This window comes from Galleria mellonella, unplaced genomic scaffold, assembly GCF_026898425.1.
Source record: "Galleria mellonella isolate WM207_F2 unplaced genomic scaffold, CSIRO_AGI_GalMel_v1 utg57, whole genome shotgun sequence".
Lineage (NCBI taxonomy): Eukaryota > Metazoa > Arthropoda > Insecta > Lepidoptera > Pyralidae > Galleria > Galleria mellonella.
This window is the reverse complement of record NW_026442119.1, coordinates 1,635,767-1,707,855: the sequence shown is the minus strand read 5'-3', so window position 1 is coordinate 1,707,855 and position 72,089 is coordinate 1,635,767. Positions and strand designations below refer to the sequence as shown.

The window sequence follows — 72,089 nt, the reverse complement described above, 5'->3', positions numbered from 1 at the left end:
GGGATTCTCAGTCTCTATTACTAACAATTCCTTTCCCCCTAGTAGGTAGGGTTACCATTCCATTATCATCCATTTTATAAGATAAGGGTTAGGGTTTCTTTTATTTAACCCATGTATCTTTATTTTCAAAATGTTTTTTATGAAGTTATCGTGTCATATAAGGTGACCCGACACCTTATCTCTCCAACTACTGAATGAGTAATACCTACGTCGTATGTCGAAGTTGAACCCTGCATCGGAAATGTGAATTGTTGTCAAGGGAACTGCGGTCTAGAGACCCTTATGCATCGTATATAGCTTACTGTAACTTTAACCACCAAACAATAGTAACAACCTCTTGTGTATATGTTCCTACTGTTTACTGTATAAAGGGAAATTTCGAGAAATCCTTTTACGAGACGACAACATACGAGATGTTATAAAAGGAATTGAAATATAATTTTAAAGGCAAGTCCAAACCTTCCCTGGTACCAGTATCTTTCTACTTTTGCATTGCACATCTACGAGTATAAAGAAAGTTTCAATTATTGATTATTGATTGGATCATCTTCATTGTAACAATATGCCAATAAAAAAACAATAAAATCCCGTAATAGTGATAATATAAATGGTAATATACAATCGGCCCCACCATGACTACCGCCGCCGCTGACTGCAAGCGTGCAGCGTCAAACGGTACTCGGGGCATAGGCATAGAACGCGCTCATGACTAAGGGCTCCTACCGACTTTAAAACTAATCAGGTATCCCCGAATTTAAAACATGAGTAAATCCAACATAAATAATTACAATACAGTATGAATCACATTATAGCTGTGTGGTCCCGGCATAGAATAGGCCACCCCTTCCTTTCCTGTGAGTGTCATAAGAGGCGACTAAGGGAAATTAATGGTCGAAGGTTAGGTAGGAGTATCCCTCTTAAAACATCTGTAAAAGCCTAACTGTGGTTGCCAATCAACATGCCAAGCGTGGCAACTACTGGAAAACCTTCCCTTCTGATGAAGGCTTCGTTCGGCAGTAGACAGTTAAAAGCTGAAATGATCACAATAATAATAATAACTAAGTTCGCAGGAATGGCAACGCATGGGGGGTATCATGGGCGAAACAGTATACTCTGTTATGTCCATGGTACTGCTCATGTCTATGGGCGACGGTTACCACTTTCCATCAAGTGGGCCGTCAGCTTGTTTGCCATTCTAAATTGTATAAAAATTATTATACAACAAATCCATATATTACTTCTAATTTTAAGAACAATCAAAAAACTTAATAAAAATTTATAACTAAACTAAAAATTTGTGTCTAACGAAGTTTCTTTAACTGTAATTGAAATAATAAATAATACATGGAATTGTATTGTTGAAAAATAACTTTTAGAATACCAAAGTTCACAACCTGTGAAAAGAGACAAGATAAACAAGGTCCATAACTTGAGAAGTTGGTACGAGTGTTTAAAAGAATATGAGGGTGGTATTTTACTCAGTATAAATATAAGGGTCAGAATGAGCGTCGAAAGCTTTTATCTCGCATACATAATAAATAAAATGATGGAAAATGGCCGTGAAATTGCATTACTTTAATAGAACCTTATAAAATTGCCACTTACGGATACATTAGCCGAAATCTCCCTAATTAGGTCAGTTGTGTGGAGAGTCTAAAGCTCACACATCGGTGCGGAGTAGACCAATCGTGCTGACGCATTCATTACAGCGATGAAAGTAAAGAGCATACAGACGAACCGTTAGAACACAGCTTTTAGGGAATCGATAGATAAATGTGGCTTAACTCACTCTGGATAAGTGATAATTAATTAAACAATCGATACGTAAATTCGTTCCGATGATGTGATATGATTTTGCTATTTCATCATCTACATGTAATAGTGAAAACAGATAGATTCTATAGATTTATTTGTCACTTTTATTGGGAAAGAGAATGTTCTTTGTAGCTCACACACGCACTTAAGCACACGCACACACAAACATATAAGCGTACACGCGGACGCACAGACGCAGGCACACACGCACGCACTCACACATACGCATTTTTTGTCTTAGTTAGTTACGACATCGTGATATGTATATATGTGTATATTTAAGCAACCAAATTACACGTGTGTAAAATTCATAGTTTTGTTCGTATTTAGCTCATATGAAACGCCCATGTCTCAACGCCCCTTTATTGGTTGATCGTAATACAAACATTTGTATTTTGCCCTTTTGTTTGCACCGCAGTTTCAGTTCCAATGTTTGTTGTTGGTTTGAAGCAAGTTTTATTCGGACCCGTTTAATTCTGCTCAGTTGCGATAAAAATAACATATTTTTATTTATAAGCTTATTTGTCTGCTTTGGCTTTTACTATTCACATGAACTTAATAATTAGGAAGAAAATAAATTGTTAGCAATGGAGATTAGTGGCCCCATAACTAACAATATATATTATACATTATCTAGTTGTCCTCCACATGATCCTCCCTGGAAACTGTCGTGGTCAATTCCTGTTGACCTTGTTATTATTTTTTAAAAATAACACCTGTACTCTTCCAAAGAGTTGTTATAATAAATACCTAACCGGTTTCACCATTTAGAACATTTTTAAAGGTTAATTTCACATTAGTTTTTCCTCGTTCATTTGAAGGAGACATTAAATGAATCCTGTTGAGTTCGTCATGATCGTTCCCCTATCCTGAATACATCTTCATCTATCATCTGCTACTGGTGCTCCGACAGCGTATACCAATTGTATTAGCTGGGTAGGCATTCTATTTTTATCAAAGCAAACTTTACAATTAGTGGACAGGAAAAGGAGGTTATTAATAAAGCCGCATATTATCCGACGCGTCCGTCAGCCACGACTGATGAACGAAATCTGGATGTTTTTGTTTTTATTACACAGGGGGTACATGGTAAGTTACTACCGCCGCCCATGATCACCTACAACACCAAAGGTATTGCAGGTGTGTTGCCGGCCTTTTAAAAAGGAATGTGCTCTTTTCTTGAAAGTTATGATGTTGTATCGATTCGGATATACTACTGCTGGAAGTTTTTACATTAAACTGTGCGTACTAGCCGTCGTAAGTCGTAGGCGTAACCTTGGCCGATCCTTGAACGACTGTACGTCCGAAGACGATCTGGCACATTGGATGTTTACTACACACACATGCACTTCGACTAAAGACAGAGAAAGAGAGACACCGAAAAGCGTGCAGTGCACATTCAGTCGTATTCATAGCATATCAAGGAGATAAAAAATGCTGCTTAACGCGAGACGTTCATTTCGTATAATACTCCTAATTTAAAAGGCATCTTGCGGTAAGGACTTAATATAAATGGACTATTACATATTCTTTGGTAAATTATAAGAATTTCTCCATCAGCATTATATTAGCCGTTAATTGTCCACTGCTGAACATAAAAGTTCTCCTATTGAAGGGTTTTATCAGTAATTGCCATGTTTGGCAAGGGGGGGTTGGCAAATGCAGTTATGCTTTGGTGATATTATAAGAGGGACGATGCTGCCTATCCCTAAATCATTAAGCTTCTTTAGTCGTCTCTTCCAACATTCTCTACATATTATATTATAATTATTATAATTCGAATAAATTTATATTTTAGTTTTCCTAAAATCTAGATGATTTTAACAGTAAAGCAGTTGTGTTTGCATGACTGTGTTTCGGTTTAAAGGGTGGGATATGGCGTGAATTTACAGGGTACAGAGGAATAACACCTGAGTTCTCAGGAATGGCAACGCATGGCAGGTATCATGGGCGAAACAGTATACTCTGTTATGTCCATGATACTGCTTATGTCTATAGGCGACGGTTACCACTTTCCATTAGGTAGGCTATCAGCTTGTTTGCCATTCTAAGTTGTATAAAAACAAAACCCACATTCCTACTGAATTTCTCACGAAAGGCATACTTTCCTGATTCCACACATAACAGATACATACTTAATAAACAATAAACATATATTTCATAAGAAAAAAAAAATGATTTATGAATAGGTATAAGACTTTATGTACTTGTAATATAGCCACACATTCTTGTAAGCGATATTTCTGGTAAGGTCAAAAGTCAATCCCTAGGGACTCACTCGAACAAGATTTATAGCGTCCCAACAAACTTCCGGGAACAGATGCTCCTCTTGTTTCCGACATATCTATTACTGATGGCCAGAAATATTTTTATAATATTTATATCATTTTTAGAAATAACTTGTTTTGGTCCAGTAATTATTTCCATTGAAGCTAGATGGTCTTATCACAAAAAAATATCTGAAATACTGTCATAACAATTAAAAACAACTGAATTAAGCAACTTTATTTTTACTTAAGATATTACGCTGCTACCCAATAAGCTCTATTTAAATGTTTAAAATAAATTTAAAAGTGAAATAATTAAGCCAACTTACAAATTCCAATATATCATTTTCAAGTAAACTCTCGAGATGAAAACTTAACTCGTTGCAGGAGGCCCATAATTTATGGTAACTTAAGGCATAAGTCCAGTTAAGTGAGGCTAAGTTAAGTGCTAAGTTAACAAAGTCCGATGTACTGAATCGATTTAGCTGTAATAAACGAGTTTTAATTTTCAGAGACTGCTAATTTGCAATTTACATGATATTATTTTAATAAAGTATGCTTTATTTTTCACTAAGAATTAAGGGGAAGGGGTTGCTAATATTAGAGTCTAATGATTCTGTTGATACCAATATACTAATCAGGACGACCTCCACGCAATTCTCCCTGAAAAGCATCGTGATTAATTCTTGACGAATTCGTCACGATGGGCTAATTAACCACCATTCATCCTCACTTTTCGTCCCTTATTTGTGGCTCAATAGTGTATCTTGACAATGTTGCCATTCTATTATCATCCATTAAAAAAACTACCCACTAAAGAATGTGTTGTTGACGTAACTTAGAATGCCAATAAACTAAAAGCATACCTGATGGTCTGAGGTAACTGTTACCTATAGACATGAACAATATCATGGACATCATACTGTGACGGTCATAACACCCCTCATACGTTACTATCTCAGAGGATTAAAATGTTTGTTTTATGAGATGAAAATGGATAGATAACCTTAACTTCGCAGTCAGTATATGCTGTCAAGGCACCAGTGAAGGCCGAGGGACGAAAACGGATCAGTTGGTCCATCATGATAAGTTCTTCAGAAATTAATTACGATAATTTCCAGAGAAGACTGCATGAAGGTCGACCTGACATTGTTAACAATGAAAAGTAACGTCTTCATTAGTAAAAATCCCTTCTCCCCACGCCTAAAGTATTATGCCATGTCCTGTAATTTCACGGTCATATCCCGCCTTCAAACTGAAATATAACCATGCAATGGCTCCTTCACAGCAGAATCACGAGTGGATCAGATCTATCTAAGAAAACGGCTTTTGTACAAAGTCCCTCTGGTAAGTACCATAATGTTTTTAAAAGCATACCATACTTCGACAATTTATAAAAATAATCACGTAAATTTTTCACTGGAAATTAACATAAAGCGTAGTAAATGAATGTGTGAGTAAACGAGAAAAGTTTTTCAGGGCCGTGAAACAAAATAGCAGTTGTTTATTCTGGGTCCATCTCGGAGCACACATCAGGCCTCGCAGCAAATAATTAAAGCAAGGCCCAGATTACACAGGCGTATATTGCGAGATTTATGACACAAAAAAAAACTCCACATTAGCGATGTGCTGAGTCAGGCTGACTCGAATATTGGACTCGAACACTCGAGATATTCGAATACAAGGTTTGAGTACTTACAGTACTCAAATATCAATCACTTGTTTATTGGAAATTCTCATGTTTCTATTTAATCATTTTATTATTATTTTTTCCTTTAATTACTAAAAAAACATTTATACATTTATGTGAAATGGCAACACTCTGATTTAAACAGACCTCTTTTGCTTCCTCCACATCAGTCAATTTATTCACTCACACTCGCCGGTTACGGGTATGTTTAATTCGTCCCTTCTTCAGTATGTCACCTATTTAGTCGACGTACGTCAATCTAAGATGTCCTCTATCAACTTCTTCATTTAGTCGTGCACGATAAATCTTTTTCGTATTTTTTCTTTCATCCATCCTTTCCAGACAACATTTATTATCTTCATTAAAAGTAAACTACATAATTGAAAAAGTACTCGAATCTGATGAAGTACTCTGAGTCTTCGCACCCGAGTCAGGATTCGATTCTAATTTAATGAATACCAAAATAGTTGAATACCAATGAAGACAAGCCTAGCACATCACTAACTCCACATGCTTCTAAAAGAGGTAAATATTCGAGTTTAAAGCAACCGCATTTCGGTAGGTTTTTTCCGCAGCGCCGCTTTTTGTGTTGTTCTTTTTTTTTTAATTAAACGAGCTTTGAGACAAAGAAAGGCAATGAAACGATAAATAGCAAACGGCCATTAAATCCAATGTAAGTTCGTGACTTTTTTTCTGAGACGATTTAAATATTTTATAGTAAAATATTTTTGCCTTATTCGTAAAAACGTCTATGAACGTATTGTAAAATACGTGTAATTGCTGAAGGATATCAATTCTTTACATAAAAATATATTTGAAAAAAAAACTTCTTTAGTAAGTTCTTCTTTTCATTTAAGAGTTTCCTCTTGTCGGTGCAACTAATTCATGCATCTTCTTCCAGCCAACTCTTTTCCATGCCATATCTTTAACCTCCCTATACGACATGACAACTAGTGTTCCCTTCATCTGTCCCATATAGTTATTTTATATATATATATATATATGTAAATATTATTAAATATATTAGATATTACTTGAAGGCATAAAACATAGTGTTTATAAACTCGAATGCGAGAAACCCGTAACATAACAGATATATCGTGGTTTCTAAATGTAAGATACTCATAAACTAATTAAGGTAGGACGGCTATAAATAAATTATAAAACGTAGAATATATATATGTATAACAAAACAAATCACGTGATATTAATAAACCAAAATTACTTGTGATGCCCACGCTACTATTCTGGATGTTTTAAAACCATGTTGAAGTATTTAATCGTTTTTATAACACAGGGGGGAAACAAGCACGTGACCCACCTTACGACATGTAAGTGATCGCAGCCGCCTATAAGGACCCGCATCACGCCTACCAGAGGCACCGCAGGCATACTGTCGGCTTTTAAAAAAGGAATATGCTCTTTTCTTCAAGGTTTTATTCTTTTTTTTTTTTCAATGTTTAATTCTTTTAATTTTAACCCAACACTATTATGCTACAAACCTATCTAAATTTCGGCGCTTTTTCAAATGTACTTTTTATAAAAATGATTATATTGGAGTAGAAGAAAAAGCAATTTGAAGCTTGAAGTTTCTAATTTTTGTATCATGTAAAAAAATATTTTTGCATGTAACACGCATCGCGCTAACTTAATTAATATCATGAAAAAAAATCGGATTTTTTTTCGATCTTACAGGTGTACAGATTAAAAAAAAAATCCAACTTAACCACCTTATGGATTAGATAGGTTGTTCACTTAACTTCAATTTCTTTTTTTTTTTGCTCTTGATACGACCATTATTTGTTGTTTTCTTTTTTTTACATTTTTATTGCAGAAAGCGTTTGAAATAAAAAAAAAATTTTTATTGTTTTAAATAGAAACCAAACCAGTTCAGTTGATCAGAAACAATCGGAAGTGATACTAAGATATTCATGCATATAATGTACTTTTGTATAGTCTCTTTCTGGAAATTTTTACTGTAAAAAAAGTGTACTGATATTAGTTTTATACTGACAGTTTTATACAGCAGGATATATCTCACAAAGCTATTATTTTATTTATATGTTATTTTATAATAATAATCTTTATTATTACAAACCTACATTGGCCCAATGTTAGTACATCTTACAATAAAATAAATAATTAAATAAAAAAGAAACAAGAAACAAATTTGGTGACCGCTGAAGCATCCCATTTGAGATCCCACAACAATAACTAATGTAAGGGCAACCCAACTCGCTTGCAATCACATTCAATTATCATTATTAATAACATAAATCAATAAACAACAGTGGCCGACCCCTCTCAATGCAACTTTCTCGCTATCCACATCCAATTCTCATATGAGGCATTTGTAAACGAACTCAATTACTCACACGCCATTCAAAATTGCGAGCCCTCATTACATTATAAATCTAAACTGGTATGCCACTCTGAGATAATTCGCCGTCGACCGTACTCAAGTAACTTACGAAATGTCAACGAAATTATAAAGCTTTATATCTCATAGATATGGCACTTTACAACCATTTAGAGTTTGGTAACCAATTAAAAATTTACATACCTATTAAATAGGTTTTATGCCAAAAACTTGGGTAGGTCTATCTCACTCGTGTTCCTACCGCCGAGTAACTGTGCATGGCTTTGTTTTAGTTTGAAGGATGCTACGACAGTAAAATTGCAAGGTACGAATGTATAAAGGCATTCCTCAGTCTACAGGAATAGCAACGCTTAAGGGATATCTTGAGCGTTACAGTAATATTTATGCTATTATTTATGTATGTAGACATAAAAATTAGATTCGAGCGCTAAAATTTAATCGGATTTTAAAGTCTTACAGATAACGATACTTATCATTTTAAATCGTCATTATCATATCATTGATTAATTATTCTTTGCTGAGCATAAGCCTCTCCCAAAAAAGTAGGTTTAGCCAATAGTTACCATGCTTGGCAGGCGAGTTGGCAACCGCAGTTAGCTTTGGTGATGTTTTAAGAGGGACGCTGCCAACTTTCCTTCAATCATTAAGTTCCGTTACTTGCCTCTTTGCCACAGGAAAAAAAGGGATGGCCCACTCTATACCGGGACCACAGAGCCAATAATTTTAAATATATTGGACTGTAATTAAATTATATTATTAATATTTCATTTTTTGGAAAATAATATGTCATTGCAGAAATGTGGAAATTATAAAAGGTAAGTCACGTTGATTCAATGAATTTCAGGTGACAGGTTGATGATCAAAATATATTAAATGATATTATAATACTATGTTTATTTGTTTAGGCATATCAACTAGATAAATATATACATTGACGATATACATTAAAAAACATAGTATTTAAATCAATTGTAGACATACTATTGAAATAATACAATGACACAAAAAGAGGTAAATAGATATAAAAAAAATGCATAAAAAATTGGGGCTGACTCAAATCAATACTTTTAGATAATATTTTAGCTTTAAATTATTGTGGTTGATTATGAAATATTTGTAAATTTTAGCATTTAGAACCAAAATTTTATAACTATCTCGTATGAAATACCATAGATGACAAATATAGATAACTGCTACAATCAATAATAGAAATTCCCAATTTAACAATTGATACTAAAACTAACATACATACAACGTCATATCCAATAATTTTTGTTCGAAACTTCCTAATCGTGTCCCATATCAGAGACTGACCTGTCATGCCACATAGCTCCGTTTATAGGATACAGTTTACAGGGTTAACGACACAACTTATAGGTTGAAAGTTCACAACTTTCGTATCCCAACTTTGCCTAACTATCTTGTAATGTGGCAAGAACACTTCTGTAATCTTGGTATAGGAAGATTGCCTTCAACTTGATCCTGAAATAGCAATGGACCGAATACTTTGGCAACTCGAGATATCCGAAAACATGGTTACATAGTCTTGGACAGTTTGACTTGTGTTGATGAATTAGTGAAGGATTGGATTGCATTCTATATCATTTGTATTAGCTTTAAGTAGTTCAATTTAGAATTATATAAATATGTTTATATGAGGAAAACTTGTTTGCTAGGGTTTCCGGTCCCATTCGTATTTTTGGCGTTATGCAGTTGTATTTGCATAGCTCTGTTTCGGTATGAAGGGTTTTTTAATGGGTGATAATGAAATGGTAACCCTGTCTGAGCTATCGGTATACGCTAGCTAGTGAGAGATGATAAGTGAGAATTTAAGTAGGTCAGTTAACCCATCGTGAAGAATTTTACGATAATTAACTACGACGGTTTCCAGGGGAAAGCGTGTGGAGGTCGACCTGATAGGTACATTGCAAGCAATAGGGCTATTAGATTTCAGGAATAGCAACGCAAGAGAGGTTTCATAGACGACACAGTATACTTTGTTATACGCATGATACTGTTCATATTACATGTGGCAATAACCAGTTCCCTTCAGGTGGACTCATCAGCTTTTCTAAGTAGCAAAAAAAAAATATGTCTGATGAAGTAGCCAAAAGCAATTATCAACCGTTGTCCTTGTACCTTGTCAAACCGGTAAATGTAACAATTATAATATCCAAATTTTACAAAATATTTTTAAATTTATAAATAACATGGCAGGCTTTAGCAGGCCAAGACAGATTTAGAACACTATAACATTACTGTGATACTGTCATATATTACTACCTACTCGTAGGTGGCTGTCGTTCTCTGATGTTAGTCAGATATAATACGTTTCTATTTTCATCATACAATTATATATTATCATTATTCAATTATACTGCACCCCGAATACATCACTCGAAAAATAGTAATTCCTAACTCTGAAATTTGTATAAATACATAAATTTTCAAAAAAGTAAAACAGCAAAATTAGTACAGTATTCTTTTTTGTTATACAACTTAGAATGGCAAACAAGCTGACGATTCACCTGATGGAAAGTGATAACCGTCGCCTATAGATATGAGCAGTACCATGGACATAACAGAGTATACTGTTTCGCTCATGATACCCCCATGCGTTGCCATTTCTTAACTCCGGTGTTATTCCTCTGTACCCCGTAACTTCACGCCATATCCCAACCTCCAAACCGAAACACAGCCATGCAAACACAACTTCTTCACGATAGAAACACGAATGGGACAGAGGTACCCAAGCAACTTAATGCTAGTAGCATTCTCTACCAGTCAACCTTTTTGATGAACAGTACATAAAAAATGCGGTACTTAATTATTGGAATAGATAAAGATAATAACAATGAATAATGTAAGTATTAATTATTATTGTCATATCAGCCATTATCTGTCCACTGCTGGACACAGGTCTCCCACTATTGGGGGGGGGGGGGTTTACTTTATGGTGTTAGTACTTGAGTACTATTAATTAAACTATGGCATTAGTAAAAATATCGCTTAAAATATTTGCAGAAACAAAAATATAGTCGAATTCAGTACCTCCTAGGTTTTAAAACCATGAGCAATTGAAGATATTTTATACTGTAAAAAATATTTTATTCTATATGTATCTAAGAAATAAATAATAAAAGTATACTTTCTAAAATAATTAATAGTCGCCGAATTTTTTTCCCAATAGAAAAAAATATACAATAAATTAAGGTTCCAAAAAACTAAAAGCTTTTAAATAGAGGCAATGGATACACAATAACTGCGAATAAGTGGCCACTGTTCAAGATGTGGGGGGGGGGGGGATGTTGAAAAGAAAAAGTTTTTGATCCTTTAACAGGCTGTGCGGTCACGTTTCGGCAGTGTCAATGTTTACCGTCCATTACATCTTAATCCTTGGTGACGCTCAGTTTGATGGATTAACCACACCGCGTTTTATTTGGAGTTTCGCTTCTGAAAAGACCTTTAACGTGGTAAAAAAATCTATACATTTTTAATGTCCTTTGAATAGAGAAGCCAATGGATAAAAAATATAATTTTTATAAATTTTTTGTAGTTGGAAATAACGTTATGTTATTTTTAACTGACTATTTAAACTGTTCCATTAAGATAAAACCGACTTCAGTCGTAACAAAATCAATTATTTTGATTAAAGAATTCCAGTTATTTTGTTTTAAAAACTAAACTGTTTTAATTATTTTGAATTATTTTAATTATTTCTGTTAATCACTAATGGAAAAGTATGCAGGCTTTTTTTATGCAACTTAGACCGGCAAACAAGCTGACGGTCCACCTGATGGAAAGTGGTAACCGTCGCCTTTAGACATAAGCAGTACCATTGACACAACAGAGTATGCTGTTTCGCCCATGATAACTCTCCATGCGTTACCATTCCTGAGGACTCAGGCGTTATTCCTCTAGACCCTGTAAATTTATTACATACATTACATCATACTCGTACATAGGGCTACATTCTAACTCAATTATATAGAGGAAGATGAGGGCATAACTAGTGTCTTAAATAAAAAGTAAAAAGCGAAACACTAAGGTACCGTAACGACAAAACGATACTCATTTCAAGTACTGTTTTATGTATCTTTTATTGTACCTAATTCAGCTTTTTGTTCCAAACCTATTGAAATGTGGGTACGGAAGTCGAATAAAAGCCGAATTGATTCCCGAAGTGGTCGTAAAATATTGAATTTACGCAAATCGACTTAACTCCACAATGGAGTGAAGCACGCGAACGCTTTTGTTACAGCCCTGGCTTCTAAATTAAATATTATAACATGCCTTGAAATTACCGAGTATAATGGGGATTGAATCCAATAAAACCTAAAGACTACCTTGTGCAAATATTGGGGTCGTAATTATGCTGTTCGCTTATTATCAGATTCAATAAACTGACCCAAATACGATTAGGTTCTTTCTTTTATTTGCTTTTTAATTTTCACGCTAATTCCTGATACTGATTCTGATGATTACTTTTTATCAAGCCATAAGGAACGGTCCTACTATACTTATTGATAATCTTTCGCAATTCCTGAGTCCTCAGGAATGGCAACGCATGGGGGTATCATGGTCGAAACAGTATACTCTGTTATGTCCATGGTACTGCTCATGTCTATAGGCGACGGTTACCACTTTCCATCAGGTGGGCCATCAGCTTGTTTGCCATTCTAAGTTTTATAAAAAAAATCCTGTAATATATATATATATATATATATATATATATATATATATATATATATATATATATATATATATATATATATATATATATATATATATGTATCACATCTCTCATATTTAGAACTAACAGAATTTTTCATCGTGCCTCCCACCAAATTGTTTATAATTACTCCTCTCCATCCAAAGGTTGCCTGGAAGAGATCACTCTTAGCGATAAGGTCGCCCATTGTTTTCTCATTGTGATTATTTCTTGTAATTATTTATATTTATAATAAGTTTACTATTGTAATCTTTTGGAGGAAACAATAAAAAGTATCTATCTATAACGTAGTGATTACTTACACTGTGGAATTAACCACGATGGTTTCTAGGAGAAATCGCTTGGAGATCTACTCGATAGGGTATATTGCTAGCAATGCGGCTGCTAAAACTGTTACTAACAATCCTTTTCCTCACATTTGAATAGACAGGAGGTAATAAAACTAGGATATTATAGTATACTGTTTCGCCCATTATACCCCCTATGCGTTGTCATTCCTAAGGACTCAGGTGATATTCCTCTGTGCCTTGTAAATTCACTGCCATATCCCACCCTTTAAACTGAAACACAGCCATACAAACAACTACTTCATTGTAAAAACACGAATAGGACAGAGGTACCCAAGCAAACGACTTTTGTACAAAGCTGCCTCTGGTAATGATTCGATCGATTGCGTAAATAATCATTAATATCGGTTCATAATTAACTAATGTCGTTTACTATATTTATACAAGGAAAATGAGGAGTTGCAGAAAAATATCGTTTCAAATTGTAGCCTCTGCGATGCTCTAATAGAACTATTATAGATATTCAAAATTGACTTATTCAAACCATTCGCTTATCAAAGTAAAGTTGTCTAAATGTAAATATCTCTTATGACAGACATGTGTGCATTAATATATTAACATTTGCAGGGCAAGTTTGCTGTTTGTTGTCAGTTTTGTGTTGTCATCCCTATCTCTACTGTGGACAGATTAGAGGATTTGTAGTTTGAGTATAATCCACCTCATTCGAGAACTTATATGACCTACTTGCTTACAAGTTAATCGTCATTTTAACATATATTATAATTTTTTATATGCGACTTTGACAGCTTATTCTGGACCTAATTATTATGATTATTAGATAGAGCATCGAGTGTTAAAAATAGGTCAAAATTTTGTCAACTAATTTTATGTTTGGCTGACTTTTTTTTTAAAATCAAAACATAAAGCGCTTTTTTCAGTATTGCAAGCGAAATCTTTGATTGCAGGCAATTGGATTAAAAATTACACAGATAAGGTTAAATTTGAATTGAGATTTTTTTTATGTATTATACCTAAATATACATAAATACATACTAAATATATGTTTTGCTATACCTAAATATACATACTAAATATACGTTTTGCTTTTATTAATAAATTATAATTATATATATTAAGGATATAACAGAACTGTTTCACCTATGATTCCCCCCATGCGTTGCCATTCCTGAGGACTAAGGTGTTATATCTCTGTACCCTGTAAATTCACTGCCATATCCCACCCTTCAAACCGAACCATAGCTATGCAAACACAACTGCCTCACGGTATAAATACGAATGGGACAGAATAATTCAATATGATGATTAATTACGAAACCATTATCATTATCGTATCAGCCTATAACTGTCCACTGCTGAACATAAGCCTCCTCCAAGTTTTGTCAGTATTTGCTACATTTGGCAGGCGAATTAGCAACCGCAGTTAGGCTATGGAGATGTTTTAAAAAGAACACTGCTGCCCATCCCTCGCTCTCCGTTAGTCACCTCTTACGATACTCATGGAAAAGGAAGGGGTGGCCTGTTATATGCCGGGATCACATACAAATTCACAGATATTACAAATAAATAAAAAAAAAAAAATTACATCTGCAATTAAAAAGTCGTTTGAGTGCGTCTGATCTCTCATAAATTGAACATAGCCTTTATTGTTATACCATAATCTTTAGCTACCTTCACCTTGAAAGATAGGTTCAGGCAAAATTAATTGACCGCGCTGGATACACAATAGTACTGTAAACATGAGTAAATTGCCAATTAACTGGATCTTTTGTCAGTCTGTTTGTAGATCCTGACCCGTGCAGGTCGGGTGAAATGGCGGCCTTATAGAGAATTCTGCCACAGATAATTTATTCCTTTATTTCCTGACATCATTGAAGTGATGGCGTGTCGAGAGTATTTCGGGTATAATAATTTGTATTATAACTTTCATATGTAAATTTGAAATGTACAAATTATTACGAAGCACTTTCTAAAAATTGGTGTTATTTTTGTCAAAGTGAACATAAACTTTTTATGTATAAACGATTATTTATTTATTTAACACTTTATTGCACCAATATTACAGGATATATATATATATATATATATATATATATATATATATATATATATATATATATATATATATATATATATATACACATACACGCACACGCACACGCACACGCACACGCACACGCACATGCACACGCACACGCACACACATAAAAATATATAAATACTGTTCACATGTATACGTAAAATACATATATATATTATTATTTTTTATTATTCTCACCTATTATCTACCACTGTTGCCCTGCCAGTGTATATCGATTGAAAAAAAAACCTATTCGAATGTCGAATTCGAATTTTAAAATTTTAGCTGAATATAAATATGAATAAAATATGTTAGCTATGTTTTAAAAATTGTGCGATTTTTTTTTTTATTTTCCTCGGCGTATTCAGTACAATGTTTAACTAAACAATCTGTCTTAGATAATTCTTTTTAATTTATATTACATTTAGTCGCTTTACGCTTTTCTTTATGAAGACTACTTGTATTTATGTTTCTTAAATATTTTTTATTTACAGACACCGGCCAACTATATTTTTATTACGTCTAGACAAGATATAAACTCAAACAACAAAACAGAATCCCGCTCAAGTTCATCGTTGTTTAATTATTTTTTTAATAATTGAAAATGGAATGATAACTCCGTCTGCGCTATTGGTATATACTGGCTGGGTACCAGTGAAGGATGACAGATGAGGATGAAGGCAGGTCAGTTGAAAATCAATTAAACTAAGTTGAAAATTGAATTGAATTGAAAATTTACCACTATTGTTTCCAACGGAAACCGCGTAGAAGTCGACTTGATGGGTGTATTGCTAGCACTGGCCCTGTTAAATTTCATTACTAACAAACCTTTTTCTCCTCTAAATCATATTAGGTTAATTTTTCGTTTATATATAAAATTTTATAATTATTAATACATTATTTTTAAAGGTCGGAATTAAAGCAATAGACGGATCTGAATACGATTTGCAAAAAAGTTATAAAATTAAAGTAATTGATTTCGCCACTATTAAATTTAATATTTTTTTTTTTTGTGAAACATTGATAACTGCCACCTATCTAGAGTAATTAGTCACTGTAGACATGAACTACGATGTTTTGACAGAGTAAATACTTAATCACCAAATTATTAAGAGTTGGCACTACAATTCTATTGACGAAACCGAAAGATTAATATATGCAAACACCTAAAAATTTCAACACAATATAATAAAATATTCCAATACTGTAGGCCATTTATATCATGTCTCTGTCTAAATATTAATATCGTTATATATCATAAAAGATCTAACTACTTGAAAAATTTCAAACCGAATGAAGTAGTCGCATAGAATTCAAGGAAATGTTTTTTATTCAAAGTGACGCCGGTTCACCGCTTCAATTTTCATTCGCGCCATTTCGACCTGACGCGGTCTTCGTTTTTTTTTTTTAATTAAGAAAAATACGCGTTCAATAGGCATTGAGAAAAACGAAATGTATACCTAAAACATATACGTTATTTTAATACAGTAGTGGAAAAAATTAAGGGATCAGAAAAAAATTTCAAATTTTTCGAGGTTTTTCAAGTAGCTGTATTTCTATGAAATGCATCTACTGCATTTTTCCTAACCTACTAATGTACTTTTGACTGCCAAAATAATTAAAAAAATTGTCAAGCAATGTCTATTATGGCAACTCCTAATTTCAAATACCAGTAGCAAGGACTTCTTTAAAATAACACTTAGTTCCGTAAAATATTCTCCTGATGTAGTTCTGGGTCGATTCGAAATTCGGTTCGTGTTCGATTGAAACACTTGACGATAAATATTCACGTATTTATTATAGATTATTCATTATAAAGAATAGGTAACTACATGAGACGAACGCGAGGCGAGGACGACGTCAGAGAGAAGAGAGGTGTGTCATAGACCAACAAGGCAATAGACATCAGGTTTTATTTTGCAAGTCCTTATTATTGGTAAGTTGATCAGAATTATTTTCTTTAATTCCATTATCATCAGTTCCAAGTGACTGCCAATACTCGAAGATCGACTACTATCACTATTATTAGAAGTTCTACAACATTTCATGTTAGCCATCAACCTCCGACTGTCATTCCATCCAGGCACGTTTTGCGACACGTGTTGCACCTGTACACAAGGCATCTCCAGGCAATTTTTTTTTTACAACACAGGGGGCACACGAACATGCGGCTCACCTAATGGTAAGTGACTACCGCCGTCCATGATCACCCACAACACCAGCGTCATTGCAGGTGTGCTGCCGGCCTTTTAAAAAGGAATATACTCTTTTCTTAAAGGTTATGTTGTTGTATCAGTTCGGAAATACTGCTGCTGGAAGTTAATTCCAAAGAATGGTTGTGCGTGGAAGAAAGTGCCTTGAAAAACGCACGGTGGAAGATCGCCACTCGTCCAGATGATTGTATTTTTTTTTTTATAAACAATAATAATAGAATTTAAAAACAAGATAATTTTAAATAGCTTACTAGTTTTATTTAGTACTTTGGGAATTCATCAAGTATTTTTTTTTCCTTTAAAAATAAAAATAACTGTATTTTTGTCTTTAATAAATCGATTTCCAAAGAAATGGAAGAAAAATATTATTATATTTAACTTTATATACGGCTGTGAGTATTTATCATTCCCTCTCGGTACCGATCAGTCTTTCCAAGTCATTAAATACGCCAGTTCCAATATCAGAAGCAATCTATAAATCTCAGATGCAACGGTTGGTACTTTAAATAATCCACAGCTTACATTTATAGAAAATCCATTTTAAACCAACTTTAAAGAAGCAGTATGTTGTTATATTTTATTTTTAAACCACTTCGAGTTGAAGGAGGTTTTTTTTTAATGGGTGATAATAGAATGATAATCCCACCTGCGCTATCAGTATACGCTGACGGGGCACCAGTGAGTGATGATAGATGAGAATGAAAGCAGGTCAGTTAGCCCATCGTGACGAATCCACTAGAATTAACCACTGGATGGTTTCCAGGGGGAACCGCGTGGAGGTCGACCTGACAGTGTATACTACTAACAATGGATTCATTAGACCCCATTACTAACAATCCCTTCCCTCCAGTTGAAGGAGGTTAGTTCACGTATAATACCCAATACGAGGGTATTGTGTATTTTACGTGACTTCTTGCGTAATTCTGGAATGATTTTGAGTTGTATTTTCTTGATTATTTTCATGACAGTGACGATCTTTAAAACTACGCAACTGATTTTAATGCGGTTTTTTTAAATAGAAACAGTGATTCAAGAGGAAGATTTACCAGAGGGAGACTTTTACAAAAGTCGTTTGCTTGGTCACCTCTGTCCCATTCGTGTTTCAACCGTGAAGCATCTGTGTTTGCATGGCTGTGTTTCGGTTTGAAGAGTGGAATATGCCGTGAATTTACTGGGTACAGATGAATATCACCTGAGTCCTCAAGAATGGCAACGCATGGGGGGTATCATTGGCAAAACAGTGTACTCTGTTATGTCCATGGTACTGCTCATGTCTATAGGCGACGGTGACCAATTTCCATCAGGTGAACCGTCAGCTTGTTTGCCATTCTAAATTGTATAAAAAAAAAATTATAATACATGCATAATATAGTAAAGAAACACTAACACTTTTTTTCGTACTTATAAGTACATCACGATAAATTAAAAAAGTATATATTCGAAATTATTTTCTGTAGTATATTTAGTATCAGTATAACACCCGTGCGAAGCCGGGGCGGGTCACTAGTAAATATATAAAATATCAATAAATTTTCATCACAAACAGTATTTCATAATGTTTTAGCCTTACTTTTAAACTAACGCTGTTAATATTATAAATGCAAGAGTTTGGATGAATGGTTGTTAGTCTTTCACACTAAAACTACTGAAAGGATTTAAATGCAATTTAGTACAAGGATAGGTATTATGTTACTAATTCATATAAGAAAAGTTACGAAATACAACTAGTATAAAATATCACTATTAAATTGTTGGAATTCCAATTAATCCCAGTTTAATCCATTTTTAAGCATTGAAAATACAAAGAAACACTTCCAACTTGACTCGCTTTTCGATAAAATGAAATTTTAAATGAACCTCCAAGTTAAAAGCTTACTTCAAAGTTTTTTAATATCGACTTGACTCTTGTTTATTTGAATTTCGGTTGAAAATTTCAACTGGGACTGAGAACCGTTGCGAAATAAATCTTTGTGAGTAACTAAACTATATATTGGTGACTAGTTATTTCCTGTGACCTTACTCATATAACATCTATTAACTTCTATTCCCATAAGAGTGTCAAGAATGACTTATAGTAAATGTGTAATGCTCATAAGAAATTTTCCCGAGGAAAATTGCCTACAGAACAAATTAATTAATATAACAAAATAATGAAAAACAAAACATCTTCTATAGCATTTATCATGAGGAGTGCTCTGAGGAATTGTTCGGATTGATACCTGCTGCTGATTTTCATCATTGTACAACACGCAATAAACTAAAATTTCATCCCAACCATCTGGACGAATGGCGGTCCTCCACCGTGCATTTTTCAAGGCACTTTCTTCCACGCACAACCACTCTTTGGAATCAACTTCCAGCAGCAGTATTTCCGAACCGATACGATAACATAACCTTCAAGAAAAGAGCATATTCCTTTTTAAAAGGCCGGCAGCACACCCGCAATGCCGTTAGTGGGTGATCATGGGCGGCGGTAGTCACTTACCACCAGGTGAACCCATGCTCGTTTGCCCCCTGTGTTGTAAAAAAAAATCAACCCATGAATCAGTTAATTAAAAAAATAGTATAATAGATAGATAGATAATTTATTTACATTACTTACAACACACAAACAATTACAGACATATATAGACATGTACAGTAAAAAAAGATAAAAGAATAAATATACAAAAAATAACAATAAAATATAAACACCAATAATAAACGAACATGAGGCTGGCTACTCTTTACAATAACATACACATAATCATCATCATCATCATCATCATATCACCATTTAACTGTCTACTGCTGGTCATAATACTCCCCTTTGGGGGGTTTTGTCAGTAGTTGCCGCGCTTTACAAGCGGATTGACAACCGCAGTTAGGCTTTGGAGATATTTTAAGAGGAACGCTGCTGCCCATCCCTCGCCTTCCCTTAGTCGCCTCTTACGACACCCACGGGAAAGTAAAGGGTGGCCTATTCAATACCGGGACCACACGGAATAATAAATAATAATAATAATAAAATCTCTTTACACTAATCTTTATTTTAACATAAATATTCTATAGTCATCCAGTCGGCGAAATTCTAGCAAATTTAACGCAAATACGTCTTATTCTGATACCTGTATAGTCTTGAGTAGTCTCAATACAAGAGAACGAAAAACTTGGTTGACCAACACTTCTTAACTAAATATCAAATAAGTAACATCTACGTCGTTTTACACAAAAATAACTCTTATTTTATTCCACGTCCTACATTATTAAAAAAAAAGATACCAGAAGAAAATTCAAGTCATAGTATAATAAAGAATCCCTCCAAAATCTCTAATATATATAAAAATGCGTGCGGTACAAAAATCCATCGTTTACTATCATCCCACTATCAATCAATCAACCACGTCCGCCGGCCGCTTGAAACGGGTTAAGTGTTCAATAATAAAACTCAGCTTAAGGGCAAAATTATCGGAAAACCGCGAACCACCTGGGCTCGGATTATTGAAAATATTTTAGGGGAAACTAAACGTTGCAGTAAAGGGTTAAGTGCGTATACTCGAAACGTTTTTCCTATATAAATTTACATTTTCACGACGTAATATCCCAATATGGCTTCATTATACCTTATTTATTATTAAAAGTACCACCTTACCTAATAAATATAATATTTCAAACCCTAGCACAAAAAGGGTTATGTAGGCTACGATAAGTTTGAATCCTTAGATTACGAGTATATAGATAGAGCATCGAATATCAAAAACAGGTCAAAATATTATACAGAATAGGACAACTTTTTTATGCGTGGTGCGTGAATTGGGATACCAGATTATAAACTATTTCTTTAAATCAAGGTATGTAAAAGTGGTTGTAATTTAAAAGAAATAAAATTTTATTATTGTTATTTATTTAATCATCTTTAATATTTGAGTTTATTTATATGTTTAATTATTATTCTTTTATTGTTATATTAAAATTAAAACAATAAATATTTAAAATAATTTACCTCATTCATGAAATTTTTATTCCGGTATGAAAATCTTGTTTTACGAATACTTGCAACACTGAAAAATGGCGCGAATTCTATATTGTACAGACTAAAAAATCTAGTCAGTTATTTAGACAGTTGGCTGAATAAATGTTAACTTGTTTTTGGCATTCGATGCTCCATCTATACAATATTATATTGTAAAACAATACAATATGCTATCAGCAACTGTAGAAGAAGGCAGTTGGCTTGCCGTCTACCACATCAAACATAAATATTCTCGGGAAAATGTAGGCATGTTCAACAAATGCCTTTACAGATTAAATATAAAATTATAATCTCACAACAATGTAAATGTGAAAGTTGGTGAAGATGTAAATCGTGCTTAAACGGCTAAACAGATTTAAATGAAATTTTAGTTTTCCAGTAGGTTATATGGTAACTTAACATATACCTACACTTGATATGTAGTGATAATTAAATCTGTGATAGTTTAGGATACTGAGTTGATCTTATGATTTATTTTGTCATTTACAATCAATCAATATATAAAAAAAGTAAAAAACTGTACATTTATTGTCATACAAGTATTAATAATAATTTAATTCTTAAATTTTAATGTTACTGTATTAGAAATATATATAAATGAAATACCACATTGATATAAATAACTAAGATGCAGAAGTCATCGCCACGAGTATAGACCGTCACCGAAGTTTATTTCTGTCCTGAGAGTAACGGGAATTCAAAATAGAAAAGTTCATTTCATCTCTTCAGAGCAGTTGCACGTACGCAGAAACCAAACGACAAAATTAAAACACCAAGCTAAAATCTGGTTTTCGTGCATTATTTAACTACAAAAATTCTCCGTAACTATTCTTCGATTAAGCGTCACTTTTTAAAAACGTCCGCTCGCAATGGCGGCTAGATTTCAAATGACCGCCATCTTGTTTTTGTCTATAATATCAATAGTTTTTGTGAACGGCTGTGATATTGACGATGTGGCAATATATAAAGTGAAAGTGCAGTTTTTGTGGAGTGAAGAGAGATTCCCGAAGGACTATCCGACGAATCGTCCTAAAGCACAGTGGTCTCCTATATTCGGTCTGTTATTAACTTTACCTAACATTATTTATTAGTAAATTCTTCAAAACTAACACCTAATTCATACAAAATAATATTTTCATTTTAATATTTATCCTAGTGAAGCCGATTTTGAGTGTATCCATAAAATTATTTAAATGTAGAAAGCAAATTTAGAGAACTATGCTTTAAAATCCTTCGTTCTACTCTAACAACTTATTATTATGTATGTTTATAGTTTGGTTAGTGTTAGATTCTTAATACTAACTCTAACCGTATGGCATTAAGCTCGCCATTTATACAAACTTATTGTGCAATAAAGAATATATAAATTAATAAATATATAAATAAATACATACATATACATAAATAAATACATAAAATCACAAAATTTTAAACATAAGTTTAGAGAATGAGATTTTAAAAGACAGCTACGTTACGCTTTATTTCAAATAATCACAGGCCAACCTTTAAAATATAATTCCAATATGTAATTTCAAAAGAAAATAAGTGTCAATGGTCCCAGTATAGAATGAACCACCCTTTCCTTTTCCGTTAGTGTCGTAAAAGGCGGGGAACTTAATACTCGAGGGATGGGCAGCAGCGTCCCTCATAAAACATCACCAAAGCCTAATTGCGATTGCCAACCCAACTGCCAAGCATGCTAACTATTGGCAAACCCCCTCCCTATGAGAGAAGCCTATAACTTTTTTTTTATACAACTTAGAATGGAAAACAAGCTGACAGCCTACCTGATGGAAAGTGGTAACCGTCGCCTATAGACATGAACAGTACCATGGACATAACAAAGTATACTGTTTCGCCCATGCGTTGCCATTCCTGAGGACTCAGGTGTTATTTCTTTGTACCCAGTAAATTCACGCCATATCTCACCCTTCAAACCGAAACACAGCCATGCAAATACAACTGCTTCACGGTTGAAACACGAATGGGACAGATGTACCCAAGCAATCGACTTTTGTACAGTCTCCCTCTGGTATACTTATGAGACAGTGAGGCTAATATGATGATAAAGATGATGATTATAGAAATAAATGTAACAATGAGAATAAGACATAACAATACATAATAATTACGAATTCACAAATTTACTTAATTAAATACACAATAATCAATATTGCCAAAAGCGCTGTTTAATTAAAGGGTTCAAGCCCACTTAATACAATTATAAATGGATTTACTGCCTTCTAGTAATTATAACTAAGTTGTTAATTTTACAAGAGATTCATTTCAGCTCGTTACTATAGGAAACAAGCCCTCGTTATAAGAAGAAATACTGATTTCCTTAACGAAAAGTTTATTTGAATATTTTGCGACTCATTAAATTGTTAACCAAATCTGATAATAAAAATTATAACTAGATAGAAGATATTTAAAAAAATATGGGAGGGGTATTATTTGAAAAATTAAAAAAAAGAAATTATGTGAGCAGTAGAAGACAAAATAATGTTTTAGGATGTTTGTTCATCTGTCCGTCTGTATGTTTGTTCCGGCATCACAAAGATGAATGCGGTTTTCACATTTAAAAATGGTTTATCTCGATACGCCATCTGGAATTGTTTTTTTTTTTTATTATTATTATTTTACTAATATAATAAAATTTTAACTATAATTTTATCTTTGCAAAAGAGATATTAAAGAAGTAATGAGAAGCGGGGTCTAAATAAGAATGATAGAAATCAAAGCATTATATTTTGGAATGTTTGTTGTCTGTTTCTCTGTTTGTCTGTATGTTTCTTTATCACATTTACCAACACCCAAAAACTACTACTAGGTTTTCACAGCAGTATGCACAAAAATCTCACTTAATGTTACTTTATCTAACTTAAAAGTTATCATATATTCATTCATTTATATCCGGCATGTGTTTTATTATTTATTTTTTTTAACTTGAATCCACAATTATATAATTGATTCATTGAATTGAACAGAAAATAAGTATATATATATATATATATATATATATATATATATATATATATATCTCCATATAATACCCCACACATTTATAGTGTATTTATAGCTATTTTTTATTGAACTAAAAAATTTTTTCTAGAAATGATGTATATGGTAAAACAACGTTTGCCGGGTCAGCTAGTATACATATATGTTTAAGAATGTATTTGTGTACACAAATACACCTAACAATAAAAATGGGTAACCTCACAATTTATTCTGCTATGTTTATGATGCTGTTCAGGCCGTGAGTTTGTTCGCCATTTTTGGAATATCATAAAATAGGTAACCGACATAACTTGTAAATAACATTTAATTCGGCCAACAGGCCTCCGAGTTTGTAACTTTTATTTATGTAATTACCGCACAAACAATGATGGAGGGAAGAAAAAACAACGGCGAACTAGAGCAAGGAGTTTCCTTTTATCTCTCAAGTTAAGTGACATTTCGCGGTTTCGCTTGTTCCAGATAAGGCGGTATTTATTTGTCCCGCCTTTTGCTCACGGCCGATGTTATCGGATTGTGCTTTTGGACGATTTATAAGTGTAGTGATTTCTTTTGTTTGTACTAACATCTGGGGGTCAACCATGAAATGAAATTCCGAATTTTCGTATTTTTATTAATTTCGTTAGTCATATATCTTAATATAAACGTCCAAAGGAACGATATTTTAGCATTTTTAGTATTTTTAAACAGTATTTATATATATTATGTAATTTTAACATCAAATTTGTGTTTCGTTCAACCTGATCTGATAATGGAAATATTAGTGCCCGCGGGTTCGTTCTCGGGAAAATGCTAATTAAATGATTTAATGATTATGACGTCACATTTTTATGTAACTTAGAATGGCAAACAATCGCCTATAGACATGAACAGTACTATGGACATAACAGAGTATACTTTACCGTAATTATACTGCCGACATTTATGCCGATAATTATGTGCCGACCATGATACCTTTCATCCATTGCCATTCCTGAGGACTAAGTTGTTACGCCTCTGTACCCAGTAATTTCATTGCCATATCCCACTCTTCAAACGGAAACACAACCTTGCGAACAACAAACAGCGACACAGTATACTCTGTTACATCCATAATTTATAAGCGACGTTTACTAATTTATATCATTGTAATTTACTTAAAAACAACAATAGAGTTTCATCTAATAAATTAATTTCTAAAAATAGAATTAATTACTCGTATAATAAGAGTAATATTCGCTTGCACATTCAAATACGAAAGAATCTTTGCGCTACCATTCATATTTATCACTAATTTTAAACATAGACATGTTATTTTTGTTTTACTCTCAACAGTTATATAATCCAGCTCCTTTGGTATTTAGAACTGCGTTTCATTGCAGAAACACGCAAAAGAATATTACACTACGCTCCATTTATAAATGTCGCAGAGAATTGAAAAAGTTAGGAATTTCATGAAATACCTAAAAATTCTCGAAATCACGAAACTTATTGTACAATTCGATCTATACAAGTCATCATATCAATCTTTAACTGTCCACTGCTTAACATAAGCCTTCCCTGGAAGGTTTTGCCAATAGTTGCCACGCTTGGCAGGGGGTTTGGCAACCGCAGTTAGCCTTTGAGGATATTTTAAGAGGGACGGTGCTACCCATCGCCTTTCCTTAGTCGCCTCTTATGACACCCACGGGAAAGAAATAGTGAAATATTTTAGTATTTAGATTGAAATGAAAATAAGTTAATTGTTTAAAATTGCTAACTTCTTATTGGGACTGAGCATTAATATCAATTATTTCTTAAATGTTTTTAATTTTAATTGTTCAAAAAACAATTAATATTAAAATAGTATGCCTACTGTTGAGACAAACACTTGGGACATCATCCGTTTTTATATAAATTATATTTTTGCAAATAAATAATTTATTTATTGATTTATTCTTGCAAAAAAAGAAAAACAAATAATGACATGGAAATATTCAACCTATATACTACTCATGTACGTTAATATCATAATGGTAATATAATATGTATTATAAAAATGTAATCCTAATAGGATTTTCTAATGATATAAAATGAAAGTGCGTATAGGTGTTTGGATATATATATATATGGTATATTTATATATTTGTTACTCAGTCACACTTAAACGACTGAACAAAACTTAATGAAACTTGGTGTACATCCTAATATTAGTATATTAGATATTTTATATAGTAAATCACGCTAGCAAAGCTGCGAGAAACAGCTAGACAATAAAATAATAAGGATACAGAGATTCTGCTTTTAACCTGTATTTAAGTAAATAAAAGTATCATTCATTTAAGAATAGTATTTTACTCGATCTTGATGGGATAAAAATCTGTATTTATATTATTGTATTTAACTTTAATTATTCACTTGTCATTGTATATTTTTATTTATGATGCAATAAAGAGTTAAATAATATATTTCACTCGTCACCGTAAATTCCGTCAAGACAATATCGATCCTGTCGTTGTCTAATTTATTCGCGGAAGCGGTTCTTTGAACACGTTAACTAACAACAACCAAAAGTTCCTCTATATACTAACTTAATCCAATGAAATGATGGTAGTATATTTGACGTACATTTCGTAATTTCCCTAAATAGGAATTTCATGGAATTCCTAATATCATTGTTTTCCTGCGACATATACGACGTTGCAGAATAAAATAATCTTATAATATATATATATATATAAAATGTTGTATCAGCCTTTAACTGTCCACTGCTTAAAATGAGCCTTCCCAATAAGTAGTTTTGCCACTAGTTGCATTGCCATCCGCTTGGCAGGCGGATTAGCAACCGCAGTTAGGCTTAAGAGATGTTTTAAGAGGGACGCAGCTGTCCATCCCTCGCCCTCTCTTAGTCGCCTTCTACGACACCCACAGGATAGGAAGGGATATAAAAAAATATAACCTAATAATCTAATCAGAATGAATCAAGATGCCAGTTTCAATGTATCCACATCAGTATTTCGCAGCGCGAGCCGCCTCGTGACCAGAAAACGAAGTTGTCTCGTCTCCATTATATTATGAGAGAGGACAATATTGAATTATCTCAGCTAGGATATAAATCTTCGGATACGTTGGTATTTGAAAGGCATTTGTCCTTTTTTCGACGGAAAAATCCTTTTGTCTGTTTTCAATCAAAAGAGGGCGGCGGCCGATCAGGGCTGCCGCATATTTTACAAGATCGCCCGCCACCCGAACGCGATATTGTTGTGAGCGTTCAATTTTGAATGGCAAAGCCTATTTTTCAACTTAATTTCATATCAAGCAGCTTAAAATGATGATATTATATTGAACGGCGTGACCTTAAATTGTATAGATAGAGCGTCGAGTATCAAAAACGTTTAAAAATTTACTTAGCTAATTTGACGTTTGGCTAACTTTTTTTTTTTTTATTAATACATAACACTTTTTTTAGTGCTTTTTTATACCAATGAGATGGCAAACAAGCATGGGCCACCTGATGGCAAGCAGGTACCGTAGGGTATGAACGCCTGCAATATCAAGGCATTACGCGCGCGTCGCCGGGTATTTCAAGTAATTAGATTAAAGATTTCCCCGATCAGGTCGATTTTTAAATCAGAATTTTGAACTATTTTCTCTTGTATAATATAATATTATATATATGTTGCTTATAAATTTATAAATACGTATTAATTAAAGTGGTGGCCATTTTCAATTATCTAAAAATGAAAACATATTATATGTCTATACTTATATATAAATTAAAGTATTCAGTAAATACACTGTTTCCCTTTTTCTTTCAAATATAGTCCTAATAATTTTGTATCATTTTTAGTTTTCATCTTAAATTTACAATACAGTTTTTCACACATACGGAGTAATAAATGTACATTATGGTAACCCTGTCCACGCACACATGCATTAAAAGGTTGACCTGTTTTTGGCGAAACGTTTGTATGGTGATACTCTATCTATATAATCTATGCTCGTGACTTAGTGATTTATTACCTTGAACCAATATAATATTATTTTATTTTTCAAACACCATCGAATATTTCTGCATATCCTAAAGGTGAACTGGTGGAGATCGCCTATATATAGCATTAAATCCGCCTTTTGTACCACACTTTATTGGTCAATAAAGATTACAAACAAAACGAAAGCGAAACAGTACACTCTGTTATATCTATGATACTGCTCGTGTTTATAAGTGACGGTTACCACTTTCCATCAGGTTGGCAATCAGCTTGTTTGCCACTTTAAGTTGCATAAAAAATAAATAAAAAAAAAATTACTGAATTGCATAAATTGACACAAGTATTGTGTATATTTCAATCAATATAAAGTATAAATACGTATATATAATTCTATAACAATAGTTAATTGATTAGAATTCATCATCAGCCATTAACTGTCCACTGCTGAACATAGGACTTCCCCTATTGAGAGATTTTGTCAGTAGTAGCCACGCTTAGCATACAAGTTGGTAACAGTTAAGCTTTGATGATGTTTTTAGAGAGACGGTGCTGTCCATTCCTCGATCATTAAATTCCCTTAATCGTCTCTTACGATACGCATGAGAAAGGAAGAGGCGGCCTATTCTATACCGGGATCACACGGTAATGTCAAATGTGCATCAAATGTCAATGTAAATCAAACGGTATTTATTTATACCTATCGGTCTTTTCAATTGTAAAGACCGTTTATTTATTTATTTTTAACTATAACATTTAAGTCGATTGGTACACATGTATGTCTGTAACTACTAATGAACTGTCACTTTTCTCATATTGGGTTTGCTGGAAGAAATTATTCTCTGTTCTCTATTCTCTATTGGAGATAAGCTCGCCTTTGTGCACTATTATGTTTGTTTTTACATTTCAGTAACCTTTTGTGTACAATAAAGAATAATGTCCATTGTATAGCTAGTATTGTCAATTGATTAGAACTATTTTGTTTAATTCCGCTACCATTAAAATACGTGCTACTGCCAACATTTGAGAATTTAGTCCTGTTTATAATAGAAGTTCTATGACCTTCCCTATTAGTCAACAATATCTGGCTTTTATTCAATCTACAAAATATCAGTAAAATTAGAAATTATTACATTTTTTTGTATGATTAAAGTTGATTTTTTTTATGCCACTTATAATGACAAACAAGCAAATGGCTCACCTGATGAAAGTGGTAACCGTCGCCTATAGACATGAGCAGTACCATGGACATAACAGAGTATACTGTTTCGGACATGATACCCCCATGCGTTGCCAATCCTGAGAACTCAAATGTTATTCCTCTGTTCCCTGTAAATTCACTGCCATATCCCACACTTCAAACCTAAAAACAGCCATGCAAACACAACTGCTTCACGGTAGAAACACGAATGGGACAGAGGCGTCGAAGCAAACGACTTTTGTACAAAGTCTCGCTCTGGTAAATAATCGTTGTAAAGTAAAATCTATTTTTTTACTATTATAAATAAGAGTAACCGTAATTACGGAATATTTGCCCTAATACGCAAAAGGATATTCCATCCTGATAAGGCACCACTCATGAGGGCGCTACGTCTGCTCAATGAGGTAGTTACGAGTTCAGAACTGGACTTATTCCACTGTACCGCCATAGAGTTTTGCAGGGGGACAACAAGTTACGAAGAATTACATTTTAAATTTTGTATTTTATAATATAATTACAATAATCTTTGTTACTTTTTCACGTAAACACTACTGAAGGGTTTTAGTTAAAATTTTGGTACCCAGATAGTTTTTTTTTACTGGATGATAATGGAATGGTAACCCCACCTATACTATCGGTATACGCTGGCGGGGCACCAGCGAGGGATGATAGATGAAGATGAAAAGGCAAGTCAGTTAGTCTATCGTAATGAATTCAACGATAAATCAGTCACGATAGTTTCCAGGGAGAACCGCGTGGAGGTCGACCTGATAAGGTATATTAATAACAATGGAGACTAAACTCTCCATTACTAACAACTCCTTCGCTTTACATAAATAGGTTATATCCTAACTTACAAAATATACGGGTGAAACCACAGTATATAGCTAGTTTGTTATATAACTAAGTTTTATCTATGAATGTTCAGTTTTCGTCATCATTACATCAGCCGTCAACTGTCGACTGCTGAAGATAAGTCTCCTCATAAAAGGGGGTTTGCCAGTAGTTGCCCCACTTGGCAGACGGGTTGGCAACCGCAGTTAGGCCTTTGGTAATGGTTTAAGAGAGACGTTGCTGCCTATACCTCGTCCGTTTAGTTCCCTTAATCACCTCTTACGACTCTCACTTGAAAGGAAGGGGTAGCTCAATCTAGGCCAAGACCACGCGGCAGTTCAATATTATTTTATTAAAAATCTTTAAATAACGAATTACAATATACATTTAAACGGTATCGGCAAAATAATATGAATCACGACTCGACACATTAATTCCATATTGAAGCGGTGTCATGCGCTTCAATAACCACTCTCCGACATTTTCATAGACACACACAACACAGGGGATTGAAATTTTAAAACCTTTGACCTTTCGATACGCAAAATGTGTACAATAATCTTTTGTCACGCTGCAAACCAGCCACGTTTTAGGTTTTAAAGCCGCCAGTGACAATTTTGAAATTCTCGCATGAAACATTCCAACATTTTTACTTTTAAACGACCCTCGGAGAACGCAGGGTCATGTTTTTTGGGTCCAGTATATTAATTAATATAACCCATTCCTTAAAACTGATATTAGTATTAATTAATAGAGCCTCGAATATTTTATTCCTAAAAATATTTTTTATATAATCGTCGTCAGATCGTCAGATAAGGGTAGGCAGATGATGCCTACCCTTATCCCAATTATTACTTGGAGTCGATGTAATATGACAAAATTATTTACATTACATATTACAAAATGATTTGGTTTATAGTTTTATCGTTCGGCCGCCTGCCTGACGTCAACCCTCTCTGGGAATACATTTGTTGGTGGTTTTTACTACCTGTCACCTTTTATATTGTATTACCAAAAAACCTAAATTTTAATTTTCTATAAATTTTGTCAAAATAAAAAACAACCTGTATCTATACCACTACCACTAATTATGTACATAACTATTATTATGTAGTGCTATTGAAACTTTCCATTTTTAGATTTCTTGTTTTCGAGAATTTAAATTTATTTTTTGGCAATTTATTTTCTAAGATTTTTTGAGTATTATTATATTAATTACGGTGTCTACTCGCGGACGTAGAGTATCTTTCTAGGGTTAAATTAATCTTAATATCAATTTGGATTAAATATTGTGTTAATATAATTTGTTAAGAATTTTTCATTTTTAACTTGGCAAGTTCTCTATGGACATTTAATATTAAATCATGATTAAATGGCTAATAGAATTCGAATTAAATTTAATAAGTACACAAATAATTCATATTAAAGAATATTATTTTTTTTTTTTTATGAATAACGCACGATACATAATTTACAAATACATATTATTATAATTTAACAGACCAAATTCGTCGGTTACAACTTACAATAATTTAATATTTTAAATCAAATAAGAGGGCAACCCTAAAACAAAATAGCATTAGAGACAGGCGTTCAAGATCAAATGGATTCGTCTCAGAGAATGTTGTGTGCACAAATAAAATTTGTGTTACGTGGTAAGTTCGAGATTGTTTTGTGTACTACGTCGTACCTTAACGTGGCTTTCTTGGAAACGCTACTCGGTAATTACATTGGCATACGATTTAGTATAGCATATTTATTTAGCTTTAACACAATTCAAATTTCGAAGGAGAATTTTAAATAGGTACCTAATTATTATTTGAATTTTGTGGAACTCGTTTAGTTCTCTCTTTTTTATATAGAGTTTCTATGTGGCCAGCTATATCAACAACTACCCTAATTCCAATTATATAAATTGTGGGAACGGTGTAATGTCTTAATCTTTAACTAAAAGAAGAAAAATAAAAGATTTACTGTACCTATATAAGATTATAAACTCAATTGTGGATTGTCCCCAACTGTTAGAACTAATTAATATTAATACGAATGGCCGAATTCGTCTTAAACGGACTTTTACTGTGCCTTTTTATAGAAATAATATTTCTTTAAATAACCCCATAGCCAATATGTGTAGATCGTATAATGACGCTCATCAAAATGACCTTGACATATTTGGGCTCAGTTATTATCAATTTCGCAGACAATTATATAAAATAATGTAATATTTAGAAATCTCTTAAATAATTTTGTTTTGGTTTTTTATTTAACTTTCTTTATGTTTATGTTTATTTTATGTTTAAATTTTTCACTAATAGTTGCAACCTAATAGCTTTGTTGCAGTCGCATTTATTATTGGATCATGCTGTGTGCACATGTTGTAGCAAGTTTACCTGATACCCGTTATGTACTTGCATATTATAATTTAAGTTTTTATTTGTAAACTTCTGTTATGTGCGCCTAATAAATAAAATTAAAAAAAAATAAAAAAATAAATGTGATTCTATCTATATTACCCAAAGTTTTGGCTTTTAGTTTTACGACCGACTGCCTGCTTGATGTCAACTCTTCTTGGAACTGCAATTGTTTGTGGTATCTGCCACCTACGATATGGAGGAAAGTATTCAGAAATAAAAGAGGGAAATTTTGGGACAGAATAAAGAAAGTTGGTAGAAAAGGATTGAAGGATTAATGGGAAAAAGGAGGCAGTGCATTTACGGAGGGGATACTGGTTAGAAACCGCAGTGACTCGGGAGACCAAGGTCGCCAATCCGTGTGCCCTTAACCGAACAGATCACTAGAGAGGAATACCTTGACAGATATGTGGCCTGTTATATATCTGATAAAATTTCGTATCACTCACGATTGGTAACATTTGATAGAATCCATAGATAATAATTATTTGATGTCTTCTTTATTGTCTGTAAGTATAAATTTTCATAGTCCATTACGTAAACCTATAACTTAATTGCTATTCCAAATAATGAATTAAAAAAAGAAGAGTTGATAATAAAAAATTTGAAATATTAATTTTGAAAAAGGAAACTTTTAAAAGCATGAATTTTTATACGCCACTATTATCCGATGGATAAAAACTTGGCGGCCGTTCCAAGTTACACACTTTAGATAAGTATTAGGATGCAAGCAAGCTGCCTTTGTGAGGTTAACTGTACTGCTCGACTTAATATTACCGTTTAACTTTTTTAGCAGGAAGCTCTTTAGAATTTCCCCGCAGTACAGTTGTGGGGAATCTTTATTTTCAACACAATGGCATTATCGATAGCTAAGTGACCAATAACTGATAAAATGTCCTAAAGTCGATTTTAAATTCCCGCTCGAGACTCTTCAAAAACGAAATTGATATAATCGAATTGAAATCGGATCGCCGATGACAATTATAAGGTAATATCCATTTATGTCTATTCAATGCAATTTCTATTCGATCAATCGATCTAAAACAATCATTTCGATTTAAAACGACAGAACTCACCCTAATGATAAAGTCAAATACCAAAATGTAATATAAATCACTTATTATAATTAGTATAATTTATATCAGACTAGCTTCTAGCCATGACTTCGAGAAGGAAAGCATGGCTGATAGTATATCCTACATATAGTATATCCAGTATACCCTATCAGATCGACCTCCACGCGGTTTCCCCTGGAAAACATAGTGATTAATTCCTACCGAATTCTTCACGATGGACTAATTGACCTGCCTTTATCCTCAACTATCATCTATCACTGGTGCCCAGCCAGCGTATACCGATAGCACGAGCGGGGTTACCATTTCATTTTCATCCATTAAAAATAAACACAACTTCGTCCGAGTACCCGGTATTATGTCCCATTATACGGGATAAAAATTAGCCTAGGTCGTTCACCATCTCAATACTATTTCTATGCCTAACTTCACGACGATCGGTTTAGTTGATAAAGTGTCAAATGGTAAGAAATAACGAAACAAACTCACTTTCACGTTTTTTACTTTTTTTAAAGATATATTACTAAAATATCTGATCTGACCTTATCCGAAAGGAAATATTTTTATTATGATGAGAATAGTATTTTTGAATCATAGTGTCCAATAATTTCACTGTCGTACGTCACTTTCGCATCCTTTCTTTTATAGCCTATCAAATCGGGACCAGAGGGAGACTTTGTACAAAAGTCGATTGCTTGGGTACCTCCATTCCATTGGTGTTTTTACCGTGAAGCAGTTGTGTTTGCATGGCTGTGTTTCGGTTTGAAGGGTGGGATATGGCGTGAATTTACTGGGTACAGAGGAATAACACCTGAGTCCTCAGGAATGGCAACGCATAACAGTATACTCTGTTATGTCCGTGGGAATCATAATAATAATAAGCATAATGTACAATATCTCAGTTCTTGTTTACGTATATACATATGAACTTTATAATACGTGGACCATCAGCTTGTTATTTAAAGTTTTATAAATAAAATGTCGGAATTTGTGAAATTACTAAAGCATTTTATGAACTACGCATATGAATACGATTCATGGCATGTTTTTGATGTACTGAAGAATGTCTAAGTCTATTAATAACTGGTACGTTGAACTGCGTCTAATACGAAATAATATATTTGTACTCGTATACAATGAGAACTTGTGACCTATCTCTGTAGTGATTTTATGATTATTGTGCAATTTGATAGGTATTTTTACTTCTTCTTCTTGTTACGTGTCGTCGTAATTTTTTTTTTAATGGATGATAATGGAATGTTAATTCCACCTGCGCTAACGGTATACACAGGCGGGTCACCAATGAGGGATGAAAGCTGAGAACGAAAAGACAAGTCAATTAGTCTATCGTGATAAATACAGCTGGAATTTAGCATGCGTCCTTTCCCGTGGCTAAGGAAAATTAATAATCGAGGTTTGGGCAGCGGCATTTTCTTTTAAAACATCACCAAAGCCTAACTGTAATTGCCAACCCACCTGCTAAACATGATAACTATTGACATAAACTCAATTGAAATTTCAATTCTTTTTTTAAATTTAAAATCATATAATCTATGATATTACATCATAATATAACGAAATAGTAATATTTTATAGTGAAATACTATGAAATATCAAAACACAACAATGTAATAATCATATTATAATCCTACCGCGACGTGCGGAATCAGCTGTGTCCTACCGCGACGTGCGGAATCAGCTGTGTCCTATCGCGACGTGCGGAATCAGCTGTGTTCTACCGCGACGTGCGGAATCAGCTGCGTCCTACCGCGACGTGCGGAATCAGCTATGTAAGTCACAAGTGTACGAAAGTACCTACAAAGAAGCTCCATTAACAGTGCGCTGTAAGTATCGCGCGTCGTGCGGATCGTATAATTTCAAATACATTGCGCGGTGTCGAAACTAAGCATCATTAATTCATTCAATCATTTCCCACTGGAAATGCACCACAGTCATATTTGGTTATAGAATGAGCTCCTTATCGAGGTTTTTCCAAGAGACTACAGCTCGGGATTCTTCAAAAAAGGGATAAAGAGGTTTTTTCAGGGTCGGCAACGAGCGCGTAATTCTTCTGATATTACAAGAGTTCATAGGCTACAGTAACCGATTGCCATCAAATGAGCTGTATACTTGTTTTCCACCTCAGTGGTATAAAAAAAATATTGCTAAAAGTGCCAAGTATTTATTTACAGATTTATTGTTGGAAAGACTAATTTTAATATTATAATATGGCAATTCTAAAAATTGCCCTCGCTCTCTTCCGTTACAACAATCGTCCAATGTGCAACTAAGTGTGTAAAAATATAATTAAAATATATATATTGTAAAATTAAAAGGTAGTTTTGCAATATAAAGTACAAATTCCAATACTTATCTAAAACCTCATTTTAGATATACGAGTATGTATTTATATAAAAAGTATGTATTTATATACGCGTCATGTATATGAAACACATGAACCGTATATTCGCCGGTATCATATCATTACATCGTAGTATTAGATACAAAACGTTTCAAGCAGTTTCCATTTCACGCACAAACCACAATACCATTTATATAGGGCTTAAATCCACTAGTTATAGGCTACATATCCTGGATTAGTTCATATTACGGCGCAAAATTCACGTAATAATCGTATATACACAAATATTGTTTTACTTCCAAATAAGTATATTAAATGTTTTAATATGTTCAATGTAAATAATGATTTTAGAATACAATATAATATGTATATATAATTTTGCTTCATATTTATGTGTGTATATGTGTATATATATATATATATATATATATATATATATATATATATATATATATATATATATATATATATATATATATATATATATATATATATATATATATATATATATATATATATATATATATATATATATATATATATATATATATATATATGGCAAAACCTCCCTTTTGGGAGTGGCCTATGTTCAACTGTGAACAAAAATGGTGATGATGAATTGATATGATGGTGATTACAGTGATACCATTTTAAACTATATCTTCAACAAATCGTATCCCGATCACGTAGATGAAGTCACGAATTTAAATTTGTTTTACATAAAAAACATTACAATTTGTATGTTACACTCATTAAATATACATTATTAAGTGTTATTATCTACACCAGGGGTTCCCAATCTTATTTTGTCTACTGCCCACTTTGAGAATAAATTATTTTTTATCGCCCCCATTTCTTCACATACTTAAAAATCACTATTACTTCCAGATCAACAAATCACCTCCCAAGCCTTTACACAATGACTCCATTTTTTTCTGGGTCTCTTACCGCCCCCCCCCCCCCCCCCTTAGGTCTGCGGCGCCCACAAGGGGCCACTCTGGGAAAGGCTGCTCTACATCTACCCTAATAATGGGGAGCCACGTTCGTGATTCAGATGGTTACCCCAAAAGTTGATTATTTCTTATCATGATATTAATCTGTTACCTATCATTTTTTATTTTTAACTAGCTGTTTCCCGTAGCTTTACCCGCACAATTTAGTATATAAAGTATATAAACTATTCGGATGTAACCTACCCAACTGTCTACCAAATCTTTTTTAAATCCATTCAGCTATTTAAGCGTGATTGATTATCAAATGAACAAACTCCCATACATCTTTACAAATTTTCACATTTATGAATATTTTTTTTTTGTTGTTTCTCGCTATATTTTCGCAAAAATATTTAGTTACACTAGTAGGAATTAAACTCTGTGTATCTATGATAATTTATCACACAGTGATATCATCTGTCCATACCCCAATTATTATTTTGGGGTCGTCGTAATATGTTTTTCTCTTCCATTCTTCTCCATTCACAGTAATTTCCATACTCACTCCCATTCTAGTCATATCGTCTTTCACACACTCCATCCATGTCTTTTTAAGTCTTCCTCTGATCTAAGTTGTTAATTTAATCGATTTTGCTTTTTACACTATAAAATAATGTAATTTATCGCTTTGAATTTTTCTTAAGAGATTATTAAGAGCCTAAGAGATTTTTTTATACCACTGAGGTGGCAAACAAGCATACGGCCCACCTAGATGATAAGCGGTTACCGTAGCCTATGAACGCCAGGCTTTATATTTACCTTTATATTTTTTTATATTTACCTTCTTTCAGAATCCCGTACGAAGTTACGCGAAAAACTAATAATATACTTACAATATATATTCCAATTTCACTTTGAATAGATTTGCAATCTTTCGTAATCTGTTTAACAGCTAAATTGAGTAAATATTTTCCCGTATCCGAGTAAAACTCGCGAGCGTTTTTTTTTTCATTTATAAAGGCAAATATTTTACGAGTGAAGTAGAAATAAGATCTTAATAATCCAAATTATATTTCGATATTTATTTGCTCGAATTATGAAAGTATTTATAGAAATTATATATATATATATATATATATATATATATATATATATATATATATATATATATATATATATATATATATATATATATCTCTGATTATACAAGTTTAAATTGAAATGATTATCGTAATTTTAACAGAGTGTTTTATCAGGAAACTGAATATTTTTCCCAGAGAAATATAGATCGAAAAATAACAAAATCACTGCTGGATACCGCCTTTGTATGGGAGACTCACAATACATACGTTTAGCGGAATGATGATAATAATGATGAAAGAGATTCACTCAATCGGAATATACTTTTTTTCAAATGATGGTATCAGTCATCCAATGGTAGATGTACCATCCGATGGTAAATATTACATATAAATGCCTAAACAAACAAAAGAAATGAAAGAAAACTAATATTTAAAACAATTTAGAACTATCCTGTCAATAAAAAAGCAATTATTAATATCGAAAATAGTAAATTTATCTTATAAAAAAATAGAATAAAATAGAATAGAAATTTATTGTTTGACAAAAACACAATGTTACAAACACAAGATACAATGGCCTCCACACTAGGCGAACCTGTATCGTGGGCACCCGATAAAAATTCACCATCTGTTACAATAAAAAGTAAATAGTGGGCGATTATTAATACAAAAGAAAAATATAAAATTTACATAATGATCAATTACTGATCGGGCAATACTGAAAATTTCTAACGTTAATGAAATCAATAAATATAAATATACAAGCAATACAAAATTTTACCAAAAGGAGATTTTTTACAAAAATCGTTTGTTTGGGTGACCTCTGTCCCATTCGTGTTTCAAACGTGAAGCAGTTGTGTTTGCATAGCTGTATTTCGGTTTGAAGGGCATGGCGATATGGCAGTGAATTTACAGGATACAGAGGAATAACATCTGAGTCCTTAGGAATGGCAACGCGTGGAACGTATCATGGGCGAAACAGTATACTCTGTTATGTCCATGGTACTGCACATGTCTATAGGCGACGGTTAATACTTTCCATCAGGTGGACCATCAGCTTGTTTGCAATTCTAAGTTATATAAAAGTTACAAAATATATGTGCCTAAAAGAAGCAACAAGTTGCTTATTGAAACATGAAATATAATAGAAAATATAAAATACTTTCCAACATAAAAGCTTTCTGTTGCCGATTAAAGGCATCCTTAGAAAATTTCCTGCTTTAAATACACAGCATTACCAGTACTAATTAATTAATTATTCAAATACAAAACTGGAAAATAAACGCCCTATCAGTCAGTAAAAGGGTTATAGTTGAGTCAATTTAATTCTATAATTAGTATGAAAGGCACACGAATAGCTTAGAAAACAGCTTTATTTGCATATCTCACTCAGCTTGTTCCCTACCAAATGGTCTATAAAATGCTTCGATAAAGACAAGGTAAAATAATAAAATGTTTCAGCCTATTCCGTTAATGTCCTAATTTATTTTTATTTGCCTTCAGTTTTTAGTATAGATGATATAAATTTTTATTACTTTAGTAATTAGTCTAAAGACCGACCTTTAACAGTAATTGGCATGTTATTTTTCATAAATTAAGTACCAGATTCGATCTTGTTTGGGACAATTTATGAATTTTCTAAATTGTTACCGATGTTTTTATAGCATATTAGACTTTGTACAAAAGTCGTTTGCTTGGGTACCTCTGTCTCTTTCGTATTTCAACCGTGAAACAGTTGTGTTTGCATAGCTGTGTTTCGGTTTGAAGGGTGGGATATGGCAGTGAATTTACAGGGTACAGAAGAATAACACCGTGGACAAAACAGTATTCTGTTACGTCCATGGTACTGATTATGTCTATAGGCGACAGTTACCACTTTCCATCTGGTGGGCCGTCAGCTTGTTTGCCATTCTAAGTTGTATAAAAAAAAATATAATTTATTTTTTACAGGGCAATCACATAACAACTCCTACGCGCTGTATCGTTTGAAAGAAGTGGCTAGACCTTCGATCCGCGACTTCGCCCAGTACGGCAAGATAGACGACCTTGTGAAGGAAGGCGAAGAGGAGCCGAAGGTCTACGACCAGTTTTCCGCTCGAGCAGTCGGCTTTGGTGTCGGTGAGACCAACAACGTAGTCCTGGTAGATGGAGGCCATAGTTTTGTAAGTTGTATGAAATGCTAAGTAAGTTAATAAATAAAAAAATTCTAAAAAACTAAAGTGCGTGACAAACAAACAACATATCTATGTTCCTTTTTCATAAAAAACGACCGATTTATAAACTTTATCGACATTTTTTCTCACTTTCCCTTTAAACTTAATCTTGCTGGTTACTCTGTTTGAGCCATAGACTGTTTTATTTGCTCTTCTAATACAGTTAATTATTTGTTACAGTAATATTTTATTTATTTATTTAATTATGCATAGCTTCTTCACAGACAGAGAGAGGGACAGAGATATCCATGTACATGATTTTTGTATAGAATCTGCCGCAGATGACGTTATAGAACGGTCAGCTTACTTGCTATAAATAAAGATAAATTTTGCGGGCTACTCGCCCGAGTAACAAAAGGTATTTCCGTTTGCAGGTGTCCCTAATCTGTCGCATAATACCATCGCCAGATTGGTTTATCGGTGTAGACAGTGTAGACATGTGTGTCGACTCCACTTGGATAGAACAAATCACATTAGACGTGAGTAATATAGAAGGTATTTGGAAACGGCTTCAAAAGGAGAAAGTCTTTGATTGAACTATAGTTTTGTATATATAGTGCAATGTAATCTTCAAATTGTGAATCAAATTTAATGATTCTTTCGTATTAATTTCATTGATATGATTGATGATGACGGATTCCAAATAAAGCGAAATGGCCTAGGATAAGGATGATCATTATCTTTTTCTGAGAACTTTCTCAGAGCAAGATCATGGTCATCCAGGTTTTCGAGGTATATCTTAAAATTATGTACGTTTTAAGAACAATATGAATATATATATATAAAATATAATATGTAACCAATATTAAACTTAACCCTATCAATTGCAAAAAAATCCGAAAACAGTTTGGAATCGTCGACGTGTTCGCATAACATAACCATAAAATCAAAGAAATTAAAACCCCTTTTGATTTTTTTTTACTTTATTAATTATTCATTAATGCATCAAATTTGTTTTAAAAAGTGAAAATGAAACGGTAGCCCTGCCTTCGCTATCAATTTATGCTGAGGGGGTTCCAGTGATGATAGGTGAAGATGAATGTAGATCAATTGGCCAATCTTGATAAATTAATGAATTAACCACAATGGTTTTCATGGACCTAATATATATATAATATTAGCAGTGGGGCTGTTAGACCCCATTATTAGCAAATCCCTTTCCTCGTATCCTAAAATTATAAAGTTATTAAGTACAATAATTAATGAAAATTACATATATAATCATAATTTATATAAGATAAATATATATAATTATTTATATTGTGATTATCTTCCATTATCACAATCTGTAAAATATAAATTAATTTCATTTCAAAACTACATAACATTCAAAATTATGACAAAATAAATATAGCATTCATTCACCGTGTGGTCCCAGCATAGAATAGGCCACCCCTTTCTTTCCCGTGGATGTCGTGAGAGGCGACTAATGGAGAGCGACCAATGGGCAGCAGCGTCCCTTTTAAAACATCTCCAAAGCCTAACTGCGGTTACCAATCAGCCTGTCAAACGTGGCAACTACTGGCAAAAGATGACAGTTAGAGGCTGATATGATAATTATGACGAAATGTAGCATTCGATTAAATTCCACACTTCATTTTGCAAGTGAAAATTTTGTAATGTATAAAAACACTTTTTATTAGAAACTAACAAAATCCTCAGAAATGGCAACGCATGGAGACGACACAATATATTCTGTTATGTCCATAGTACTGCTTATGTCTATAGGCGACGATTACCACTTTCTATCAGGTGGGCTGTCAGCTTATTTGCTGTTCTAAGTTGCATAAAAAAACTGTTTTAATTCAGTGATAAAAAGTTTTTTTTTATCTTACAATATGTAACTTATTAAAAGTCTAGAATAATTATGTACTAAAAATAATTTCTGTCAACAGCTACATCCTCTAGATGCAGGCGCGGCGAGCGGACTTACATTCACGGCTCCACGATGGGAGACTTCACCACCAGAACCTGTGACCAGGCACGAGCCAAGAGTTCCTAATCACCCTGCAGCGGGCTTCTATTATCCTGAACTTAAAGAACTGCCAGCTATCGGCAAAGTAGAATTTACGAAGGTAAATAATAAATAAATAGATATGCTGACGACTCCATAACGATGGGAGGAAAGAAATTGTTAATGCTAGAGACTAAGAATCCACTGCTAGCAATATACCCAGCCAGGTCGACCTCCTCGCGGTTTTCCCTGGTAACTATCATGGTTTATTCCTGATGAATTCATCATGATGGGCTAACTGGCCTGTTTTCATTCTCATCGATCACCCTTCACTGGTGCTCCGCCAGCGTATCCCGTTAGCGCAGGCGGGGTTACAATTCCATTTTCACCCATAAAAAAAACTCCATCACGATGGGGGGAAGGAATTATTAGACATGAGATTTAACAACCTCATTGTTAGCAATATTCCCTATCAGATCGACCACCAACCAGTTGCCCCTGGAATCCATCATTTTGTGAAATTCGTCACAATGAGCTAACTGGTCTGCTTTTATCCACTTCTATCATCTCTCAGTGGAGCCCCGCCAACGTACCTATACTCACTCATTATGTAAATATTCACAAATGCCTCTGACTACTCCATTAACAATTATGGTCGTTTTATATTTAACTAGCATTTTCACGCAACAACGTGAATTTTGGAAGTTGTTTACCTACATATAAAGAATTTATCTGCAAAATTTTAGGAGTCTAGATTCAGCGGTTTCAAGTATACAGTGATATATGGGTCAGTCAGTCACTCAGCATCTTCTTTTATATACTATATATAGATTATTTCTTTATATAGATTGGCCGTATGGTCCCGGCATAGAATAGGCCACCCCTTCCTATCCCGTGGGTGTCGTAAGAGTCGACTAAGGGAGGGTGAGGGATGGGCAGCAGCGTCCCTCTTAAAACATCTCTAAAACCTGACTGCGGTTACCAAGCGTGGCAACTACTGGCAAAACCTCCCAAGGGGGAGCTTTATATTTAGCAGTGGACGGTTAAAAGCTGATATGATGATAATGATACAGATTCTTTCAATTTAAAAACATATCACTAGTCAACGTCGCGAAATTCAATTACGTTTATAGATAGACACTATCTTTATTAGTATATGTTATATGATTACATTCGAGCTCCATCGAACCCAGTTATTACGCCATGATGGAAACTAATTGCTTAATTAAATTATCCGCCTGATACATCCAATTTCGAGATGTTACTAGCATAATTAAAATAGAAACATGTCTATTTCTCAGGATCAATATAATATTAGAAATATTAATAATATAATATACTAAATACATAATGTTTTTATTTTGTTTACTTTTGGGCAAACAGACAGCTAGAACAATACGTAATTAGACATTTAAATAGTAATTAGCCACTAAAGTTTGCACAAATTTAATACAAGTGAAGGAAACACAAAATTAAACAATACTAAATTAAACAAATTAAAAAATACTATCGAAAACTACAGCAACATTGTCAAAAATAATGCTCAGATGTTAACAAAGTCATCCATTTTTTGAGAACAACACATTATTTGAGAATGATACCTGTATAACTATTAAAAAAAAAATTAAAAAGTAAAATATGAAAACAAATTTGAATTAAGAAAATTAAGACTTCTGACTGTATATTTAAGAAAAAATATATAAAAAAGAAATCTCTGACAACAAACTAAAAACGTTAATTACATATTAACGCTACATGCCGTTTAATCTTACTTTTAAACTTTATTTTTAAATAATTAGTACCTAGTTATGTTTTTAAAGACAATATCGTCAACTTTTGTCCGCGTGATCGGGGCATTTTTCTAAATGAATGAATGGTTTATTTTCTCTTCATGAAAGGTAGTAAAAAGTAACAGCTCGAGTTACAATTAAATATATAAGACCAATTTTGTAAGAGACTGATACCTGAAGTAGGTTAAGAGCCTGTGTTACAAGTGACCAGTGCCCCATCTTCATGAACTACACAAATGTAAGGCAATCAATTTGTGTTACGATATACAGAAAATAATAAAAAGACATTAGATATTGTATTGTATTGTATTGTAAAATCTTCATTATACATAATACAAATTGAACACTGATAAATGATTTAATATACAATGGCGGACTTATCCCACAAAGGGATCTCTTACAGTCAACCTTTGAGAAGCTGAAAGAAAACTAAAATGTATAAGGGTAATAACCGTACAATTAAATATAAACTAAATAATAGCCAGTAAAATATTGAATATATAATACAATAAGAACAGCTCTATATACCTACATATGTAAATAATAAAAGTACATGAATAATAATATAACATATAAATTTGGTAAATGTATTTATGCACCATTAAAGTTTCTTTTTTAATTTTATTAAAAAGAACTGATTGTTCGTGATTTGAAGTTAGTGTCAGTTTAGTTTTTGTTTTGTTCGCTTTTTTGTTGCCTTGGTTTTGCTTTGTGTATTTTTTACAATCATATTATATTTCTAAAACACAATGTTTCCATACCAGCATACAGTCCTTTCGCCCACAGTATTACTACATGGAGTAAAGTATATACTTCTTCATTCCATATAGTACATGTGTACTAAATTTCATAATGATCAGTTAAGCCGTTATGACGCTAAGAGGTAACTAGATTAAGATTGTATTCTGTAAAGCAAATCGTCATCGATTGTGGCATAACCAGTTACTTTTATTTAAAAACTAAACTGCTGAACCGATTTTAATAAATATTATACGTTATTATTAAGTACAGGACATACAGATAGGTCCCATACGAATTTTCAGATAAAAAAAGAATTTACCAAATTGGTTTATAACTGACCGAATTGTGGGATAACAATAATAAAAAAAAAACGTCTCCAGAACCTCCTTCTTTTTGAAATCGCTAGAACACAAACAAACAAACTGAATATTACATTTAAATATTAATAAAAATATAAATAGTTAATATTAGAGATTATTATTATAAAAACACAAATAAGTCCTCTTTAAAATATTTAATACGTAAGAAGTGGGGGGAAAGGGATTGTTGGTAATGGAGACTGAGAGTTCCATTGCTTGCAATATACCCAACCAGGTGGACCTCCTTGCGGTTCCCTCTGGAAACTATCATGGTTCATTTCTGACGAATTCATCATGATGGGCTAACTGGCCTGTTTTCATTCTCATCTATCACCCTTCACTGGTGCTCCGCCAGCGTATCCTATTAGCGCGGGCGGGGTTACCATGCCATTTTCACCCATAAAAAAAACACGTAAGAAGTAATTACACAAGCAGATACCTGTTAATTTATAGAAAAAAAAAAACCACGAATATATTTAAATTAGAATGCAAATACGAATCACCGTCAACAAATAAAATTTGTTCCACCACGAGCAACGTTTTACTTCGTTAAAAAAAATCGCCCAATAAGATTTGTTCACAAAAATCTGACTTTAATTGTGGCTAAATCTATTTTGATTTCAAAACTAAACTATAGGAGCAATTTTAATAAAATTTCAATGCGATCAATCAGTAAGTATATCCTTATAGATAAAAAAAAAAATTCTGAATAAGTTTTTTTTTTATGGGTGATAATGAAATAGTAACCCCGCCCGCACTATAAGTATACACCGGCGGGGCACCAGTGAAGGATGATAGGTGAGGATGAAGCAGGTCAGTTAGCCCATCGTGACGAATTCAACAAGAATTGTTCACGATGGTTTCTAGGGGGAACCACGTGGAGGTCAACCTGATATTGTTAGCAATGGGGCTGTCAAACTCCATTGCTAATAATCCTTTTCCCCCCTTTCTGAATAGGTTTATAACTGACACAGTTACGAAGTAATAAATGTAAAAATAAACGCAACCAAATTGAGAACAAAAAAGAAAAGGCGAGGGATGGGCAGCAGCGTCCCTCTTAAAACATCTCCAAAGCCTAACTGCGGTTGCCAATCCGCCTGCCAAGCGTGGCAACTACTGGCAAAACTCCCTTCGGGAGAGGCTTATGTTCAGCAGTGGACAGTTGGAAACTATGATGATGATGATGATGAATTAGAAACCTCCTTCTTTTTGAAGTCGGTTGAAAAGATCGCAAATCGCATCTATTACTATTATGTACTTTTTTTTATACAACTTAGAATGACAAACAAGCTGACGGCCCACCCGATGGAAAGTGGTAACCGTCGCCTACAGACATGAGCAGTACCATGGACATAACAGAGTATATATACTGTTTCCTCATGATACCTCCCATGCGTTGCCACTCCTGAGGACTCAGGTGTTATTCCTTCGTGCCCAGTAAATTCACGCCATATCCCACCCTTCAAACCGAAACATAGCCATGCAAACACAACTGCTTTACGGTTGAAACACGAACGGGACAGAGGTACCCAAGCAATCGACTTTTGTACAAAGTCTCCCTCTGGTGTACTCTGTAAATACACGCATATTTGTATGTATATAGAAACCTGTACATATATATATATATATATATATATATATATATATATATATATATATATATATATATATATATATATATATATATATATATATATATATATATATATATATATATATATATATATATATACATATAATGTAATACATATGTATGGTTTATATCTTATTTTCAGATGAACGAGTATTCAACAAAGGAATTAAACGAACTCGTCAAAAAGGACTTATTGTCTAAACTGAAACAGAAAGACATTTACAAAGGATATCCTAAAAGTCGGCTTGTCGATGACGCTTTAAATAATAAAGATGAATCGACGACAAAGAGAGAAATGGATCGACTCAAAAATCTAGAAGAACAGCCTTTGGGAACTCCGAAACCTAATTTGCCGGAAAATAATGTCGTTATTGTAACGCAAAGTACAACAACGTAAGTTTTGTGTATTATAATTCTTTTATTTGATCTGTAATCGAATGTAAGACAACAGTTATGCGAAGCAACGTTGTATCTATTCTATAGCAATTTGTTTAATTGCGCTGCGGTGATCTTTTAAGAACGACCACTGAATAATTCTGATTTACGTATTGATTTATTATATGTACACAATATATGTGTGTGTATGAGTGTGTATGTGTGTATATATATATATATATATATATATATATATATATATATATATATATATAATGATTTATTATTTATGTAAATATTTATTTTAATTTCTGTTTAGCACTACTACTGCCCACTCACTACTTCCTATGCCCCTGTGTTAGGTTGACTGGAACAAATCTCCTTTAGAGATAAGTTCGCCTTTGCTAACATTGTTATTAACTTATTGTTGTTACTGTATGTTTTAGTGCAATAAAGAATATATATATTTATTAAACTAGTTTTTACCCCCAATTTTGTTTGTGTAACTGCAATATGTTGATTTGTCAGAACATAAAGTAACATATGTATATCCTTCTCTACTACCAAACTATCTGTATACCAAATTACGTGACAACTGGTTGAGTAAAGTGCCAAGAAGCAACAAACTCAGTTTCATATTTCTAATATTCATAAAGATGAAGTACTAACCACTACTTAAGTACATATAAATTTCCTACCAATGTAAATACAATTGGATATTAAATATTCAAAAGCAATTGAAATAATTGGCACCGAAAACCTTTTACACTTTTATTTTTTTTATTTCCAGCAATTTTTATTTATTATTAGCCTTTCGCTAATATTCTTGCTATTTATATATATATTATATACACTAGTAGACTAACGTCTAGACTCGTAGTCAAGTTAACCATTATTTTTCCATTAGCATGATCATAACAAATAAATGGGGATTTTATTAGATCCTTCATGGTTTCTACACATTTACAACATTGTTGTAGAACGAGACGAGTAAAACCGACACCCAATTACAGATGTGCAATATTTTTCGGGTTTATGTCCACACAAATATTATATACCATATAAAGAGAAGGAATTTGATTTTTCGTATGTTTGTAATATTACAAACATACGAAAAATCAAATTCCTTCTCTTTATGTATACATATGTAAATTTAAAAACTATTTACAGAGAAATTCTTTCACCTATATAAAAATATATTATAAGCAAGTAAATAAGCTGTACTCGTATATTATTTTCAAAAATTTATATATCCCGCTAAAATCAATATAATGTTATTAAAAGTAACATTTTTGTTCTTTAGCAGAGCACTTATTTAACAATCAATCAAAAACGTTGAAAAATAGTCAACTGTTTTTGAAAATTAACCGATAATTGGGACGTTTTCATACTTCATTGTGAATGCTCTTAAAATTTATTTATTTACTTATTTACCAGAGGGAGACTTTGTACAAAACTCGTTTGCTTGAGCACTTCTCCCCCTTCATGTTTCTACCGTGAAGCAGTTGTGCTTGCATAGCTGTTTCAGTTTGAAGTATATGGCAGTGAAGTTACAGAGTACAAATAAATAACACCTGAGTCCGCAGGAATGACAACACATGGTAGGTATCTTGAGCGAAACAGTATATTCTGTTATCTCCATGGTACTACTCATGTCTATAGGTAACGGTTACCTCTATCCGTCAGGTGGACCGTCAGCTTATTTGCCATTCTAAGTTACATAAAAAAATAACTTTATTGTCGAATAAAGCCTAACAGCAGTCGCCAATCAGCCTGCTAAGCAAGGCAACTACTCGCAAAACCGCCCAAGGGAAGGCCTATATTTATCAATGGACAGTTGACATGTTAATATGATTGACCAATAAAATGATACAAAAGATTGAGGGTGGACGTAATGCTATATGCATTCTGTACTACTCAACCTTTAGAATGTACAAAAATACACAATGGCAAATTAAATTATAAAATAACTTATATAAATAGTAAAGTAATAAATGGTAATAAATAACAACGTATTATCATTTAATTTCAGAACAACAGAAAACGAATTCGGCGATGATCTTAGAAACATGGATGACGTTGTGTTAGCAGTGGCTAACGGGCGCAAACTGGGCTTGAAGAAACATCTACCGAGACATTTCAGATCACGGTTACATCACGCTGTCAACAGGATTCAACGTATATATTTTAATTATCATTTTATTATTTATCATTATATATTACCTTTTGACATTGATGACCTTTTTTTGGTCATCAATGTCGAGAGGAACCCAATATGTAGATGTAGATCAGAGGAAGACTTTGTACAAAAGTCGATTGCTTGGGTACCTCTGTCCCCTTCGTGTTTCTACCGTGAAGCAGTCGTGTTTGCATAGCTGTGTTTCGGTTTGAAGGGTGGGATATGGCGTGAATTTACTGGGTACAGAGGAATAACACATGAGTCCTCAGGAATGGCAACACATGGGGGGTATCATGGGCGAAACAGTATACTCTGTTATGTCCATGGTGCTGCTCATGTCTATAGGCGACTGTTACCACTTTCCATGAGGTGGGCCATCAGCTTGTTTACTATTCTAAGTTGTATAAAATGCTATGCTATGTATTACACACCCCTAATGGTAATATTCATGTCTATAAATTACAAATCCTACATTCCATTAAAATCATATAAAAAATTAAAAGCAATTCGAATGTTCGACTTTGATAAAAAAAATAACAGATAACTTTCTCTTTTTTGAAATCGGTTAAGTTGTAGGTATATGTATTATACACTTATATGTATATTTTATAAGTATTCTCACATTCCACAGCTAATGACTGTTTGGTTTCGGACTGGAGTGAGTGGACTCCATGTTCGGTGACTTGCGGTTTCGGAGACAAGTTTCGGTCCAGAACCATCCTGAGAAACAAGAAGGACGACGGCCGAGAATGTCCCATTCTAGAGGATAGGACACACTGTGGAAATATTAACTCTTGTGTGAAAATTGACTATTTTGATTGGTAAATTTTATGAAATTATAATATAATTTATATAGCGTTTTATAAATAAAAAATTTTGACTTTATTTTTTATTTATTTTTATTTTATTTTATTGGCACATATGATAAAACAGATCACAACCATAAAAAACTTAAGTAATAATTACATTTGTGATTCGGCTAGGTTATAATCCAATTACATTATGTGCACAGCTTGAGTAATTCATTAAAAGCAAACACATAATATAAAAAGAAATACTTAAAATGTTATATAAATATATAAAAGATAAAACTATATATAAAAAAAAACATATTTTCAATCGTATTCTACAAAATAGAAAACAAGTGCTTCCTAAAAATCAAATATTTTGTACCGAATATGTCGATGGATTTGTGGTCGAGCAGTAAGTCGTTATAATGACGACACATCCTTACCACAGGATTATAATAAGAAGTGTTATTTTTGTAGACAATTTATGAGTAGGATTACGTGCTTTGTACCTCGTTTATTTAAATTTAAATAAACCACGTAGAGGTCAACCTAATTAGATGTATTACTAGCAATGCGACTGATCGTCTGCATTACTAACAATCCCTTCCCCGCCGGATATCCAATGTTAAGAGACACCTGACTTTCAGAAGCACATCCCAGAATACCCAAAATCAAGTCAATTCAGAATAGTTCATTTTCTAAATGGCTCGAACGAGAAATCAATAAAATCACTTATACAAAGTGACACGCTTACCAGTACACTACGAAAATCGTCAATAATCACAAATATATTTTTTTATACTACTTAGAATGGTAAACAAGCTGACGGCCCACCTGATAGAAAGTAATTACCGTTGCCTATAGACATGAGCAGTACCATGGACATAACAGAGTATACTGTTTCGCCCATGATACCCTCCACACATATTATCAAACAAATCTACTGAAATATTTAAGATGTTTTCTAATGATTTTATTAGGGGGAAGGGGTTGTTAGTAACAGGGAGGTTAGTCCCCATTGCTATCAATATATCTTATCAGGTCGACTTTCATGGGGTTCCCCCTGGAAACCATCGTGACTAACTTATCGTTGAATTCGTCACGATGGGCTAACGGACCAGCCTTTAGCCAGCCGCCAGTGTATACTGATAGCGCAGTCGTGGTTACCATTCCATAATCATCTATTTAAAAAAAATCTATTATTCTAATAGATTCTTTTTTTTTTAATTAATAAATAATTTCGACAACCGAAATAATACAAAAAACTTTAACACACACTTTCTGTTTATAATTGTTCAGTCTGAGAAAAAACAAGGGCCTTTTTTTGGTGGGTAAAAATGGTACGGTAACCCCACCTGTACTAACGGGATACGCTGACGCACCAGTGAAGGGTGATAGATGAGAATGAAAACAGGCCAGTTAGCCCATCGTGATGAATTCATCAGGAATTAACCATGATAGTTTCCAAGGGGAACCGCGAAGAGATCGACCTAGTTGGGTATATTGCTAGCAATGAGGTTCTCAGTCTCCATTACTAACAATCCCTTTCCCTCCAAACAAGGGCATTTAGTATCAACTAGCTTATTATGGCCAGAGTTATGAAAGTAAAAGTAAAGAAATCTTATTATACAAATATTTGCTAATTTAATTCTCACTGTCCACCGCTTCAGTAATCTAATATAAAGGCATACACACATCTACATTAGTAAATATTTAATTTAATCACACTGAGATACTAAAAAAGCTGCGTGCGTAGCTGTAAAGGGAGACCACTTTATAGAGGTCCTCGAGTGTCAATAAAATGGCACACCGGCCGGCGAGATTGCGAATAAATATTAAATACGACTCTGACCACTGAATAAATTGTAGTAATACATACTTCTCTGTATACTATAGACTTACTTTAATACTATAAACGTTATATTATTATTGTATCGATGATCCCAGGCTTGCAAGCGGTATCGAACCCTTAAATCTTAGGAGAGATTTTGCCTCACTCTGCGTGTTCTACCGCTTGTACAACGGATTGTGCTCAGAGGAATTATCAATATGATACCTACGGCCACTTTCTATCATCGTACGGCTCGCCATCGACAGGGAGTTCACCCTCATACCTTACAGCCTAAATGGTCGCGTACAACGCGATTTCAGAGATGTTTTCTCCCACGAACACTCCACCACAAGGTTATGAAATGAGCTCTCTGCTGAGGTTTTCCCAAGAGACTACAACATGGGGTTCTTCAAAAGTTGGGTAAAGAGGTTTCTTCAGGGTCGGCAACGCGTGCGTAATACCTCTGGTAGTGCAGGCGTTCATAGGCTACGGTAACCGCTTACCATCAGGTGGGCCGTATGCATGTTTGCCACCTCAGTGGTATAAAAAAAAGTCCATAAAGAGAGTTTTGCCAGTAGGGCATACGGACTTGGTATTCGGGTTTTTTTTTTGATGAGTGAAAATGGGATGGGTGAAGGGTGGTAGATGAAAATCAAAACAGGCCAGTTAGCCCATCATGATGAATTCATCAGGAATTAGCCATAATAATTTCAAGGGAGAACCGCGAAGAGGTCGACCTGGTTGAGTATATTGCTAACAATGGGATTCTCAATCTCTATTACTAACAATCCCTTTCCCCCCGGCAGTCGGGTTAGCAACCGCAGTTAGGCTTTGGTGATGTTTTAGGAGGGAGAACTATTATGTTTCCTTAATTGCCTCCTACGACACCTACTGGAATAGAAGGGGTGGCCCGTTCTATGCCGGAATCACACGGCAAATTTGTAAAAGTGGCTTATAAAAATTGTTTATGATTTTGCACAAAAAAAAATTTCATCAGTTTGGGCATCACTACCACCAGAGTTAAACTTATTACAAAAATCAGACGTATGTATGAATGCCTCTACCTAACACGAGTTTATATTGTGAAGCGGCTGTTTGCATGGCTATATTTTGATTTGAAGGATGGAATCATCGTCATCATCATTTCAGCCATTATTCGTCCACTGCTGGACATAGACCTCCCCAATAGACTGCCATAAGGAACGGTCCTGAGCCACCTGTATCCACTGTCTCCCTGCAATGCATTTGAGGTCGCGACTCTATCTAGTAGGAGGTCGTCTTACACTGCATTTGCCTGTACGGAGTCGACACTTAAGAACCTTTTTCCAAAGGATTCCTTTCAAGAAGTATGGGATGTGGTACCAATGGGCATAATAGTGATTATAAGCGACGGTGACCATTTTCCATAAAGTGGACCATCAGCTTGATTGCCATTCTAAGGAAATATCATAGAAAAATCACTAAACTATTGTTAAATAGTAAGTATCGTAAGTCATACTGTATTGTGACGTTTTTAAATTCGGGGATGCCCCATTCTTAATTTAATTTGTATAGTAAATGAGTACTGACATAATTTATAACATATTTTGTTAATGTATACTTGTCACGACATTTTATTATACAAGAAATTTTGTCGACTCTGTTTTATCTATTTTTTGACCAGTATATTTTATTTCAATTTTATTATGTACTATTCTTTGTTCAAATGTCATAATTTTAATTTTTCCTTTATTAATTTTTAAATTCGATATTACATTGTTTTTATTTTTTAACAAATCTAGCCCTATTTTAATTGGATTTAGCCGAAAAACATGATGCCGAGTTGGCAACACTGTGACGGCCTTACGGCCAGCGAAGGGCGCAGTACTAAAATCTTAGTGGCATCGATCGAACACGCTATCTCATTTATATTCTACGCGGGATCTTCTCAAAATCAAGGAGTATGTGATTCGATTTCTATACACGCGGGTGTTTATATGGAGCTGTTATACGCTCAATAGCGTAAAATTGTATCTCTCTCGTCCCTTTAATCGCCTTTACCTGCTACTAATAGCTACACTTCTCCTTACGTTAACGACATAAGAGTAAAATATGTCACCATTACTTTTCCTCCTCAGGACGTAATGACAGGCAACTAAGAGTGAGACAACGAGGTAAAAACGAAGGAAAATTCGAAATAAATCTCGTAAGCACATAGCCACTAAGCCGCCATCATATAAAATTGTTCCTGACAGTTTATGGTCACTATATTTATTTTATACTATGGTCATGTATATCTGCGGTTCTCTTTTTAAGTACAACTTAGAAAGAGAACCGCAACTACAATTCTTAATCTATGCTCGTCTAGTATTTTCACAAGATAAATTTAATGCCACTCTATTTGTTAAAATCGATCAAACCGTTTAATAGCCTAAGATACAAAACTGAGAGTGCGCAACCTGAGTGCACTGTGTGTGCATCTTCGTCCATCTTTCATTTAAACCAAATTTCATTTAAAAAGTTTAATGCCTGTAATATTTTGCGAAGGAATCTTAGTCTAGAAGTAGCTCATTGCGTCGAAGATTCCACATACGTGCATAAATATATATTTACGTACAGGTCGAAATCATTTATATAAAAAAAGGTATTCTTTTAGTGAAGTTGAACATTTTTCCCAAAATATGGGACAATAAATGACAACAAATATAGAGCATCCTACACTACTTTAGTCTAGTCCTATCATGTTAGTGTAAAAGATTTTATTTACTTTTTTACCTTTAGTTATATTTTTTGTTTTAGGAAAAATGTTCAATTTAAGTGGTAGAATATTCTCTTAAAAGGATCCTAATGATTTTGGTTTTACAATATATTGGTGTTATAATATATAAAGCTAAAACTATTAACTCCCATTTCTTCGGCAGGCGGGTGACATGTTTCAGCCGCTCTATACAAGTTATGGGCTCACTCAATCGGAAACATCAATTGAGTGAGTCATCGCGAGTCACATACTAAATACAAACAGGCGTCTAACTTGGATGCTGAGCTGTCATGAAACAACATATTATATATTACAGTCCTATGTAGAGATGCGGTACCAACATTGCAACTTTTCACGCTAGGTAATCCAATTAAAGTTTGCGCGGTTCGGTTGGTACACAATGTTTTTATCACTTGTCGAACAATCTTAGAATGTATTTTTACTGAAATAACGGTCAGTGACCGTATGCACTTTGAAATGGTAAAAATGCTGATCGTCCATCTAATCTAAAATGGTAACCGTCACTAGAGCTACAAACAACACCGAGGATATTACAGAATAAATTGTGACTACCATAAATATTTCTAGGTTCAATAGATACAGTGACGCCCTGATTAAATTTCTCCTTCTACGTCGTAGGCTCAGATTTTATAGATAGAGCGTTTTCGTACAAATTCTATCCTAACAACAGGTCAACTTTTCTATCTATATGTACGTCAATAGCGTAGGTACCTGTATTTACAATTAATAAAATATTTGAGAGAAATTTATATTTTAAGCTTAAACTAAAAATAAAAGCGATACAACATTCTTACAAATATATTTAATACAACAAGATACGCAGTATACATTGATTTATATCTTAGTATAGATGTACAATATGTTTTTGTTTTTAAATCATTCAAAAGGCCGCCATTTTAATTAATAAACATATAATAATTTATAAGCAATAACTACATACATATATAATTTTAATTCTGTCAGTAAAATAGTTCCAAAATCAAAGTTTTAATAAGCCAACCTGATCAATAAAATTTTTAATCCAATTATTTGCAACAGTAGAAAAAAGCGCGTTTAGTTTCAATTTTAAAAATATCTACGTCAGCCAAACTTCAAATTAACTGACTAAATTGTGACGCGTTTTTTAAACTCGATACTCTATCTATATAATCTAAGATCGTAGATAAAGAATAATTTAAAGTTAGAAGATAAAAACGTTTACCTCCCTGATCGTCATAATGTTAAGTGTTTAAATCAAATTTTATATTCAGTTCCATTGTGATCGTAAAATTTACAAACGCATTTATATACCGACACATCGAATACGTTAAAATATACGTTACTATTTCTATTCGTCAACAAATCCCTAGAAACCATATTTCGACCCTAAAATACATTTTCTGAGGGCGGGAGTAAAAAAACAGCGAATTCGGCAAAGGTTAAGAACGCACGTTGAAGTTACGACGGCCTGATATCTTTACAGTCTGAAACGAGCTGAATAGAAGAGGCACTCTTATTGGTAACCTTCTATATTTGAATATCGAGTTTATATTACGCACACGTTACACCCAAAATTTGGATTGGGATCCATCCATTTCTCACGACCTTCACTGTGAAGTATCTATATTCTTTATTGACGTATAAATTATACGGTAGTTAGATAAGAGAATTTTTCTTGCATTATCGTAATTTGAAATTGAATAATTGTTACAGATATGTTTCATTTCATTCAATTCAGTAATGAATAATAAAAACCTGTTTAGATGTTTATGGGTTTATATATCTATCCTAAATATTTTAAGAAAGAATAAAATAAAAAGAAAAATTGGCACATAACAATAATAATTACCAGAGAAACATAAACAATTATAAACTTAAAGAACAAGAAAATACAAAAGATAATACAAAAGTAAATTTATAATTTTTTTGTATTTTATACATAATTATATATATAAAAATATAAATATATATATACATGGTATAGTTAATTAAGAATTATACGGCCAAAATTAACACCACCACTCAACTAAGTGTCCGTTACACAAAAAGCATAAACAATTTTTAGCAAATTGAAGTTATATAAACTTCAATTTGCTAAAAAATCAACTCAACTTCATTCACGTTACCAATTTATTCAAATTGAACGAATTAAAAAGTAGTCTATGCCCTTTACCATCCAAAATTCTACGTTTACCATATTTCATTACGATTAGTTATACGTTTTTTTTTTTTAAAAACAAAATACTTTAAATTTCTAAAATTACTAAGGATTATAAAACAAAAACATTTACATCGCACTCACGTAGCGGAATCAATAAAAAAAAACCCGATTACAAATGCGAGAGGTTTCAATTTTCCAATACATTAGATTGAGCTCGGGGCGTTATCAAGGGGTAGTACACGTGATTGATTCCCGGTCGCACCCTGTGATTGATACCGCGGGAAACACTGGAATCCCGAGGAAATATATTTTAAACAGCACTTAAAAGCTTACAATCCTTTCTCATGATTGCTCTTTTCAATATTCATCACCACATAATTGCGTTTCTGTTTTTCCAAAGATTGGCTAGGAACAAATATTACATAGCATTTTTTTATTTTTATTTATTATTTAACACAGAAATACAGAATTACAGAAAGTATGTTACAATAGCATTTAGAAATCACGTAGATTTGTAGCAATTTAAGTTTGCCTTTTGTACTAAACATTTTTATTTAATGTGGTCAATAAAGAATAAATAAATAAATAAATGTTCGATAATAATGAATTATTAAAATGTATTTTAAACAGCCCTCTCGAATGTGCGCCGATTTGGACGATTATTTTTTTTATCATATTATTTATATGTATATTAATTGAACATGTGTAGTAATACTCTTAATACATAAAACATAAAAATTAACAATTATATCATAGAGATTTTTTTTTTTATAAAACGGATTTTTTGTTTTACATAACTTTGGTAACTTTTTATATTATTAAATATTTTCACGCCGACCCAAAGGTGGAATGTATACGGGCAATGTAAACCTCTTTCATTTAAAAATTACCTACATTCTTAATATAATAAATTAATTTAAATTTCTATGTACCATACTTAATTATTTCTTTATTTATTTTCCACTTTATTTGATACACTGGTAATCCATAAAAATATGACAGAAGTAAGCATATATACAAAGGCGAGCTTAACTCTAAAAGAGTTCTCTTCCAACAAACCCAAAATGGAAAGGAATTACCCAAAATTATACAAAGCAATGACCGAACAATAATTCAAAACTATGTAAAATACATTTATTTCTCGGGGGTGTTGTAAGAGGCACTAAGGTACTAAATAGTAGAGGGATAGGCAGTAGTATCCCTCTTAAAACATTACAAAAAGCCTAACTTTAGCTAAAGCTTTTGGTGTTGTTGTTGATCATGGGCGGTAGTCACTTACTGGTACTTCACTTACGGGTGAGCTGTATGCTAGTTTGCCCCTATTTTGTAAAAAAAAACTACGGTTGCTAATTCTACTGCCAAGCGTGGCAACTACTAGCAAAACTCCCCTTTTGGGGAAGGCTTATGTTCAGCAGTGGTCAGTTAACGGCTGATATGATGATGATGATGTAAAAAACAAAAGTCTGTTATAAATAATTTCTCTCTACCAAGACACCAAACAATAGTGCGAATGCTGAAGCACATTTTTTACCAATTAAGCTCATTATAGCTGGATGCAAGCCATTTAGCTTGCAATAATTACTACAGGCAATTCCTTAGATTATCATCGCCCTCCCCGGCACATAAATAACAATTTGCCGGGCCATTTAACTCTAGACATTCCAGACGCCTCGCTATTGCCGCACTTTACTGGTAACTGTAACATGTCGTTAATGCGGACATCGTATCAAATGACTGTGTCATTCTTCGTATACTACTTACTATGGGGTGATATTGAAATCCATTCTATTTGTGAAATTGAATTCCCGAAGAATCCTGGATGAATGAAAAGAAATTTTTAGTCCTGCTCTCCGGATTAAATAGACAAGTTGAACAAGCTATGTTAATATGGAAAGCTTAAATTTCATTTATGGTACTTTGAATGGTAAACAAGCTGACGCTTCTGATGAAAAGTGGGAACCATCGTCTTTAGAAATAAAAAATACAATGAGCTTCACAGAGTATACTGTGTTGCCTATGATAAATAAAAATACAGTTATTCTCATATATACCCATTGTAGACGTAAATATAACTATAGTTTTATATCTATTTATATATCTACTAGCTTAATCCCGTGGCTTCGTTTGAATGAATTAATACATAAAGTATCCTATGCAATCAGTTCAGATATAACCTACCCGTGTGGCCAATTTTATTCACGTTCAGTAATTTTTGCGTTAAAGAGTAACATCCATCCCTCTATCCTTTCATTGTTGCAAACTTTGATCACCACTTTACATCACTTTGTCCATCAATTTTGACTTTGTCTTTTTAATTCAGTATATATATATATATATATATATATATATATATATATATATATATATATATATATATATATATATTTTATGGATGATAATGGAATGGTAACTCCACCCGCGCTATTGGTATACACCAATGAGGGCACCAATGAGGGATGATAGTTGAGGATGAAGCAGGTCAGTTAGCCCATCGTGACGTATTCAACAAGAATTGTTCACGATGGTTTCCAGGGGGAACCACGTGGAGGTCGACCTGATAGGGCATATTGCTAGCAATGTCGAACTCCTTTGCTAACAATCCCTTTCTCCCATATATATATATATATATATATATATATATATATATATATATATATATATATATTAGAAAACTCCTCCTATATTGTCACGTATTACTGTGAGCTAATTTATTCCTGAAGCAATTTACATACATCTATTTAGGCTGTCAAAATATCTGTATAAAATATCCACGGTAAGAATATCTTCCAACGACAAGAATTTTAGCTTCAATAAAATACAATTCCTTCAATAAGTAAATAATTTTCTAAGAAACGTGAAGAATATTTACTTAATACTTTGATGTTTAATTGTAAATAATAACAGAGACACATTGGAAGTTCTTTGAAGAACTTTGTGCTGAACGGGTGTGGCGAAAGTGATAAACGGCAACTTGTCAAATAAATTTATAGATTTCATACAAATACCTAATCACATATTTGTAACTACGAGTAGCTTTTTGCTCATTAGTGTACGAAGGAAAACTAATGTAGTAAACCAGTTCTTGATGACGTATTGAAATAAAACACGTCAGATTTTAACATATATCTTCATAACCACAACTATGAAAACCGTATCCAATTTGGTGCAGAATTTTTTGCATGATACCAGAACAAACGACAGACAAAATTTCCAAAAATGTTTGTTTCGGCCTCTATTAATTTTATTCATATAATTTTTTTCATAAATATGTTCAAAGTACAAACATCATCTGGTTACAATTTTATTATATTAAGTAAGATTAGTGTGATATGAAGAATAAATTTAATTGAGATTAAAAAAAAATAAATGAAAGTACTAAACGTAAAGTAAGTATCTTGTTATTTGTTCTCAACAAATAACTTTCTAAAATTACAGTAGCATTACAAAAAATTAAAATTTGAAAGAGCTTTCAGAGAAGTCAACTTCAATAAAATTTGTTTTGAATTTAACGCTGTATTTAGTCATCAGACAATCACAAATAAATTGTTCACTCAGAATAGTGTAGTCATATGTCCCGTTATAAAATATATATTATATCATTAACCTCAACGCTGTTCCCTGTGATGAGGAAGTAACAATGAAGAACTATGTCACAACTGCTACTGAATGTCACCATCGTACAACCCACCATAAACTAAAGTTCTTTCCCAACTATCTGGATGTCTGCGTTTTTCAATACATTTTCTTCCACGCACAATAACGCTTTGAAATCAACTTTCTCAGCAGCAGTATTTCTTAACCGATACAACACCGTAACCTTCAAGAAAAGAGCATTATTCCTTTTAAAAAACCAGCGGCACACCTATAATTCCTCCACGGGTGTTCCTAGGTGGCGGTAGTCACTTACCATAAGGTGAATACACTTCGTTTGCCCACTGTGTTATAAAGATGAAAAATGGTAACTAATAGGTTATATGTTTTACTATAAAAGCAGACCCGTACTTAACAGTGGGACATTACTAAATTCTCATAGTCATAGTGTTATATTATATGTGCCATAGTGATTTTACGATACTGTTATAAATAATGTATTTATATTAACAAAATATAAAAGGGGAAATAACAAATTCAATTACAGAAATATTTAAATTTTAAAATCATTTTCCAATTATTACTGTGTGATTATGAAATTGCAAAGCAGTCGATATTATTTAATTATACAATAATTATTGGAATTTGGTTATTTTAACAATTTTCAAATTTTATATTTAAATATACTCACATAATAATTGGCAATTAATAAATTATACCTAATATAAATCCTTATTTATACCTACTATAAATATATATAACATCTCTCGGTGTCTTTACGATTCAACAAATCATCACCTTTGATATACACTTATCATTTAAAGTATATAGACTACTTTTAAACCCGGTATCCCAGTATCGATATGTCCGATTGCGTATCGTAGAATCGTATCACAAAACGTAGACGAAAACTTATCACAAATAAACGTTTAAATTAGGGGTAAAGGGATTGTTAGTTATAGAGACTGAGAATCCCATTGCTAGCAATATACCCAACCAGGTCAACCTCCTCGCGGTTCTCCCCGGAAACTATCATGTTTAATTCCTGATGAATTCATCATGATGGGCTAACTGGCCTGTTTTCATTCTCATCTATCACCCTTCACTGGTGCTCCGCCAGCGTATCCCGTTAGCGCAGGCGGGGTTACCATACCAATTTCACCTATAAAAAAAAAAGTTTAAATTTAATTACCTGAACCGCGACCGCTTGTTACTTAATACGCCTAATGTTAAAAAAAATATCACAGTAGGGTCGTCCCGATCGCACAAAGAATACAATAACTAATTTGAATACACATCTATTGAATACAAATCAATTCGCACTGAACAGAACCGGAGAATCTCAAACAGAAATTTTATCGCAACTCGATCGATTATTGTCTTCTTCTATGCATGCAGATTATTAATGCTTGTTACTGAGGATTCTATTGTTTTCTTAGTATTAAATACTATCTATACTACTATACATTGTACAAAAGTCGAATGCTTGGGTACCTCTGTCCCATTCGTGTTGCAACCGTGAGGCAGCTGTGTTTACATGGCTGTGTTTCGGTTTGAAGGGTGGGATATGGCGTGAATTTACTGGGTACAGCGGAATAACACCTGAGTCCTGAGGAATGGCAACGCATGGGGCGTATCATGGGCTAAACAGTATACTCTGTTATGTCCATGGTACTGCTCATGTCTATAGGCGACGGTTACCACTTTCCATCAGGTGGACCGTCAGCTTGTTTACCATTTTAAGTTGCATAAAAACATCGATTCGTACTTACGATCCTAACTTAGTGCCGGTTTTTTTATTATAATTTGCTATGGGTACTTATAACAGCAAGTAGCAATAACGCTATATTCTCCGACACCTTATATTCGACACATGGTGTTTTATTTATTCAAATCTTAAGTACACATCTTGAAGAGGTATCGGGCCTTATTTCCCCGTTTCTTTTCGTTTTTTTATCCATCGAATAGGTAGTTTTATTGCGGGCAACCCGCCGCCGCGACCTTTCGTTTTATTCTCTCCGGTCGCCTCCCATTCAGTTTTATGTCGCTTCCTTTGCAGGATCCACAAAACTGTAAGTGTCTTGCTCGATGTCTCTGCAGGTCGAGTGTTAAAAGTTTTACAACCTATTTTAAGTGTGCGGATGGATAGATTGACAAATTGAGCCGCGCTTCCTTTGTAAACCGGAAAATTGGTGTTGAAAATTGCGAGTCGCTTGTGGAATTTTTAAAACTTTTTTCGAGTTAAATAAATTGACGATCTGATACTCGGATATTTGTTTTTTTTTTTTAATAAGATATTATATTAATATTGTAAATATACTATTGGGACTTAACACCATGAAAACTTTGTATGTAAGTAGCCTCTACAAACTTATTTCTTAATGGCAATGTTTCGACATGGATTTTTTTTAATTGGTGATTATGGAATGGTTACCCCGCCTGCGCTATCGGTATACGCTGGCGGGGCACCAGTGAGAAATGATAGATGACGATGAAAGCAGGTCAGTTACCCCACCATGATGAGTTCGTCAAGAATTAACCATGATGGTTAATTCTTGTCGAATTTATCATGAGAACGCGGATTCCAGAGGGAACCGCGTGGAGGTCAACCTGAGAGAGTATATTGCTAGCAATGGTGCTATTAGACTTTATTACTAACAATCCCTTTCCCCCCTTTCGAAGTGGATTATACCACGTCGTGGTCACGACAGGACTGATTAATCCACGTCAAAATTTTGCCATCAGGTAGATGTTAAGCTTGCATTGCCTACCAATAAAAAACACTGGTACTTCGCACAAATATCTACATTGTATTACTGATTTGTTTGTTATCAAACTTTAGAAGTAAAACTTGATACAGAGGTATAACACCTGAGTTTTCAGGAATGGCAACACATACAGGGTATCATGGGCGAAACAGTATACTCTGTTATGTTTATGGTACTGCTCATGTCTATAGGTAACGGTTACCACTTTCCATCAGGTGAGCCGTCAGCTTGTTTGCCATGCTAAGTTGTATAAAAAAAAATACTTGCAACTTGAAATAGCAAACCAGCTAAAGAAGTGGTGACTGTCATCACTGTGACTGATATAATCAGCTCCTTGTATATTACAGAATATACTGTGATGTCTTTTAGAATTGAAACACAGCAATATTAATACACCTGTTTGATGACAAGTTCTGTCTCCTAACTATACTTTTCTTCTTCTCCTCTTCTCCTTCCATCTATGCATTGACTTTTACATAAAGCATTCATTTAAAACCAAAATGAACAATTCCAAATTTTCTCATCCCTTCCACGTCATCCTATCCATTCTTCTTTTTTTTAAACGTGCCCAATCAACGTGATGAAATTTTCTACAATATATTTTTTTAATCAAAAATATATTTTTGAATAAACTATATTTTTGAATCAAATATATAGTTTATTCAAAATTAATCGAACAATTTTAAATGTTTCTGTTCATTTTAAAATATACCTTAATCCTTACTGATATTATATAAGTTGGAGTCGATTTTATTACCAATATTTTCAAGAGTAATAATTTTTTAGTAACGAAACGATTATTATTATTGCTAGATTAATATTTTAGTCCTTCCACGTGACCCCGACATAGAATCGGCCACCCTTACCTATGTCGTGAGTGTCGTAAGAGGCCACTAAGGGAGCTTAAGAGTCGAGGGACAGGCAGCAGTGTCCCGCTCGAAACATCACCAAAACCTTACTGCCGTTATCAACCCGCCACAGTAGTTGCCACGATTAGCAGCCGTGGCAACTACTGATAAAATCATCCAAATGAGGGCGACCTATGTTCAGCAGTGGACAGATAATGGCTAATATAATGATAAAGTCTGCAAACGGATGACATTTTAAAATAGTCATAATTATTTATTTATTCTTTATTGCACAATAAAACTTTGTACAAGTGGCGAGCTTAATGCCATATGGCATTCTCTACCAGCTAAACATTAGGTAAAAGTAGAAAGCGTATGAAGGGCAGATGTGGTGAAGAAATACATATGTGACATAATTATAGCAACATCCTGAAATAATAATACATAAGAAATACACATATAACACATAAATACTACTTATATTAATAATAAATTAAGTAATTATACTAATATATATGAAATATATACACACATATATATTCATATATACACACATACATACATATAGATACATACATACACGTACACATATATACACATACATACATACATGAAAACTATGGTAAACATTATAAAATATAGTAACTATTGAGTAACCTGTAACTAGAGCTAGTTTTGTTGACTCAACAAGTAATTAAACAGACATATATGCTTATTAAAAATTATTCAACTGTTTTCAAAGATTGACAGATACCATATTTCCGAGGTTGCCACTCTTCGGTAAGCTTTAATAATGTATGTATAATAATGTATAAATGTAACAAAATTGCTACAACACCATAAAAATAGGTAAAACAGTGCCTACTCGCCCAGGCGAATCACATAAAAAGAATCCATTGTAATTCAGATCACATTCCATTTTCCAATTCTGATGGATCGAGTATAAAAATAAGCTGTGTAAATAAATCCAAGTTCAAGGGAATTAATGAAGCAGAGCCAGTATCAATATAGCAACAGCTGATAAGAGTAATTGGGAACTCATTTACAGTGTATAATAAAAAAGATTTTGATCTACCAGGTGAAATAGCAAGTTTTAGCATTCTTTTACTTACAAAATACAATATTTTGCACGGAAATTACATGAATTTTGGGTTTTTCGTAGTACTCGAAAACTGGACTCGAAGGTATACATTTTTTTCAACCCACGTTTAGGAAAGATGTCCTATATTTTTTTTTGAGAGACAGGCTTTTTGTTAAAGAAATCTGTGATACTGCGATCATTCCATGACCTTTCGATCTCGCCTCTTTCTTTAATTCGCTACTAATTCCTATCAATGATAGGAATTTAAGGATGTTTCTTGTAGCATTTTTTTTTATCTTCTCAGGATATAAAGTGTATTTTCCAAAGGAGATGTTATGATTTATATATAAGTGGGCTACAGCCACAAAATGTTCTATATTACGTATCACTGATTTAATCATTTTGTATCTACTCTGTGTAAATACTCCCTTAAAAGCATGGGAAAAATATGAAACAATTTTAAAAAACGTAACTGCATATTAAAAAATGAAGTAACGTTACCAGTCAGGATAATAAAATAAAAATATAACTTTAAAACATTTTTATGCTACTAAGAAACGGAAAACAATTTCTGCATAAAACAAAACACACTACAAACACCGAAATCTATTATTATTCCACTATTACTCGTACGTAGAGCAATATGGCAACAAACCGTAATTTGTTGCGTACAACAAAAAACGCAATTTTCCATCAAATAACACGTTACGCACGAGCGAGCGAGTTCGATAATTTCGCTCGCTCCTCGCATCTCACCAGTATCGTTCGGATCTTATCTCGAACATCTAAAACTAGATCACGCGGGTGGTCGTAAATCAATCAGGTCGGACGCAGGGTTGCAAAAAAACATCCCTCGATACCGCGGCGGCGAAAAATTGTAGCCATTCCTTTGCTTGTGTTGTTTGGAAGATTATACAGTATTATATACAAGTACCTTTGATTAGGTATATACCATAGATAGAGCATCGAGCCTCAAAAACGGGTCAACTTTTGACTCGTTTTTTTATTAATGTTCTATATAATTACTCACTACTTGTCGTGTGGTCCAGGTAGAATAGGCCACCCCTTCCTTTCCCGTGGGTGTCATAAAAATCGACTAAGAGAGAGCGAATGGTCAGCAGCGTCCCTCTTAAAACATCTCTAAAGCCTAACTGCGGTTATCAACGCGCCTGCCAAGCGTGACAGCTACTGGCAAAACACCCTAAAGGGAGGCTTAGGTTCAGCAGTGGACAGTTAAAGGCGACGATGACGATGATAATTACGTATCTTGACGTACCTATATTTAATTATTTAATAAATAAAATCAATTTTTGTGGATTAATAAGGAGCAGAATGTATAAGAAAATAAATATAGATTTTATAAAGGAATTACTCATATCTATTTATCACGCAAAATTGTATGAAAAAGTTGATCCGCTTTTCTCGAAGAATTTTTATGGAGACACTCTATCTGTATAATCTAAGACAACTAATTATTCATAGCGTGTGCTATATATTTACGGCTGCAGCTTCGTCCGTATCAATTATTGCATAAAATACAGTGACTAGTGGTGCGCGAATGCGAACGATTTTGTTATTCGAATAATTAGTAATTACTGATTTTATAAGTCGACTATTAAATTAGTAATATACTAATTTTCGTATTCGAATAATTTTACTTTTTAGTAATTCAATCTAAACTATTTTTTATATCTTACAGTATACAAGTTTTTACCCGCGACTTCGTCCGTGTAACCGGGATATGTTTACTGACTGGTATAAAAAGTAGGGACAAAGGAGGAAGGGAGTAGGGACAGTCTATGGGGGAGGCCTATGCCCAGCAATGAACGGATAATGGCTGAGATGATGTTGATGATGATAAAAAGTAGGTTATATCCTCCTATAGGAGGTACTATATATAGTACATGTATACCAAATTTTATAGTAATTGGTTAAGCACTTAAGGCACATAAGGTTACAAACAAACAAACAACTCACTTTTATATTTATAATATTATAGTAAAGATAAGTAGGATTACTTAGACGAATCAACTATAAATTCGTTGGCTCATAGTCTTACTACATACATGTGACTAATATACATATAAAATACGCTATGAATAGGATTACTAATACTAATTGTTTTAGTATTTATAATGTTGCAATAAAATCTGCGAATCGAATTAAAATATGTACCTCTAACATTATTAAGTTAATTTATCAAATTCTGAACATTTGTATTATCAGGTTTACATAATACACATAAAAAGAATGACTCTTAAAGAATAAATGAAAATACCAAAGTTCCGGTACCGGGAATTGAACCCGGGCCTCCTGGGTGAGAGCCAGGTATCCTAGCCACTGGACCATACCGGATATTTATTTACTGCCAAATTGAAAATTGTTTTCGTTGCGACGAAAAAACAAAAACAAAAATGATCCTATGATAGGAAGCTAATGAAATCCTATCATCTTTATCAAACATATGGAAAGAATAAGGAATCGGATATTGCTATCTCATGTGTGCGGTAGCGAAAACGTGCACGTCGGTATATTCGTTTGTTATTTGTTCAGAAGTGGCAGGCATTATATAGGTTATTTGGAATTCCTTGTAATTATATAAATTACTAATATATATAAAATAAAATTTATCTCCCTATGTAGGTATATACTGAACCCGCAATACATGATTACACTAGCATAGAGGTCAAATAGACTGATAACATAGTATATTACAATTACATCTACAACTACAATAATTAGATTAAATATTAGTTTTCCGTATAAAACAAAGTCGCTGTTGCTGTCTGTATTCTATATTTTTATTTATGTAGGTTTATATTCATATGTATGTATTAATATTGTATCTAAATAAATCAATAAATATATATATAATATAATATATATATATATATATATATATATAATGATTTATTATTTATGTAAATATTTATTTTAATTTCTTTCTTGCACTACTACTGCCCACCCACTACTTCCTATGCCACTGCGTTAGGTTGACTGGAAGAAATCTCTTTTAGAGATAAGTTCGCCTTTGCTAACATTGTTATTAACTTATTGTTGTTACTGTATGTTTTAGTGCAATAAAGAATATATATATATATATATATATATATATATATATATATATATATATATATATATATATAAAACATTAGTCAAAATATGTACTATCATAATTGATATTTTAATATACGAGTACTAGGTATATATACGTTTTTCTATTGAATAATGTGATATACTCGTATGCAAACAATCTATTGAGCTACGATCTAATAATTTACCTAGAGATGCCTCGTTTAGAGATGAAACACGTGTCGCGAAACGTGCGTGATAGAAATAGCAGTCGGAGATTGATAGCTAATATGGAAGGTTGTGGAACATCTTGTAGTAATAGTGGTGGTCAATCTTCGATTAATGATAGTCACACGCATAATAATGGTGGCGGAATTAAACAAATTTAAACCTATTCAAATAACCATTGCGTTACTTACCTACTATTTTATCGTCTTCGCAACTTACTCCCAGATGTCACTTAAAAAAAAATTATGCTGACCGTATAAAATTCACATTGGAAAATTATTTGAGTCGTCTCCCTCGAAACTTGGCTGATAAAGAAACAATTTGTATTCAATAAGCCTCGCGAACCCACGGCAGTAAGTGCTGAGCCAAAATATAGGTAGCTCAGTTGGGAGTTTTGTTCGTACATATGCTCCAGTAAGTATCTACCTATCTACTAGGGGTGGGTAATATATAGCAATATCTATATATTTTAGTTGCAATATATATATATATATATATATATATATATATATATATATATATATATATATATATATATATACTGGTCAAATAACGAATACGTTAAAAGTCTGTTATAAAAAAAATAATGTTGGATAACAAACTTATAACATATTCGAAAATAGATATCCGACCGATATGGGCGATATCGAAATAGGTGATGGCCTTTTGTACAAAAGTCAATTGCTTGGGTACCTCTGTCCGATTCGTGTTTCTACCGTGAAGCAGTTGTGTTTGCATGGCTGTGTTTCGGTTTGAAGTGTGGGATATGGTGTGAATTTACTAGGTACAGAGGAATAACACCTGAGTCCTCAGGAATGGCAACGTATGGGGGGTATTATGGGCAAAACAGTATACTCTATTATGTCCATATATATACAACAATATATACATATATTACAACAATTGAAAATAAATGGAATGATGTTACTGAGATTTGAAAAAAATATATATTCCTTACTAAGTTTGTTTCACTAATTAACCAATTATTGTGAAATTTGGTATACCTACGCATACTATATGGCATAGGGGGAATGTGATAGTTAGTAATGAAGTCTAACATCCCCATTACTAGCAGTAGCCTATCAGGTCGACCTCCACGCAGTTCCCTCTGGAAACCATCATGGTTAATACATGTGGAACTCGTCACGATGGGCTAACTGACCTGCTTTCACTGTCATCTATCATCATTTCATGCCTCGCCAGCATATACTGATAGTGTAAGCGGAGTTACCATTCCATTATCACCCATAAAAAAAAACATATGAGATAGAGTAGGTACTTTTTATTCCGGTCAATGAACGTATTCCAATCACGCCGACAAAATCGCGGGCAGAAGCTAGTATAAAATAAATACCGTAAATTTGCACCAACTACCTGGTGCTGAAACTAGAATATTCTGCATTATTATGCACTAGACAATAAACAGAACACCTATACCCGACCCCATTTAGAGTAGTACATTAGCTAAACTGATCCGACCGAGAATAGAATCGGAGACCTCGTTTACGTAAAGCAACGCGCCCACATCTGTGCCACGCAACCGACGTAACAAAATATATGCTCACGAATATAATTCTCAATGGGGTAGTCGAAGTATTTGTCCACTGTTGGTGTCGAAAAAGAAAGAAGAAAAGAAAGAATGAAGAAAAAAGAAAGAAAGAATTAAAGAAGAAAAGAACAAAGGAAAAAAATATTTTTATTCAAGTAAATTTAACTACCCCCCCCCCCCCTTACTACGACGACTATGACGAACCGTGTTTCTACCGTGAAACAGTTGTGTCTGCATGGCTGTGTTTCGCTTTGAAGGATAGGATATGGCAGTGTATTTACAAGGTACAGAGACATAATCTTAGTCCTCAGAAATGACAACACATGGGTGAGGGGGGTATCAGGGGCGAAACAGTATACTCTGTTATGTCGATGGTACTGATCATGTCTATAGGCGCTGGATACCACTTTCCATTAGGTGGACCATCAGCTTGCTTGCCATTCTAAGTAATATAGAAAAAAATACAGAGTACTTTACATGAAATTGCCTCAATCGCATACATAAAAAATCAGTGAGCACATCTCGAAGCGAATAAAAGGTTTGTTCATTATTAAAATATATATTGGCCTTTTGACAGATTCTCAGAAAGACGGATAACTCTAAGAACCGATTTGCAAAAGGATAGAACTCAAATATATTACGGAAAATTCTTCATGCATTAATTACATTTGACTTCCTAGGAAACAATATACGATGTGTATATAGTCGGGAAATGTTAGCATTTTCCATTATGTTAGTACTTATTGAAAAGGTAACCTAATGTCTTTGAAACGATCATAGAAATACTCTTCGAATGAAATTAGAAACATATCAATACATTCAATTATTAATCGACGAATGAGTGAGTATACTTCATTTCCATTATACAATATGAGGAATATCGATGGGAGAGAAAGGTTCTTGAGTGACAACCCCGTATGGCCAAACACAGTGTAGAATGACCACCCACTAGGTGGAGTGACGATCTCAAATTCATTGTAGGGAATAAGTGGATGCAAGTGGCTCAGGACCGTTCTTTATGGCAGTCTTTGGAGGAAGTCTATATTCAGCAGTGGACAGATAATGTCTGAGATGATGATGGTGATGAATCAGCAAGATAAGTAATAAAATACAATTGTACAAGTACAGTATTTTTTTCTTTTCTACTACCAATAGATGGTATGATAATACCAATGATCAGGTCATTTTTTATTAATTTATTTCCACTAGCTTCTCCGCGAATTTCGTTTAAATAACCGGGATATGTCGATTGTCAGCAATAAATAGTAGCCTATATTTTTCTCCATTCCATATGGTACGTTTATGATAAATTGCATGATGATTGGTTAAAGCCATTAAGGCGCTAATAGGTATTAGCTTTTACTGGCGACTTCATCCGTCAGACCGTGAAGTGTTCATTGACCAGGATTAAAAAATAGCCTATCTCAAATAAAAAAATATTATTATTATTTATAATATATTAAATATATATAACATGTTATATAGGGCGTAATAGGTTTTAATAGTAATGTAACCACGTAATCCTAACTTTACATGTATATATCATATATAACAAATAATATAACATAATGACCACGTGGTTTACTATACTTGTTCACTCTTGATACGTCAGGGAGCTAGACTCTGTTCAACGGTTGGACAAGAAGTGTCTCCCCACCCAAAACCGACTAAATAGATTAGTTTTTAGATCAAAAAACTGATTTTGTCACAATGGAAGACGGTTTTTTTTGTGAAACACAATCTTTAATGGACACAAACTTACTGAAATTAAGAAAAGTAAGAGAAATTAAGAAAAGTTATAGGTATAGACCTACAACTTTTTATTCCTATTAAG

At 33.4% G+C, this 72,089-nt stretch overlaps 1 protein-coding gene and 1 non-coding gene across 2 annotated transcripts; one reads left to right on the top strand and one right to left on the bottom strand.

The window, feature by feature from the left end:
- Positions 1-22,183: 22,183 nt before the first annotated feature.
- Positions 22,184-50,483, top strand: LOC113509769 (uncharacterized). Its single transcript, XM_026893182.3, has 7 exons — positions 22,184-22,550; positions 40,305-40,516; positions 40,942-41,046; positions 42,463-42,642; positions 47,187-47,437; positions 49,452-49,597; positions 50,230-50,483. Exons 1-7 carry the CDS (start codon positions 22,364-22,366, stop codon positions 50,421-50,423), a joined length of 1,275 nt encoding a protein of 424 aa, XP_026748983.2. The 5' UTR covers positions 22,184-22,363; the 3' UTR covers positions 50,424-50,483.
- Positions 50,484-67,689: 17,206 nt separating this feature from the next.
- Positions 67,690-67,761, bottom strand: Trnae-cuc (transfer RNA glutamic acid (anticodon CUC)). Its single transcript has one exon. It is a non-coding gene; the product is annotated as a tRNA-Glu (tRNA).
- Positions 67,762-72,089: the final 4,328 nt, after the last annotated feature.

Coding starts and splice junctions, on each gene's coding strand:
- LOC113509769 (XM_026893182.3), top strand. CDS start 22,364: ATGGCGGCTAGATTTCAAATGACCGCCATCTTGTTTTTGTCTATAATA. Junction 42,643..47,186: donor GCAAAGTAGAATTTACGAAG/GTAAATAATAAA, acceptor TCTTATTTTCAG/ATGAACGAGTATTCAACAAA. Junction 49,598..50,229: donor CGCTGTCAACAGGATTCAAC/GTATATATTTTA, acceptor CACATTCCACAG/CTAATGACTGTTTGGTTTCG.